Source organism: Talpa europaea, assembly GCF_964194135.1.
Source record: "Talpa europaea genome assembly, chromosome: 12".
Lineage (NCBI taxonomy): Eukaryota > Metazoa > Chordata > Mammalia > Eulipotyphla > Talpidae > Talpa > Talpa europaea.
This window is the reverse complement of record NC_140079.1, coordinates 23392552-23464640: the sequence shown is the minus strand read 5'-3', so window position 1 is coordinate 23464640 and position 72089 is coordinate 23392552. Positions and strand designations below refer to the sequence as shown.

Genomic DNA, 72089 nt, shown 5'->3' with positions numbered 1-72089 from the left:
GGTCAGGGAGAAACCCACATGGTGCAGTAGACCTCTCCTGTCTCACCCGCCTGCTTCCCTCAGCAGTGTATTTCATTAGTCTGCCTGTTCTGTTCCCTGCTCTGTCTCTGGTGAATCCCCTCACCCTCCCGCACATCTGGCCTGTACCCTGGTTCTTGTATAAATAAATAAATCTTTAAAAGAAAAAAGAAACAAAATGTTTAAAACTGCTATTGTAATGTGTCAATAATACTCAATGATTTGAAGGAAAAATTAATGTAATGAAGAGGTAAATGAAGATATACAAGAAAGGTAATAGGACCTCTAAAGAAGAAAAATGTATAACTGAAATTAATATATACTATATATATTACATATGCAATATAATATATATATATATATATATATATATGTTTCTGGCACCACAGAAGGACGGGAAGAGATAGAAACAATATTTAAAGAAAAACAGATACAAATTCTCAACTTGATGACAAAGAAAGCCTCAAGACACAAGAATCTATGTTTCTTTAAACCCCAGTTTGGATAAACAAAGAAAACCACATAAGATACATTTTAATAAAATTGGTGAAAACCATGATAAAGACAAATATCTTAAAAAGCAGCCACATTTAAAAAATATTGGATACGAATAAAGATGAGAAAGAATGCACATTTATCATCAAAACTATGCAAGACAGAAGGAAATAGAATAGCATATTTAAAAGACTAAAATTAAAATGTCCACCTAGATTTCTATATATGCCAAAAAAAGCCTTGAAAAATAAAGGGAAAATAAAGATCTATTTAGGAAAACAAAAGTCAGCAGAATTTTATAAGCAGTAAACCTGGACTACATAAAGTGTTTCAAGTTCTTATAAAGATATTAATATTTTCTAAATATATTAATTGGATTTAAGTTGCAAATAATTCTTGAAGTATCTTCAAGATAGTATTTTGATTTCACATTGATTAAATATCCCTTATCCTTAATGGATAGATGATGTTTAAAAATTTGGTAATGTGATAGATTAACTGGGAAAAATATTAATTTTGGAGGCTTTACTTTCTCAAAATCCAACCTATGGAGAGTGTTCTACTGGCAATGTATTTATGAAGCAACATTTTTTTTTCATTTTCCAAATATCAACAGTACTTTGGGTTTCTACTCTGTCACACCAGGTTTCCTCCTTGTTTACATGACTAAGACACATTTATTCTAGAAGAAAGGCATATTGCACCTCTCCTCTCCTTAGTTATATTAAATCAAGCTTTAAAAAAATCAACTTTTACAAATATGTTCTAAGATTAGAGTGTAGACATTTCAAAGGCAGGAGTCTCTGAAAAGAAAAATATCTTTGAATCAGACAAGGTAGCTTCTATTCTCGGCTAGGGTGTCCCATAGTTGACCAACCGCAGAGGGAGGAAGTGTAATTAGTAAGATGTTTATCTAGGAGGAGAAATTCTCTGCTCCTCCCTGGAGCAAAAAAACCTCCAGAGCTCCTTTTCCTGAGTGGCCATAATCACCAGAAAGTGATTAAGATTCATCAGAGACTGGAACCGCCTGGGAGAATTGTCCCTTTGAGGATGAAAGCCAGTAGTTTCCATCTTTGAATTTGAAGAAGAAATCAGAGAAACAACAAAACAAAATACAACACAACTAAATCACTCTTGGAAACAGCAATTTTCAAGTCCAGAGTGTCATGGATATTTATTGGAAATTAATTTTTGACTAAATGAAATCCTTTGTGGAATGATAGTGCATGAAAAGCAAAACAAACTTAAACAAGGACATTTGGAAAAATTCCTCAGTATTTATTATACATGGAAATATTATCCTCATCCATAAGGACTCAAGGGCCAAGACAAGATCTCCTGAGATATCAAATCGATTTTAATCTCTATTATTTAAAAAGTTTGTTTCTACACTTTGTTCTTGTAGTTTCATCTATACAAGAAGCATCCTACTCATCAAAGACCGAGAGATTATTTAAATCTAGAATTTTATCCTGCCATTCAAAACCCAGTTGAGAAATTGGTAAGTAGCAAAAACTGGTAAAACTTCAGCATTTTTCCTTGTGGAAACTGGGAGCAGGAGGGGGGTAGTCAGGAGGGAGAGGGTTACAATGCATTATTGGTCAAAGTTTTGTTTTTTTTCTTTAACTTTGGCTTCTTTCCTCTTTGTATATATATTCACAGAGACATTCAGTTCATGCATAAAATCAGGAAATTAAAAAGTTACTGAGCTCCAAAATAATAGAACTCCTAGATACAATAAATTGATTTCATTTTACAAACTTTTTCTTTATTTTTAAAAGCGCATTTGTATCTGTTTTATAGTAAATATAAATATTCATCCCTAGAACTGAAGCCCCAGAGATAAAAGACAGTCCTCTTTATTATTTAAGAGTATCTAATTCTTCATGGGCATCTCAAGATACATTGTGAGATGACTTGATCACACGTTAGAAGAAGGATGATTGATGGCTTGGAGTCCCCGAGGAAGAAATAATAAAATATTTATAAGTAGACACATATATCAGATAAGAGGTTTTGAGGAAAGTGGCAGTAGTCTGACCATGGTTGCCCTGGTTTGGTGACAGATTTCACCAATGATCAGGTGAATGTGGTCCAGGGTAGAAGAGAGGGACCTGGCTCCCCACCATGCTAGACCACAGCTGGGGTCCAGCCTTGACACATCTGCTCCTGCCCAGAAAGTTCTAGGAAGGCAGTTTGCTTTCAGCTCAGTCATCAAGAATGAATATTTCTTTGGAGAAATTTGTATTCTTAGAAGAAATACTCTGATGATCAAAGAGACTGAATCTGTATGTTTGAAAGTGTGGTCTCTGTGTGTTTATGCTTCTGCATGTCTGTGTGTCTGTGTGTGAGAGAGAGAAGGGGGGAAAGTGGGAGGGAGAGAGAGGAAGAGGGAGAAAGGAGGAGGGAGGGAGGGAGGGAAGGAGACAGGGAGAGAGGGAAAGAGAGAGAAAGAGAGAGAGGGAAGGGGAGAGAGAGAGAGAGAGAGAGAGAGGGAGAGGGAAGGAGAGAGAGAGAGAGAGATGAATAAAGGCTTAATCAGGGGGAGCTTGCCAACTCTGACAAGGTGCTAGTTTGGGAATATCTTGTTAATTCTATAGGAAACATAAAATTTACCCTCTCTCCTATTTGGTTGATTTTGTATGAATTTACTCCTCTTGAATTCGGTTGATTTTTTCTATTTGATTGATTTTGGTACTGTTATAAGGAAACAGCCATTCCTCTTCAAAGTCCCAAGCTGAGCAAAAGTGCTATGTAAATTCACTCAGCTATTCTCCATCAGAGGTTATTCATTTGCCACATTTCATACGAAATAGTATCTTAATGGTATTGAATTCGCTTTCCTTCCTGTAAAGACAGAGTACCATGCATGGGAAGAAATGACAAACATGAGCCTGATAACCACGTTCATCCTCATTGGCCTTCCCCATGCACCGGCTCTGGACATGCCCCTCTTTGGAATCTTCTTGGTGATGTATGTACTCACTGTGGTAGGGAACCTCCTCATCCTGCTGGTGATCAAGCTGGACTCCCACCTCCACACCCCCATGTACTACTTCCTGGCCAACCTGTCCTTCATTGACATGTGGTTCTCCACAGTCACTGTGCCCAAAATGCTCATGACCTTGGTCTCCCCAGAAGGAGCAGCTCTCTCCTTCTACAGCTGCGTGGCCCAGCACTACTCCTTCCACTTCCTGGGCAGCACCGAGTGTTTCCTCTACACCGTCATGTCCTATGATCGCTACCTGGCCATCAGTTACCCACTCAGATATTCCACCTTGATGAGCGGGAGAACATGTGCCATGCTGGCCGCTGGCACGTGGCTTGTTGGCTCTCTGCATTCTGCTGTGCAGACCATCCTGACGTTCCGCCTGCCCTACTGTGGGCCCAACAAGATCCAGCACTACTTCTGTGACGCACCGCCCATCCTCAAACTGGCCTGTGCAGACACTTCCATCAATGACATGGTGATCTTTGTCAACATTGGGGTGGTGGCATCCAGCTGCTTCTTCCTCATAGTCCTGTCCTACGCGAACATCGTCTATGCCATCCTGAAGATCCGCACGTCCGATGGGCGCCGCAAAGCCTTTCAGACCTGTGCCTCCCACTGCATTGTGGTGCTTTGTTTCTTTGTTCCCTGTGTTTTTATTTACCTAAGACCTGGCTCCAGGGATACTGTGGATGGGATCGTGGCAGTGTTCTACACTGTGCTAACACCGCTGCTCAACCCTGTGGTGTACACCCTGCGGAACAAGGAGGTGAAGAAGGCTCTGCTCAAGCTGAGGAAGGAGTCTATGTTCACTCAGAGTAAATAATCAACAGAGGTCAGATATGAAAGTCATTTTAAAATGTATAATTAAATTAAACCACCCATGTGAGCACTATACTTTGAAGGAAACTTTCTATACTCAATCTTAATTTTTGAATGAAATTTTAATAAATTTTTCTGTTTTTCCTAATCTATGCTTATCCAAATGCTAGGTTCAGCAGTCATTTAATGGTAATAATCAAGAGGAATAAAAGTGGCTTGTTTATCTTTTTTATGTTCTATCAAGTGTGTCCTCAGAAAAGTAGTGTACTTCCATCCCCTACATAATTTTTTCCAGAATTGCTATGCAGTGTAATACTCATATTTTATTTTCTGCTATTTAAATCAAAGCATTACAGAAAGCTTTACCTTTCCATTTTTAAAACTTCAATTGAATATATTGAAAAGTCCACTTATAATATCGATAATCCATTATATTATATGGTATTCATATGATGAAATGCTTGTATTAGAAAATATTACGCTTTATTCACATTTATGAGCTAATGAAAAATGTTTGATTTTTTTTTTTTACTTTGACTTCCAAGATTTTTGAAAGTAAATATTTATCTACTTATGTACTATTTGTATTCAGTTGGTCACTTTGCTAATACCACTACTTAGATTATGCCCCTATATTTACACAGTTCCTGGTCTTTTATGCTAAATGCAAAGCTTCTATTTTTAGCAATCTTAAAATATTTTTGTAAGTAAACATGAAAAATAACAAATACACAAAAATAAGCAATAATCTTAAAGGTAAATATATACCTTCAAAAAATATTGAGAGTATCTCCCACTTTTAGAAACTGACCCTAGGAGATACTTCTTGTGTAATTATGCCATGTCTGTAATTCATATTTGTTTGACTTAAAGTATGAAATGAACCGTGGACATCATTGAGGGGTAGGGAGTTTGGGCCATGAATCTTACAAGCAATCATCCAAATACATGCATATATTGAAAATTTCCATTTTTCTCAAAATAAACACTTTGTTTAAATACCACAGGTATTCCTTTAATGTGGTAAATGTCAATATTGCCAGATTCTGAAAAGAGAAAACTGGAAGCAGCTGTTTGCACTGAAGAGCCCAAAGATACCCCAGACTTAAGCTGCCTTACAAATATGACTTAGCAAGACAGCCATCCCTTCATGCTACACAGTCATCTGTTACACTAAGTAAGCTGTGAGACTATCCAGGGAGAAAAATCATACTCTGAAAATGATATGAACTATGAAATAGTCAGCTGTATAAGAGCTTAATTATTGGTATTCTTTGCAATAAAATGGACAGATATAACCTATTCTATAAACCCAACTCATTTTGCAAAGAAGAAAACTAAAGACAAGTTGGACCAAAATTCCTAAGCCATTGAGTTCATTCATTCCCATACTTTGCACCATCACATTTTTTTTATTTAACTTGAATTTTTGAGGTCAGTAAATTTAAATAACAATTAAATAATTTTAATTCACATTTGTGAGTTAATTAACTTAAGTCAGTAATCACACAAAATGCTATGGGATATTTACTGAGTGTTAAGGCACACGATAAACCATGGATACATAAAAAGAAAAGACAAGAATGATCTCCACATTCACAGAGGTCATCTTCTGATGAGAAAGAAAAACAAGCACAGTATCTATCACCCAAGGTACAATGTGATGAGTTTATAGGTGCTGGAAGAGTCAAAATATTATAACAATATGTATTAATAAAAACTATGCTCAAAGTCATTTACATTTTTAAGTGTGACAATGAAGGGAAATATCAGTTTTTTACATTGAAAATTGTATTGAAATAATCACATGATTATTTCAGAATAATAATAATAATCAATAATAATAATAATAATCAATTTCAGAATCACATGAAATTTCCCCACTGGTAACTATCTGCAAAGTTGGTGCATATATTTTAACTAGGACTTTGACAATAATATAATACACAGGTCTGATTCAGATTTCCTCAGTTTTATTTGTACTCATTTTGTGTCTGTATAATATTTCCCAAATACTAACAACCAAGTTAACACATACAAGTAGAATGGATGCACAAGAAGTAGAAACAATTCAAACTATTCTATCTGCTATTATCTTAATTTTAATTGCACTGCCATCATTATGAATTCCTTATTTGATACACAAAATTAAGAACCACAATTAATCTTATTATGATTTAACTTTCAATTCATACAGAGTACCAACCACAGGTCTAAAACCAAAATGACAACACAATCATTGTGAGATATCTCAGAGCCCTCTCCATAACAGAGACAGTGCACTATAGGGAAAAGAGTATTATCCCAACTGTGAGAAGGGAATTGCTCCCACTCCAGAGTGAGACCCCTCCAGTCTTGTCTTATCCAAAGGGGGAAAAGCATAGTCAACAGAGGTCAGAGCTATGAGGAATTAAACTGGGAATGCTATGGTCAAGGATAATGGCCCAGGGAAGTGGGGGCAGACATGGAGAAACAGCTCTGAAGGTCACATCTTCACTATCTTCCTCCCTCAAACTTTGCCACCACACCAACAGGACCCCTGTTTAGTAATTCAGTAGATTATAACTTAGAGTTGAACGAGTTGTAAGATACAGACTCTGAGGAATACTTATGATGCCTACAGTAATAGGATATGAGTCAGAGAACACTAGCACTATTTGAAGCTTCTGGCACCTATACATACAGCAGGCTATAAACTACTATTCAGATTATCGTAAATCCTCACAATGGAAGCCTATTACCTTGTGGACAATCAGTTATTGCCTTCTACAACATGGCCAGTTTAAACAAACATTAAAAGTTAAGGAAAAATAAAACCTGTCTGAAGAGACAAAGTAATAAGAAAAAAGTAGTAAGATGCGACATAAATCAATGGTTATCAGAGAGGAAATTTAAAACAACTATGGTTAATATATTAAGAGCTTTGGAGGAAATAGTAGACAATATAAAAGAACAGATTGTAACATAAGCAGAGAGATGAAACTCGACAACAGAATCAAAAGGAAAGGTAAAAAATAAAGAGCACTTTAATGGAAATGCCTTTATGGGCTCAAGACATATCCCTTGTCAACATGTGGGTAAGTGTGAAGCCCACCAGCTGGTTAGAAGGGAACTTGTAATAGCAAGATATTTCTGTAGATTACCACCAACATCCCTGAGCACAAACGGGGTGAAAGAACAATACTTCCTGTGTTTCACAATTAGTACTAAGTAGAACTTAGTATGGCCTCTGCCACTGGTGTTTAATGACCATACACTAGGCTGCCTATGAAGGGTTGCTGTTCTGTGTTGCATTTTAGAGTTTTGCCACCTATGCATGGCATGGTACACGTCATTAATGTTTTCAACACCACATTCTCTAACGTGAATATACAGTCAGTGGGCAGTCTCTGGAGGAGTAACATGTCTTACTATTATTTCACTCAAGGAAAATCCTTGCCTTTTATTTATATCTAGTGATCTTAAGGGCTATCATTAGGACATCTGACCACTTTAGACTTACTACTGCACAAATTTCAGTCATATTTTCAAAATTCTAATGTGGCTTTTCAGCACTGATTATGGGTAAATTGAAATGATCGGATAACAGTGACTCTTTAGGGCTTCAGAAATGTCCTTTCTAATGTGATATGCGTGCTCCCTGGTCTATTTTGATGGTATGGGTGGAGATTCTAACAGAAATGTCCATGTTTGACTTGATTGTCCACACTGTAGCAATTTAGATCGTATTTGCAGTTCATTTCTATTCAAGAATCCAAGTAGTGGGAGTCCAGGGAATGGAAACTAACATGGCTAGATAGGTAGGGATTTAACTTGATTTAGCCTCTCAGGGGATAAGATTCTCTTGGGTCTTCAGGTCCCCTTGATGAGCAGAAAGATAACAAGAAGAGATAATGAAAGGTTTTTTTTTTTTAATATTAAATTTTATTTTTATATTCCCCCATACAATTGCAAACGCCCCATTCTGACCCCAATCCTTCCCCTCCCGCCCCCCACCCCCCACCCCCCAAAAAGTGTCTCTGGTTCATAGTTTTTTGTTGATTTTGATTTTCACTTTCTTATATTCATTTTCCTGGTCCCTTATTTAAGTTTTCTAGATTCCTGCTATGAGTGAGACCATCCGGTATTTTTCTTTTTCTTTTTGGCTTATTTCGCTGAGCATGATCCCTTCCAGCGCCATCCATGTTGCTGCAAATTGCATGTGTTTATCTTTTTTGAATGCTGAGTAATATTCCATGGTATATATGTACCACATCTTCTTGATCCAGTCATCTATTTTTGGGCATTTGGGTTGTTTCCAAAGCTTAGCTATTGTAAACAGTGCTGCTATAAACATAGGGGTGCAGGTGCTCTTTGGAATTGATGTTTCTGTGTCCTTTGGGTAAATACCTAGGAGTGGAATTGCTGGATCATATGGAAGCTCTATGTTTAGTAGGTGCAGAAATCTCCACACAGCTCTCCATAGTGGTTGGACCAGTTTGCACTCCCACCAACAGTGCAGAAGAGTTCCTTTTTCTCCACACCCTCGCCAACACTTGTGGTTGCTAGTTTTTTTAATATGTGCCATTCTCACTGGTGTGAGATGGTATCTCATGGTAGTTTTGATTTGCATTTCCCTGATTACAAGTGATGTTGAACATTTTTTCATATGTCTGTTGGCCATTTGCATTTCCTCTTCAGAGAAGTTTCTTTTTAGCTCTTCTGCCCATTTTTTGACTGGATTATTTTCTTTGTTGTTGCTGAGTCTCATCAGCTCTTTGCAGATTTTTGTGATCAGTCCTTTATCATTAGTGTTGGGTGCAAAAATGTTCTCCCAGTTGGTGGGGTTTCTCTTTGTTTTTGTTATTGTCTCTTTTGCTGTGCAGAAGCTCTTTAATTTGATGTAGTCCCAGCTGTTTATCTTTGCCTTCACTATCACTGCTTTGGGTGATGTGTCTGTAAAGATGTCTTTGATATGCAAATCACGTAGTGTTTCACCTATATTTCCTTCTATATATTTTATGCTTTCAGGTCTTATGTCTAGTTCTTTAATCCATTTTGAGTTGATTTTTGTGTATGGTGTGAGGTAGTGGTCAAGCTTCATTCTTTTGCATGTAGCGACCCAGTTTTCCCAGCACCATTTATTGAACAAACTTTCTTTGCTCCAATGCATAGTCTTTGCTCCTTTGTCAAAGATTAGTTGACCATAAAGCTGTGGGTTTATTTCTGGATTTTCTATTCGATTCCATTGGTCTGTATGTCTGTTCTTGTTCCAATACCATGCAGTTTTGATGATTATGGCTTTGTAGTATAGTTTGAAGTCTGGGAGTGTGATGCCTCCATTTCCTTCTTTTTTTTTCAGGAGAGCTTTGGCTATTCGGGGTTTTTGGTGATTCCATATGAATTTCATCAATAATTGTTCTATTTCTTTGAAGAATGCCATTGAGATTTTGATTGGAATAGCATTGAATCTGTATATTGCTTTTGGTAGGATGGCCATTTTAATAATGTTTATTCTTCCAATCCATGAGCAGGGGATGTCTTTCCATTTCTTTGTGTCTTCTTCTATTTCTTTTAACAGTGTTTTATAGTTTTCTTTGTATAGGTCCTTTACCTCTTTTGTTAGATTTATTCCCAAATATTTGATTTTTTTTGGTTCGATAATAAAAGGGGTGGTTTTTTTGATTTCTTCTTCTTCAGATTTATTGTTTGTGTATAGGAAGGCTACTGACTTTTGCGTGTTGATTTTGTATCCTGCCACTTTACTGAATTGATTGATGAGTTGAATTAGTTTTTCTGTGGAGATTTTGGGGTTCTCTATGTATATTATCATATCATCTGCAAATAGTGATAGTTTGACTTCTTCTTTTCCTATTTGGATTCCTTGGATGTCTTTCTCTTGTCTTATTGCTCTGGCTAGGACTTCCAGTATTATATTGAAAAGCAGTGGTGAGAGTGGACATCCTTGTCTTGTTCCAGATCTTAATGGAATTGCTTTCAGCTTTTCACCATTGAGAATGATACTGGCTGTTGGCTTGTCATAGATGGCCTTTATGATGTTGAGGTATGTTCCTTGTATCCCAAGAATTTCAAGGGCTTTTATCATGAATGGGTGTTGCACTTTGTCGAAAGCTTTCTCAGCATCTATTGATATTATCATAGGGTTTTTATATTTCTTTTTGTTGATGTGTTGGATAACGATTGATTTTCGGATGTTAAACCATCCTTGTGCCCCTGGAATGAATCCAACTTGGTCGTGGTGAATTATCTTATGGATACATTGTTGGATTCTGATAGCTAAAATTTTATTGAGGATTTTTGCATCAGTGTTCATTAGGGAGATTGGCCTATAGTTTTCCTTTTTTGTGTTGTCCTTATTCGGTTAGTGTAATATTGGCTTCATAGAACGTGTTTGGTATTGTCCCTTCCTTCTCAATTTTTTGGAAGAGTTTGTGAAGGATAGGCACTAATTCGTCTCTGAATGTTTGGTAGAAATCATTTGTGAATCCATCAGGTCCTGGGCTTTTGTTTTGGGGGAGGTTTTTGATTACCATTTCAATTTCGCTGCTTGTAATTGGTCTGTTTAGGTGTTCTATTTCTTCTTTATCTAGCTTTGGGTGATTGTAGAGTTGTAGGATTTGTCCATCTCCTCTAGATTGTTGAACTTGTTTCCATATAACTGTTCATAGTAGTTACTGATTATTCTTTTGATTTCTGCTGTGTCCGTTGTGATTTCTCCTCTTTCATTTATGATCCTGTGTATTTGTGCTTTCTCCCTTTTTTCCTTTGTGAGCCTGGCTAGGGGTTTGTCTATTTTATTTATTTTTTCAAAGAACCAGCTCTTGGTTTCATTCATCTTTTGGATTGTTTTTTTAGTTTCAATTTCATTTATTTCTGCTTTGGTTTTTATTATTTCTTTTCTTCTACTGGTTTTGGGGGTTTTTTGTTGTTCTTTTTCTATATCTTTGAGCTTCGAGATTAGGTTGTTTCTTTGAGTTCTTTCTTGTTTTTTGATGTGAGCTTCTATTGCTATATATTTTCCTCTTATTACTGCTTTTGCTGCATCCCATACATTTAGGATATTGGTGTCCTCCTTGTCATTCAATTCAAAGAATTTTTTAATTTCTTCTTTTATCTCCTCGTTAGTCCAGTGGTCTTCCAGTAGTGTGGCTTTTAATCTCCATGAGGTAGGATAGTTCCTTGCCTTCTTTTTATGATTTATTTCTAGTTTGATGCCTTCGTGGTCAGAAAAGATAGTTGGTATGATTTCAATCTTGGTGTATCTGTTGATGTTTGTCTTGTGCCCCAGTATGTGATCGATCCTGGAGAATGATCCGTGTGCGCTTGAGAAAAATGTGTACTCTGTTTTTTTGGGGGTTTAGTGTTCTATAGATGTCTGTTAAGCCCAAATGCTCTAGGTCCTTATTTAGAGCTTTAGTTTCTTTACTTATTTTTTGTCTTGTTGATCTATCCATTGTTGATAGTGGTGTGTTGAAGTCTCCTACTACGTATGTGTTTTCTTTGATGTCTGTTTTCAGAGAGGACAACAGTTGTCTGATATATTTTGGTGCTCTTTCGTTTGGTGAGTATATGTTAATGAGTGTTATTTCTTCTTGAAGTATTGTCCCCTTAATCATAATGTAGTGACCATTGGGGTCTCTTTTTATTTTTTTGAGTTTGAAGTCTGTTTTATCTGATATAAGTATAGCTGTTCCTGCTTTCTTTTTTGGCCCATTTGCTTGTAGGATTGTTTTCCATCCTTTGACTTTGAGCCTATTTTTATCTTTTGTAGCTAAATGTGTTTCCTGGAGACAGCAAAAGGTTGGGTTTTGTTTCTTAATCCAGGCTGCAACTCTGTGTCTTTTTATTGAAGAGTTTAGTCCATTTACATTTAGAGTTAATATTGATATGTTAGCATCTGTATTTGCCATTATGTTTGTCTTTCCTTTGATTTTATTTATTCTTTTAATAACTTTTTTTTTTTTTGGTCTTCTTTCGTTGTTATTCGTCCCTCTGAGGTTCTGGCTTTAGGATTCCTTGTAGTATTTTTTGGAGTGGGGGTTTAATCGTAATGAAATTCCGGAGTTTCTCTTTGTCTGGGAAGGTCCAAAGGTTTTTAATAACCATCTACGTTTTCCCTATGTGTTTGTTATTTGAATACTCCCAAGAAAAATCCGGGTCTTAGGTATAATATTTATACCTAATAGGAAAGAAGGAGGGAGAATTCAGTTGTCTTACCCCCTCAGTAAAGACTAAACAGCTAACTCTCAACTAAAAATGCCCATAAATGAGCATCACCTGTTTGTATATTCCATCTCATTGTATGCTGTCTTTCACCATCTTTTTAAAGCAGTTTAAACATCTAAATTTTCAAGTGCTTTTGCTATTCTGTTTTATAATGACTATTCACAAAGAAATACATAAATATTTTCAACTGTATAAGTAATACTTAAATGCTATTGTCCTGCTGTCATAAATTTAATTCCTTTCACAAGCACAAGTAAATACATGATTTTTTTTTTTTTAGATAACATTGCTTTACAACATGGTATATGATTGAGAGGTATAGGATTAGACACTTCAGGTTTATGTTACCACAGCACACCCACCATGGTGGCAGCATGATCCTCCACCAGATCCCATTGTGTATCCTCCCAACTTTGCTCTCTCCTCTCCACCTCCTCTGGTAACCTCTACAGTCAAATTTCTAGGGCTTATTATCCAAATATTTCTTTTTTTAAAGATTTATTTTATTTATACAAGAACCGGGGTACAGGCCAGTTTCATGGGAGGGTGAGAGGATTCACCAGAGACAGAGTGGGGAACAGAACAGGCCGACTGACGAAATACACTGCTGAGGGGAGCAGTGGGTGAGATAGGAGAGGTCTGCTTGCCATGTGGGTTGCTCTGAGGCCAACAGGGATTGAACTGGCACTGCAGAGGCTGCAATTGCCTGTGCCACCAAGGAGGCCCTATTATCCAAATTTTTAATGGCATTTTTTTCTCTTTGGTCAAACTCTTTTGGAATTCAGTTTCATTTAACTAAAACTAATGTGGGGTGGGAGTAGAGACACTTAAGATTTTGACTGAAGAAAACTCTTCCTTTTTCAAGGAAGTATTTTGGACTTCTAACCAAGGCAAGAAAACTTTATTAGACAGGATAGGAAGTATCAGTTTTTCTGGGTAGGGAGATAAAGATGTGGATGAAGATTTCAGAGCTGCCTCATCCAAATCCTATCACTTGCCCTCATCCTATTTCTTAGAGTTCTGTTCTTTTCTAATTATTCACTAATTTTATGAGTCCTGCCAAAATCTGACTTTGTAATTAATAATCCACATTCAAAATATGTGTTTGGATTTAAAGACTTTTTGTTGTTGTTGTTGTCTCTTCTTTTTGTGTTTCTTTAGATTCCACATATAAATGTAATAATATGGTAGTTGTCTTTTTCTTTCTGACTCATTTAACTTAGCATTATCCCCTCAAGGTCATTGCCATGTCATTGCAAATGGCAAAATTCTATCTTGCCAGAAGAGAAGGGGTAAGTGAAAGAGGTGGGAGAGGGTATTGATGGATTGGATGATGATGAATGGCAATTAGATCTGTGGTGCTGAGTGTGGTGTGTTACAAACATGTATTGAGGTATAAGGCTATAATCCTGAAACTTGTACAGTATCACAATCAGTGTTACTGCTATAAAAATAGCTAATTTTTAATTTTTTTCAAAAAATAACTACTATACCAGTAATATGTATATATTGTTTTTTAAAATGAAGATCAAGATCAATAAAAAAAGTTCATCCACCAAAAATACATATGTGTGTGTTTTAATTTTTGCCATTTCAATCTAGTGATCCAAATAAAATAAGACATTATTTTCTTACCATCACAGAAAAATCCCCAGACTTCAATATGTTATTTATTGGAAAATAAGTAGATTGAGAGTCTCAGATCCTCTCTGTAAGTTGCAAAAGAAATTGGTACTCTTCTCACAGACACCTTCTATGGCCCCATTTACATAAACACACAAATGAAACACATGGGAGATACAGGGTTAAAAAACAACATTGACTCCTTAAAATAGATAAGGTCTTCCAAGACCAAAGATCCACTTTGAAATTTAGAACCATAGTTTCCGTCTGTAATCAAGAATTCCTTTGCCTAGAATTATTCTGCATAAATCTCTATTCCCATCAAGAATATCACAGAACAGGAAAACTCCCTATGACAGGAAAGAGTTAGGTGTTTGTAGTCCTAAATTTCCTCTATCTCCCTTCTTATAAGTAGAATTATCTATTAGCAGAACCCACAATTTGCCATAAATTCAATAGAATGAGGAAGTATGGAAAAACTAGGAAATTATGTCTTTGCAGTAGGGAGATGTACTAACAAGTATACATTGAAATACTGGCTTTTGTATGATTAATTAAATGGAGAATAGCTCATTTTTAAAAATAGATCAAGTATAACATTGTGTCTGACAATGTTCCTTATAAGTTGTATACCAACAATGATTCAAAGCAAATGATTACAACATATTTAAAAGAAGACAAAAGGTATTTTAACAAATATTTATTGATCATTAGTTTGTCCAGCACTATTTCACAACTATATCTTCCACAGTGTTGAGTGAATCCCTATCATTTTGTACATAGATTTGTCTATGAGAAAGTCCTAATTCTCTTCCAAACTCAAATTTTCAAGTGTAAAATGGGAGTGTGCTCAACATTCTTTCTTGAAAGTTCCTTCCAGCTCTAGTGTAATTGTTTGACTTAAGAAACTGACAAGTTTTTCACTCTCCATCTTCATCTCTTATTTGCATGTTGAATGATGTAGAATTTTCTGTGAGACATAGTGTTATCTATCCTAGTACCTCATCTTGTCAAGTTAGTCTCGATCTAAGTTAAATTCAGAGTACAAACATCTTTGGCTTTAAAGTAATCCAACCTAATCACCAACATACAAGTGAGAAAACTAAAACCCAGAGAAATGAAAGGTGTGACCCTTCCCAACTCCTGAACAAGTACATACCCCTTTGGATCCCATGTCACAGGGATACCAGCAGCAATTAAGTAGATTTCCTGGAATAGCTGTAGTTTATGTTTTGCTGTTAACAAAGCCCACAGAAACTTATTCTCGTGTAAGTTAATTGCCCAAAAGGGTAAAGCAGAAGTGATGTTAGTCCCTCACCCCTATCCCATGGGACTACCAGAAGGAGAAACTCCTTGCTAGAAAACAATACTCCAGAGGTCAAAACTTACAGGTATCACTGCTACCATTTCAAAAGAGCTAAAAAGAGGAGCAATGAGGCCAGAGAAGTGTGCTGAAAGAGCATAGTGGCCAAGCGGCATGTCAATGAAGGAGACCAGGAAACCTCCCAAGTTGACAAAGAGGCCTCCACAAGAACCAGAGGAGAGCAAGAACAAGCAGAGGGAAGCAGCAGGCCATGGCCTCTCTGCAGATTCACCTCCAGGTAGTGGCTACCAGCAGAAAAGACTCCCGAAAGGGGTAGAAGTGTAGGAACCAAAAGTCTTCTGAAATATATATTTATTGGAATATAGAGATTTTAGAGATTTGGGGACAGAGAAGGCAGCTGAGTCTTCCTAATAGCATAATGTTTTACAAATAAGTAGTAGAGGAAGAGAGAACCTTTGTATTAAACTCACCAAAGGCCAATCTGTCACTCAGTTTTCTGACCCAGATGATTGGCAGGGTCTACCTTTAACCACATTCCATTCACACAGGGTTTGAAATGGCCAGATGAAGCTCGTATTTGGATGCTAATGTCTTTTTCCCTCAAGACTACTTGTCTTTGCCCATACCATATGTTGATAATATAATGTGGTATGAATTATAATATATACAACAAATTACTAGGATAGTTGGTAATGGTAAAACCAGGAATAGTTTTCTTTTTTCCAGGTGAAAACAAATGATACCTGCATAGAACAATAAATCAGAAAAGCGAATGATGTTTGAGATGTCAAGGAAGCAAGGAAACAAGAAAAAATTAAAATTACTGTATATAAGAGAAGTTGGACCAGGAGGAAAATTGATTTTCTGGGTGTGAAAACAATATTTAAAATTTGAATTGTTATAGATACAAAAAAAAAAAAAAGGATTTTTTTAGGGGGGGATGGGAATCTTTTCTGATTCCCTCTCCCTCTTTTTTTCCTTAGCAATTATTAAAAAACTGAGACTAGGATTTTTAGGGACTTGTTCAAAATAATATAGCTCTTAAATAATGACAGTTCCGGTTCAGGGAAAAGTGAAAAATTCCCCTTGGAATTCTTTTGATTTAGGGAACTTGGTTATAAGATCTACCAGATAATCTGATACTATGCTGGATTTTGTGTCCAGATAACAGAGACACTCAAATAGAGAGGAATGCATGTATTCAGTGAGATTTAAAAATCTATACAAGGTATACTACAAAATTGGGATGGAAAGAAAAATGAGACAGAGTCCCTCTAAGAGTTCATAGTTTGTAAGAACTCAAGCCCATGAAAGAATAAATTGTAATGTGCATAGTAGGTCTATCACAGGAACATGAAGTGCTGTGGTGGCTATTTAGAATAAGTGATGACTTGGGGGGAAAGGGAGGGTGTCTTTATGTAGTAGATAACATAAATAGGATCTTGAAAAATTTGTAGGCCACTTCAGGTTAAAAGGACTATGGTGTAGAAAATAAACAATATTTGGCTGGAGCACAAATTTGTGGGAAGGAGTGAAGAGAGGAAACTAGGAGAGTAGGGTGACACCAAATTTTGAGGGTCTCTTTTCCCATAGGCCATGCACTAAGTTTGAGCTTTGCCCCTGAGCAATGTGGTGCCAGTAAAGGTTGGTAATCAATGATGTCTAGGAAATCTCTAAGTATTTACTCTAAATTGGTTTCCTCTCAAATAGATTCTGTAACTATATATTGAGAAATTACTTTATGTTTATGTGGTTTAGAGCCTTACTTGTCTCATTTTGCCTTAAACTTGCAAGATTTAACATGGAAAGTGTCATAATCCAGGAAATTTCTCAATTCCAAGAAAATCTTTTTTCACTGTAAGAGAAAAACTCTGGGGCACCCCAAAATATTGAGGGAGATAAGATTTTGGCTACATGGGGATGCACTGTGAGAAGGAGGAGAGGATATACCCAATGACAGCCACAGCTGCAAGCTAGGTTCTGTCATTTCACACCCTATGAGACCTTCTGACTGATTCTGGGTGGCACCTGAGTCCTTAGGAAAATAACACATCACTTTACATTTTGCTGCCAATTTGTGTGAAGATTATTCAGACAACAATTAGTAGAAGGAAGGTGGCACTAGGAAGCCTACAACTAAAAGGATCCCTCCATGGCTGGAAGAGTTATGGTACCCTCTTATCTACTCCCCCAATTTCTTCCTTTCACTGTGGCTGATGCCAATCACTTGTAGTTCTGAGAGAAATGGTTCTTTGTGATGCTGCTTCAGATTTGGAGGATTTATACTGACCATTGGACAACTCCTGGAAGCTATGGGTTCATGGCACATATGAGGCACACATGCAGTGACTGAATGTGCCTAATAATATACTAATAATACAGGGCCACAGAATACTTAATGGAAAATAATAGCTAACATTTATTGGGTGCTACTGTAAATTATGTAAGTTAGTTTATGTAATCCTTACAACAGTCCCATGAAGTGGGAACCATGATCGTCCCCACTTATAGAAACAGGCAGAGGAAGGTGAAGTGGTTCTTCCCAGATTACCAAGTAAAAGTGGGAAAGCCATGATTTTTAAATCCAAACTAACTTCAGATACCTCAATTTTAAGATACAATATATGCTGCCTTACTGAGTGTACAGGTGGATAGAAGGGTGGGTGGGTGGATGGATGGATGGATGGACAGATGGACACATTGATGGCACTGATTTAGAAGGAGAGAGGAAAGAAGGCATCCTAATGGAATTTTCATGGCATATCTATCTTTGAAGTAGAACAATTCCAAAGATTCTGAATATATGGTGTTTGATATATAATCTGAATTGTACCATATACTTTAAAGCTGCACAGATTTTTATTAAACACATTTACATTAAATAAAATTCCAATGCTAAGTTTCTTTTAAAAATAAATAATCTGTAACCTTATTCTCTAGCACATAGATCAGAGATCAAACTGAAGAAAATCAGAAGAGTCCATTTCTTCATAGACAGATTTAGATTTTGCATGGTAGTGTTTCTTCCAACATGAAAAGCTTCATGCATGGACTTTCCTTCACTCCTCTGAATTAAATATGCATAATCTGTTATATAGTTTTTAATATTGGAGAGAACCCTGGAACCAAGCAGAATCTCAGAAGCAGGACAGTGGGGTGGGGGATGGGGAAGTGTGAGGAGAAAGAATGATTAAGGACAAGAATTATAGCAACAGCAAGATCTCTCTGTCTGAGATCATTTTCTGTCCACATTTGGGAGTAACACAGAATATATGGGCATGCCTAGAGAATTTGAAGAGCATTGAGCATTTCTTTCTATTATCTCTTTGGGCAGATGTAAACAGCAAGGAAATGCAAAGCGGAAACCAGACTTCTGTATCCCATTTCATTTTGGTGGGTCTACACTACCCACCACAGTTGGGGGTACCACTCTTCCTGGCATTCCTTGCCATCTATGTTCTCACTGTTTCTGGCAATGGAATCATCATCCTCACTATCTTGGTGGATGTCCGACTCCACCGCCCCATGTACTGGTTCCTATGTCACCTCTCCTTCTTGGACATGACCATTTCCACTGCCATTGTTCCGAAGATGCTAGCTGGATTTCTCTTGGATAGTAGGATTATCTCCTTTGGGGGCTGTGTGATCCAACTTTTTTCTTTCCATTTCCTCGGCTGCACTGAATGCTTCCTTTACACACTCATGGCTTATGATCGTTTCTTGGCCATTTGTAAGCCCTTACACTATGCAACAATCATGACTCGTAGTGTCTGTAACTATCTGGCATTTGGCACCTGGATGGGAGGCACCATCCACTCACTTTTCCAGACAAGCTTCATATTCCGGCTGCCCTTCTGTGGTCCAAACAGGGTAGACTACTTCTTCTGCGACATACCTGCTATACTGCGTCTAGTCTGTGCTGACACTACCATCAATGAACTGGTAACCTTTGTGGACATTGGCTTCCTGGCGCTCACCTGCTTTGGGCTTATCCTCACTTCCTATGGCTACATAGTGGCTGCCATCCTGCGTATCCAGTCTGCTGATGGGCGCCGCAATGCCTTCTCCACCTGTGCCGCCCATCTCACTGTTGTCATTGTTTACTATGTACCCTGCACTTTCATTTACCTTCGACCTGGATCACAGGAACCCCTGGATGGGGTGGTAGCTGTCTTCTACACTGTCATCACTCCCTTGCTTAACCCCATTATCTACACACTCCGCAACAAAGAGATGAAAGCAGCATTATGGAGACTGGTAGGGCGTAAGGATATGCAACCTCAGTGACTGAACACATTTCAAACACGCAGTAGACACTAAAATTAAGGGCACTGGGATAGGATACCAGATAACTGGGGATATTTAAGATAGAAAGAGAAAGAATTCTAGCAAAGAGTAGATGAATGCTAGGTACAAAGGAGGGAACTCTGGAAAATTCCATATAATAATCTACTTTCAAATACATTTTTCATTTTTTCCTTCAACGCCAATGGAAAAAATATATTTGAACACACTACATCTGCCAAGGTACTGAGATTAAAGATCTACAAAGAACTCATACAATGCAACAACAACAACAAAAAAACAGATAACCCAATAAAAAATTTGAGTAGAAGAGCTAAATGGACACTTTTCATAGAAGACATACAAATGGTCGACAAGCACATGAAAAAATGCTCATCATCATTTATCATTAGGGAAATGCAGATAAAACCACAGCGAGATACCCCCTCACACCTGTAAGAATGGCTCATATCAAAAAGATCAGAAACAAGTTCTGACAGGGATATGGAGAAAAACAAATACTATTGGTGGGAATACAGTCTGGTCCAGTCCATATGGATTTTTCTCAAAATATTAAAAATAGATCTACCATGTGATCCAGAAATTCCACTCCTAAATATATACCCAAGGAATGCAAAAAAAAAAAAAAAACCTAATTCAAAATTATATACACACTCCTACATTCATTGTAGCACTATTTATAATAGCCAAGTTATGGAAACAATCTAAGTATCTAAAGATGGATGAGTAGATCAAGATGACACACACACACACACACACACACACAATGGAATACAACTCAATGATTTTTAAAAAAGATGAAATCTAGCCATTTGCAACAACATGGATAGAACTGGAGCTGTTTATGCTGAGCAAAGCATTGCTAAGCCAGAAGGACAAAGAAAAGTGCTGGATGGTATCACTTGTAGGTCAAATTTAGAGAAGCAAGAGAAAGGGTCATATTAAAAAAGAACCAATTAAAAATCATAGAAATCTGACTGTAGAATCAAAGCTACCAGAGGGGGAAAGAAAGGAGGGAGAGCAAAGAGGAGAGGAGGCATAATGGACTATGGTAAAGGACTATGGGTGCCTTGGTGGTGGGTGTGGTGTGACATACATTTGAAGCATGTAATCCTATCCCTCTAAATCATGTACAATATTGTAAACTAATGTTACATCAACAAATAAAATCAATAATAAATAAATTTGATGAATGTGGAATAAATTAAGCACTGTTGGGGGTTCACTGAGTGGGGCTCTTGTTTCTGAGATGGATTTCCATTCAGCAGTACACTGCAAGTTTATTAATGCATGTCAAGTTCATTAAGGAATGAGACAGGAAAAGTACATTTGCAGAGACACAAACAGGTAAAATGTGCATTTTAAAAGGCAAGTTGATTAAATAAAGAGAAAAAGAAAAAAAGGGGACATTTGCATAGATGCAAATGGGTAGTTCTTCAAGGGTAAGAAACTGCATTTTGCCAGAGCAAAAGGTATCCTTATATGGCCTTCTTAGATGCCATTTTTGTTTTTGTTGGAATTTCTCAGTTTGGAGTTAGGTTGGTTTTCTACACAGATGGTTAAACATCTCTCCCCCACCTCCAATTCCTGGCCTCAGGCAGATTCCATAGATGGTTTTAACAATGAAGTATATCATTCCTATCTTCACACAGACTCATCCAGGAGGCAGGCAGTCTAGGTGACAGGAGTCAAGGTGACTGGCTTCCCCAACAGTCTTATATTAGGTATAGAACACAATTAGGTCTTTAAGTTTCCAGTACTGGAGTTGGAAAAGTTAATGGTTGATCATGAGAAGGCACTATATAGGGAGTGCAATTCAGGGAATTAACAGTTAATCCTACTGGAGGAATACAATTCACTGGTTGGAGTTTTATTTTGCTTATTTCTAAATTTTCTACTCCATGCTTCTATTAGCACCATGATTCCTCTCTTTCAGCTAATATGTGGATGATCAGGAATATGAATTTAACTTTATGGACTACAAATAAACTTGGCTCATTAGTATTAATATTTTTACTGTTATATCCCAAATATTCATGGAAACTGAAAAACACAAAAGATATTTTTGCCTGTGTTTCTCTTAGGGAGATGCGACATAAATATATGGAACATTAAAGTAGACCAAAGGATACCTGCTTAGGAATTCATTCCTATTTATTATTATTAATAACCTAAGTTGCTGGAATGATTAAGTCAAGGTGGGATAAATTATTTATGAAGGGCTTATGGAGAAGTTAGTATTCAAATTTAACCATAGATAAGAGATTTGTGAAGGTAAAGATTAAAGGAATTCCATTCATGTTCAAAAACGGAATGCTGTGATAAGCTCAGAGAGAGGTTATGACAAATTGAGGAAGAGAAGTAGCAAAAAGCACTCCAGGTAAGGGAGTTTTTCCAACAAAAAAATAATTCGAAGAAGAAGAAAAAGAATTTGTGACAATAATGTAAACAGTTTACAGATAATTTTTAACACAGAGATACAACTTATGCCTTGGGCAGTTGGAAACATTAATTAAATAAGTAGATTTCAGAAGACTGACAAGGAAGCTGAATACAGAAACATTTGCTGTATTAGAAAATGAATGAGCCATGGAACAGAAAACACCATTGTAAAAATCTACATATAAAAATATTCAGAGGCAGGGTTAGGTAAAATCCATGGGAATTGAAGAGACGACAGAAATAATCAATTCAAAGAAATTTTTCACATAATTCAACATCAAATTAGATGTAGGAGGCAAAGAAAAGAAAAAGTAAAAGGGAAATCTCAAATTTCAATTCAAGCTCAACTATAAAGGCACAGGAAACATTTCCACAAGGACTGAAACCGAACTTTACTGGAAGAGCAAAATGTACTGAACAATTTATCCTGATAATTACTCAGTCAATTCTCCAAGGCTTCATTGTCATGCACCTGAGAGTTGGTTTGGGTGGTTGATATTCTAAGAACTCCCTCTTGGTAAAGAAAGGATGGGATTGCTGTATTCCTGACTGATGTAATAAAAAGTCCACAAACTAGATCAGGGTCCTCAAAAGACTGGATGAAACTCCCCAATGACCCACAGCAATAAGAACCTGACCGCCAATGTCTGCAGCACGGCAGAGTGAATTAAGAATACAGAGGCATCACCATTCTGAAAAATATGCAAAAAATATATACTCCAAGAGATTAAGATCCATCTTTAATTGTTATTATTTAGTGAGTACATTTCTCCAAATAATCCTTGCAATCCTTCATATATCCCACAAAGATGACAGATTCCATATTGCAAGATTCATTGCAACAAGGGGCTGCAAGAAAACCTTAGAACAGCCCACGTCAGTGAAACAAACCTAGATATATTTCTCTAGTTCAGAGGTCAAGACCATAAGGACCAGGGCAAATAGCGAATGGTAGTTCAGGAAAGTGGAATGGCTACTTTTTATATCAGCTAACGTCAGCTATATTGCAAAGCAGCTAACTAGTCAGTCTGTGTGAAAGCATGGCTTTGAAGACAGAGGACCCCAACCAGACAGAGGTGAGCTGCTTCTTCCTGGAGAGTCTGATGTACACAGCTGAACACCCGAGCCTCTTCTTCCTCCTCTTCTTCATCATCTACGCCATCTCGGTGACTGGGAATCTCCTCATTCTCATCACTGTGGGCTCTGACCCTCACCTGGCCTCCCCCATGTACCACTTTCTGGGACACCTCTCCTTTCTGGATGCATGTCTGTCTACAGTCACAGTGCCCAAGGTCATGGCAGGCCTTTTAGCTCTGGATGGGAAGGTGATCACCTTTGAGGGCTGTGTTGTACAGCTTTACTGCTTCCACTTCCTGGCCAGCACCGAGTGCTTCCTGTACACAGTCATGGCCTATGACCGCTACCTGGCTATCTGTCAACCCCTCCACTACCCAGTGGCCATGAACAGGCAGATGTGTGCAGCGCTGGCTGGGATCACTTGGGCCACAGGTGCCGTGCACTCTGCAATCCATACCTTCCTCACCTTCCGCCTGCGCTACTGTGGGCCTGACCACATTGCCTACTTCTTCTGTGACATCCCCCCTGTGTTGAAGCTGGCCTGTGCTGACACCACCATTAATGAGCTTGTCATGCTTGTCAACATTGGCGTTGTGGCTGCAGGTTGTCTCATCCTCATCATCATATCCTACATCTTCATCGTAGCAGCTGTGTTGCGGATCCGCAGCTCTGAGAGTCGCCAGCGGGCCTTCTCCACTTGCAGCTCCCACCTCACAGTGGTGCTCTTATACTACATGCCACCTGTCTGTATCTATCTGCAGCCTAGCTCCAGCGAGGTGGGCGCTGGGGCACCTGCTGTCTTCTATACTATAGTCACTCCCATGCTCAACCCTTTCATTTACACTCTGCGGAATAAGGAGGTGAAGCGCGCACTGCGAAGACTTCTGTCCAGAGGATCTCCAGAGTCTCCAGGGGGCAGTCCAACCTCCTAATCTTCTGGGTTGCTCAGAGCCAAGATCTATTGATAAGTCTTTTGTGCTAAGGTATGTGGAGTGCTATTCATAGCCTCATTTATTTTGGTAAGCAATCCTTTATTTTGTATGAAATAAATATAGAAGTGTATATAACACACTGAAGAATACTGATCACAAAAATATGTGCAGACAATAAATAAAGCTTTCATCACCTATTTTTAGAGAAGAAAGTACTTTTTTTAGGATGTAGGTAGATTTTTTTGTCCACCAGGAGGAAATGACCTACCCAAATTACATAGAAAATGTCTTAACCTATTCTCCTACTGAACAATGTATATAACTAAGTAATAGAAATAACATGGATTTTTAAGTACCTACAGTTATTCTAATCCTGATCACACCAATCATCAATCTTGTAGAAATTTTATAATATGTGGTGTTTCAGTGTCCTCTTTTAATAGTAATGATATGTAAAATATCAATTTTCTAGTATTTTATGAGGATTGATGAAATAATTATGCTAAATGTCTATTGTAAAATATATGTCCCATATTTTTCCAAGCAGACTCAAAGATAAGCTTCAAATTGTCTCTGAAGAATTATATACAATGTCTTTATTGTATATAGAGAAAGCAACTACCACAGACACACACACATTTCTAGAATCTGAGGTGACAGAAGATAATTCAAGATGTAGCTAAAGAAATTTGCTTATTAATGGGGAGTAAGGAGTCGGGAGGCAACTGTTCCAAAAAGTGAGTGAATGATGCTAAACTACTCTATGTATTGAAAAGGGCTTAAATGCCAGGTTAAAGAGATTTTATTTTACAGTTTTTATAGACTTATATAGAAGTCTACCTTCTTATTTCTACTCTTCTTCATTTACAGGAACACTTTTATCCTTAGAAGTTATGCATTTTTTAAAGTTAAGTCATGGGATAAAGGAAAAAAGAGAAGAAAGAGCCAAGTGGTAGGAAAAACAGTTATAGACTATTATAACATTATAGGCAACAGAGAAAACTTTATTTAACTTGGGAGGTAACATTGCAAGTGAAGAGGCATGTCACAGAATTAGGGGAAAAAATCAAGAGAAAAATGAAAATGACTGAAAGACTGTTAGAACTACAGTAATAACCATAATCATTGTTGATTCACACACGGGTAAAACTCTCTGTCAGTTGCTTTGTTTACGCAATTTTGCTTTAGAACTGAATTTTAGATGATGTATTTTTTATAGTATACACATAAGGGGACTACAAATGGGGAGGTAAAGTAATTCTTCTAAAGTAATAGAAGTCAGAATTTCAACTCAAATCTCAGAGACAACACACTTTAGTGAAATAATAAAATCTTAGAATCAAATCTAGCCCCATTCTTTGTGAAGTGCTAATGACATTAAAGATCTCAAAATCATTTAGGCCTTTAACAAGAGCATTTTCTTTGAAATAAAGATTCTCTAATTCTTGAAAATTGCCCAGTTCTCTATAAACAACAGGATCTGAACCTGGCATACCCAGAAGGGGAAAATACATCAAAAAATGAAAGGAAAAGAAATACAATAAAGACGAGAATACTTCCAAAAGTCAGAGGTAATTTCCCTTGTTCTAGTAGCTCAGAGTTATTAATATGCCTGTAGGAGGCCAGAAGTACCCAATACATTCATCATTCTGGTCTGAATAGGCTTTAAACATGGGTAGAGATAGACTACATGAAAAGCCAATTATAGAATGGGAGATAGTGCTAAACAAGCTATGGTCCAGTGGTACAGCATCCTCCATCTTGCCAAATGGCTGCTTTCTTGAAATGAACTAGAAGATTGCAGTCATGCCATTGCAGATCTACTCTTATTCCCTTCTACTCAACTTTAGCCTCAACTCTTCTCTATATTTCCACCAAGTGAGAATCCTTTCCTTGAAGATCTCCAATTCTGTCCTTAATCTTCATATCTGTCTCTGGTGGCAATGATTCTACATCACATTGGGGTTTTTGTGGCTCCTGATAATACTACTGATGTATATTCTTCCTTATATTGCTATTGAATGTTTTGTGTGAAAAACTAGATTGGAAGAAATTAGGAGAAACCTCTTACACCTCTATTTCTTCCAAATAAAAGCTTACTGAGTAATACCTGATTAACATGTATTCAAAATCTAGAGATACAACATGGTGCATATACATTTTTCACCAGAAAGTTTTCAAGTCAAAAAATTTGGTTCTTATTCAGTAAGGGAAGGAGGAAAATTGTTAATCCCCATTGTTTTAGCCTTTTAGATATTTCTTTTAAAAAAAAAATTATTTATTTATTTATTTATTTATTTATTTATACAAGCACTGGGTACAGTCAGAAGCCCGGGAGGGTGAGAGAATTCACCAGAGCCAGAGTGGGGAGCAGAGCAGGCAGAAGGACTGAAGCACACTGCTGAGGGGAGCAGCGGGCAGGAGAGGTCTGCGCGCCATGTGGAACCCTCCTCCTATGGCCGGGGAGCAGCCGGGGATCAAACAGGCACCTCAGAGGCCGCAGGCAGCTTTGCAACCCAGCGCTCAACCGCTGCGCCACCGGGGAGGCCCTGTTTTAGCCTTTTAGATATTTCTATCTTCAGGTTTATTTTTAAATTTTAGGTGTCAGATATTAAAGAACTAGTTTTACCATTCTTTAAAGGAAGGATGAAGGAGAATTAATTAAAAGTCATAGCACTTTTCACTCTTTACTTTTCACTCTTATAAATAACTGATATGAGAAGCTGAGAATGCTTTAATGCCTACAGTTTGGGATCATTAAAATTTTAATAGGTTATATTTCGGTATACAATAACTGCCATATTTGAAGCACATAATTTAATATGATTTAACATAAGCTTATGCCATTGATATATGCATTCTTTAACTGTCACTATTATGAAGACAATAAACATATTTATTGTCCAAAAAAGTTTCCTAAGGCCATTTCATAATACCTTCTTCTCTCACATCTCCCTACATCTTCAGCGGACCACTGATCTTTCTGACACTAGATGTAATTATGCATTTTCTACAATTGGTTATAAATGAAATCGTACCATGTATACTCTTTTTTATCTGACTTGTTTCATTCAGCATAATTATTTTGAGTTTCAGTCATGTTATTTTCTGTATCACCTGTCCATTCACTGTATTGTTGAGTAGTATATTTATTATACAGACAGGGCACAACTCATTTATCCATTCACAAGTTGTTGATGAATATTTTGGATATTTTAAATATTTGACCATTGAAAAGAAAGTTGTTATGAACATTTATACTTAAATAGATGTATGGAGATATTTTTAATTCTCAAAATCATGTCTTATGATGAGCAGAAGATCCAATATGGATCAAGTCTAATTTACCCATTCTTTTATTTCTTGAACCATACTTTTGGTTCATATCTAAGAAATACTTGCCTAACCTAAGGTATCAGAGGTGTTATAATTTTAGATTTTAAATGTAAATTTATAATCCACTTTAAATTAAATTTTATATGTGATGCATGGAATAAATCAAACTTTTTCTTTCTGTTTTTCTGGTTTTCTTGTTTTGCATGTGGACAACCAATTATCTCAAAGACATGTCTTGAAAAAATATATTCTTTCTTAAACTGCTTTTGTACATTTGAAAAAAATTGACTGTGCATGAATAGGTTAACTTATGTGCATCGTATTTCCTTATATCTTGATTCCAATATCACATTGTCTCAATTATTGCAGATCTATCCTAAAATCTTAAAAGTCAGGTATAAGCACTCTATTTATTGTTCATATTCAAAGTTGTTAAGGGTATTCTAGTTGCTCTGTATTTCCATACAAATTCTAGAAACATATTGTTAATTTGTACAACAAAGTCTGCTGGGATTTTGTTTGGGATTGTGTTGAATGTATGATCTGTATGGGGAGAATTGGCAACTAGACAATATTGAGTCCTCTAATTCATGAATACAGTATATATCTTCATTCTATAGGTCTTCTTTAATTTGTCTCAGCTAAGCTTTTTATATTTTCATGCACAATCCTTGAAAATATTTTGAAACATTTTTCTCTAAATATTTCACATTTCTGATACATTTTGAAGTTCTTTCTGATGTCACTCTGTCATTGTTTATTGCTGCTATATAAAAATGAATTTTGTATAGTGACCTTGTATAATAAAAACTCATTAAACTCACATTATATCTAATCATTTTTTTAATATTCTGTATGATTTTCTGTATGGACAATCCTACTATCTGCAAATAATGACAATTTTACTTTTTCTTTTTCCATATGAATATCCTATATTTCATTTTCTTGCATTTTTGCATTGGCTGAAACCTTCAGTAAATGTTGATTAGAAGTAGGACTTGCTAATATTTGCCTTGTTCTTGACCTTAGAGAAGAGCATTTAAGCACTCAAGACTAGATATTATGTCAGCTGTAGGGTTTTCATAGCTGATCTTCATCAGTTTAAAGAAATTCCATCTATGCCTAATTTATTGGAAGTTTTAATCAGGATTGAATGTTGGATATCACCCGAGGCTTTTGTTGTATCTACTGAAATGATATTATATTTTCCAAATCTCTCTCTTTTTTTAAAGATTTATTTATTTATGCATACAAGAACTGGAGTAGAGATGTGGGGGATGAGAGAAGTGGGGGATGAGAGGATTCACCAGAGACAGAGTGGGGAACAGAACAGGCAGACTGACTTTAATACACTGCTGAAGGGAGCAGCGGGCAAATCAGGAGAGGTCTGCTGCACCATGTAGGTCCTTCCCTGGCAAGGGATAAAACTTGTGCTGTAGTGGCTGCCGATAGCTTCATACTGCTGTGTCTTAACCCCTTGCACCACCAGGGAGGCCCTTCAAATCTCTTGATATGGTGAATTACTATGTTCATTTTCAGTGTTAAACAAATATGCACTTCTGGAACATATAACAATAGTTAATTACACATCATTCTTTTAGATATTTCTAGATAGGATATGTTAAAATTTTAAGTTTTTAAAAAATATGTTCTTGCAGGATACTGGTTAGCACATGTCAATTATTGCAATCTTTACTGTCCGCTTTGGGTATGAAATATTGGCCCCAATAAGCCTATAAATATTTGATAAGAATCACCATGTGTTTGTTTCATGCACTTACTACCACTTTTACATCTGTTATAAACTCTGAAAGACTGTCATTATTTTTTGCTCTGATTAGTTCCTTATCATTAAGAGAGAAAATTATATGAAAATCACTTTATATTTACAATCTTCTTAAAATTTCAACTATCCTTTATTCCTTTGGTAGATTCTGTGTCCATCTAGTATATTCATTTTTGCTGTAATTCCTATAGCAATTCTTATATTGAAAGTATGTTGGTAAATTCCTTTACTTTTATCTTTCTGGAAAAGTCTTAATTTCACACAATTTTGTAATTTTTTTCAATAAATGCATATTCATAAGCATTTGTAGAAAAATAGTACAAAGTAATACTACTAAGGACTGAATGTTTGTGTACCCCCAAAATTCAAATATCTAGGCCCAGATCCTACCAATACGAAGGTATTTGGAGAAGGGGTCTTTGGTGGATAATTAGGTCATGAGACTGGAGTTCTTCTGACTGGATTAGTGCTCTTATAAAAAAGAGACATACAAAAAATCCTTGTTTCTACTCCCTGACCTGTGATTCCCATCTGAAAAACAGGATCATGACCAAGATTGACATTGCTAGCACTCTAATCTTAGCCTCCAAATCGGAGAAAGATAAATTTCTATTGTCTAACCACCCCATCTATAGTATGTGGTTGTAACAGTCTCAAATAACCTTGGCAGAAACCATATACTCTTTGCCAAGTTCATTCTAATGGCGACAACGTGCAAAATCTAAGAATAGTATCACAACCAGGGAATGATATAGTTAAATAGGAGGTCCTGGTCCTCCCACAACCACAGAAACATCTATTTAACAACTCTCCATAGATTAAAACACCTTTATAAAAGGTCTATAGTACAGTAGAGTGTTTTCAACACCCCAGTGGAATACAATATCCAAACACAAAATAGATACTTAAAAGGGCAAGAAGAATTATTTCTCTTTAAACACATCACTGCTCCTCAACGTTTCCATGACTCAATGCAGAGAGAAATCCCTTAGGCCTATACTTTCCCCTAGGGGGAAGAAACAGCAAAATAAGTATCTGGCTTCCTCAGACTTTCAAGATGCTGCTTAAGAAGCTCCACATCACCTCATCCAGAACACTTACTGAACCAACACAGCTGGATCATCTTGAAAAAAGCAAAAACTCATAGTATTCAGACAGTAAACTCCATAAGCATACCCAAAGACACCTCCAACTACCTAAGCATGCCCCGAGAGTGAGAGTTGTATGAAGCCAACTCTGCAGATCATGTAAATCTCAGCAGCCAACATGGATCTCAGCAACTGGCTTGACTCTGAAGTATTAAGAGAAAGTCTAAACCATTCTTAACTCTAGTATAAAAGTTAAAAGACAAAATATTAGGAATAATCTTGTTATACCAATCTGTTGCTTAATGAACACCAAAAAATGTAAATTCATACATCAATAACAAAGTGTGTGGAAGGTGTAAAAAAGCAGGTTTTTGTACACACTCAAAGCTAAGATGTTATCAGTTGAAAAGTAGATTGTTTAAAATTTTTTCAAGTCTAACAGTAATCACAAATAAAATACTCAAAGACAAAGCATGCAGGGAAAAAAGAAAGAAATCAATATCAAAATGCCATCAAATTGAAAAAGTAAGAAAAGAGGAAGAAAGGCATGCAAGAATAACAGACAGAAAGCAATGAACAAAATGGGAAGAATAACAACAATGGATAGCATTAGACCTTCGATAAGAAAACTGACCTCAGTAGCACCATACACAAATGGGCCTAACAGAAATACATACACTATTCCATTCAACAGTAGCAAAACTTTCAGATTTTCTAAATGGCACATGAAACTTAGCCAAGGTCACAAAATAAGACCTCACAAATTTAAACATATTTAAATCATCCCAAGGAGGGGGAATGAATAAACATTGGATCATAGAAGAAATCATAAAGGAAATTAGAAAATACCTGGAGACAAATGAGAACAAAAACATTATATAATGAAGTTTTTTGGAAGCAGAAAGAAATACTTAAGAGAAAAGCTTATAGAAAACATCTCTATTTTTAAATAACATTTCAAGTAAACAAATAATATCCTAAGTAATTGGCTAACAAAAAGAGTACACTAAGGTCAATACTAGCCAAAAGATGGCTATAATAAAGATTAGAGCAGAAAAATGAAAACACTAGAAGTAACAGAAAAAAATCTACAAAATTACAAGATGATTTTTTGCAAAAATTAAAATTGACAACTCTCTAGACTGAGGGGGAAAAAGGAAAAAAATCAATAAAATAAATCCTAAATTAAAGAAGGGTCTACAGTGTGTAGCACAACACACAGAAACAAAAATAGGACTCCCACCAACAACAAAAAATGTAAGGAACAGAATATCTCACAAGTTAATTCACCCAAACATTTATGGGTGCCTTTGTGGTATATATAGTATGGAAACATACATCTGAAGGGTGTGATGCCACACCTCTAAATCATATATAATGCTGTAAAGATATGGTGCCTTTATAAAAGAGAGAGAGAAAAACAAAACAGAGAGAGAGAGAGAGAGGAAGAAAGGTTAAGATGGAAGTAGGAAAGAAGGAAGATTGTTCTTGCATACATACAAAGCCAGAAAAAAGAAAATAATGAAGGAAGAGCAAATATTAAAAAAAAGCTTAAAAAATGAAATAAAGATCAATATAACTGAAATATCACATCAAGAATGATAAAGGGTCGGGCCTCCCCGGTGGCGCAGCGGTTGAGTGCTGGGTTGCGAAGCAGCCCGCAGCCTCTGCAGCGCCGGTTCGATCCCCGGCTGCTCCCCGGCCACCGAAGGAGGGTCCCACATGGCGCGCAGACCTCTCCTGCCGCCCTCTGCTCCCCTCAGCAGTGTACTTCGGTCCTTCTGCCTGCTCTGCTCCCCGCTCTGGCTCTGGTGAATTCTCCCACCCTCCCGCGCTTCTGACTGTACTCAGTGCATGTATAAACAAAACAAACAAACAAATTAAATAAATAAATAAAGCATGCCTCTAAAAAAAAAAAAAAAAAAAAAAAAATTAAAAAAAAAAAAAAGAATGATAAAGGGTCTAAAAGTTTCACACATATTTGTTAAATAACTGCATCATTCATACCATGTATAGTGAGACAAAGGGGAGAAAGAAGGTAATTAGGGAAATGCAGACTGCTGGTAGAATTAGAGATCTTCAGGTCTCTTGGAGAAAAGAACATAAAATGTTCTATTAATGAAGGATAAATATTTTTTGCATAAAATCTTCCCAATGAAGATATAACATATCCTATTACCCATCTTTTCTGTCCTGAAGTCCCAAAAGGCAACACTCCATGCAACTCCCCTTGTTGCTAATTGCTCTAAAAAGTTATCTGTTTCCTGTTTTTAGGAACAGGGATCAGAAGGAAATCTCGGTTTACCATGCTCCCTTATGATTAATGTGAAGAGATTAGAGACCAGAGAGAAAGGTAAGTCTTACTATATTCATGTTCTTTTGGGAAACAAAGATATCTCCCAAAGCTAATGTCCCAACAGCAATCAAACAGATGACTCTCATTTCTGCAAACTCAATAGTCTTTCAAAAGAAGTTTATTAGATTAATGAATGGCAAATTTTATATTCACCAAAGTTTATATACCCATATATATCATAATATTCCAGACATACTTCCATGAAAAATCTTACAACCTTACCATATCTGGATTTATTGCCAAGCAATTTTTCTACTTTAGATTCTTATAAGATCCAAAAATCAGCTGGAGAATGATGAAATGAACTAGTTTCCCCATTTTTCATGGAAAGGATGAATGACTAATTCTCCTCTTCCTTGTAGGAGTTTTTTTTTTTTTTTGCATAGTGATTCATATAATTAAGTTAATCCCTATTTTATAAATCATTTGCATTGCTATTTTAATTTCCTTCAACTATCTGCATCACATTACACATTCCTTACCAGAATTTGGCATTAGTGACTAAAACAATTTTTATCTAGAACACCCTTTTCTTCAATGTCTTACACAGGGCAACATGGACAACTTTGTTCCTCAAACTGTAGATGAATGGGTTCAGCATTGGCCCCATAACAGTATAAAAAACTGAGGATACTTTTTCTTGATTCACAGAACTAGTAGTAGAAGGTTTAAGATACATGAATGCTGCTGATCCCAAGAATAGAGAAACTGCAATTATGTGGGAGCTACAGGTGCCAAAGGCTTTGAACCTGCCCTGTGTAGAATGCATGCGGAGGATGGTGGAGATGAACAAAGTATAAGAAATGAAGATTGTAACACTGGGCACTGTTACATTGATTATCACAGCAATGAAAATTACCAGTTCATTGATATAAGTGCTCGTGCAGGAGAGCTGTAACAGAGGAGGTGCGTCACACATGAAATGATCAATGATCATCACAGAAGGTGAGTCTCAAAATGCACAGAGTGTAGGCAATGGCACCTGCAGACCCCATCATGTATGCACCCATCATCAGCATGAGACACACCTTACTGGACATGGTGTAGGCCAGAGGTGTGGGAGGGTGGGTAAGAGGATTCACCAGAGACAGTGGGGAGCAGAACAGGTGTATTGACTAAAATATACTTCTGAGGGGAGCAGCGCCTATCTCCTACAATTTTACGAAACCTATTTATTACCGCCTAAATTTTTTTCTGTTGAGTCATTCTTTCATAAAGGATAAATTTTATAAGTATCACATTCTTGGTGAGCAGGTTACCTTTTGTTTTTAGCAGAGTGAATATATCAATCCATGTATCAATTCACTCCTCCTGATTGGTGATTTTTAGCTTTATGAACCTGGAGATCCATATCCCCTCAACAATTTATGTTCTCATATAAACATTCTGTGCTTTTCTCTCTCCCCTCTATCACTTGCTTCTATTTCTGCAACTCTCATAATATATGTATTGGTTAATCCTAAATTTGTAATACAACTCAGTGATCAGAGATTAATTTTGTTTGTTTCTAATTTTTCTGCTCTAAGTTTCCAAGGCACCACAATTTCTCTCTTTCAGTTAATATGTAGTTGACCAGGGATATAAATTTAACTTTATGGAATACCAATAAACTTGGCTCCCTGCTATTTGTATTGCTATACCCCAAAATATTCATGGAAACTAAAGAATGCAAAAGATATTTTTGCCTGTGTTCCTCTTTAGAAGACATGACATATGTACATGGTACATTAAAGTAGAGCAAGAAAGTACATGCTTAGGACTTCATTACTATTTTTGATTAATAATACCCTAAGTTGCAGGTATGAATAAATCAGAGTGAAGTAAATTATTTATGGAGGGTTAATAGAGGGATTAATGTTCAAATTGAAGCACAGATAAGAGATATCTGAAGGTAAAGATTAAAGGAATTCCATTCACGCTCAAAAATGGAATGCTGTGATGAGCTCAGAGAAAGGATGGCAAATGAGGAAGAGGTGTGGCAAAAAAAGAAAAAAATCCCAGGTAACGGAGTTTCTCAGAAGAAAATGAATTTGAAGAAGATAAAAAAGATTTTGTGACAATTGGGGCCTCCTGGTGGCACAAGGGATGAAGTATTAGCACTATGAAGCTATCTGTAGCCACTCAGCACAAGTTTGATACCTGGCCAGGGAGGTGACCCACATGGTGCAGCAGACCTCTCCTGTCTCGCCCACTGCTCCCCTCAGCAGTATATTTCAGTAGACCTGCATGTTCCGCTCCCCACTCTGTCTCTGGTAAATCCTCTCATCCCCCACATCTCTGGCCTTCACCCGAGATCTTATATGCATAAATAAATCTTTGAAAAAAGAATTTGTGACAACAATGAAAGCAGTTTACAGATAATTTTCAATACAGAGATACAATTTATGTCTTGGGCAGCAGGGAACAGTAAGAGAGAGAGATTAATTAAAAACATAGATTTCAGAAAATGGACAAAGAAGCTAAATACAGAAACATTTGCTGTATTAGAAAAGGAGTAAGACCTGGGACAGAAGACACCATTTGAAAACATAGGTATAAAAATAATCAGAGGCAGAGTTATGTAAAATCCATGGGGACTGAAAATATAACAGAAACAATCCATTCAAAGAAACTTTTCATATAATGCAATATCTAATTAGATTTAAGAGGCTAAGTATAGAGAGTAAAGGGGAACTCCAATTTCAATACAAGCTCAACAATAAAAGCCTAGGCAAACATTTCCCCAGGGACTGAATCATCACTTTACGGGAAGTGCAAAATGTACTGAACAATTTATCCTAATAATTACTCAATTAATTCTCTAAGGCTTCATTGTCATGCACTTGAGAGTTGGTTTGGGTGGTTGATATTCCAAAGAACTCCCTCTTGGTAAAGAAAGGATGGGATTGCTGTATTCCTGACTGATGTAATAGTCGACAAACTAGATCAGGGTCCTCAGAAGACTGGATGCAAATCCCCAAAGACCCACAGCAATAAGAACCTCCCTGACCATATCTGCAGCATGACAGAATAAATGAAGAATACAGAGGTATCACCATTCTGGGAAAAAAGGCAAAAATTATATACTCCAAGAGATTAAGATCCATATTCACATTGTTATTACTTAGTGAGTACATTTCTCCAAATAATCCTTGCAATCCTTCATATGTCCCACAAAGATGACAGATTCCATATTGCAAGATTCATTGCAACAAGGGGCTGCAAGAAAACCTAGAACAGCCCACGTCAGTGAAACAAACCTAGATATATTTCTCTAGTTCAGAGGTCAAGACCATAAGGACCAGGGCAAATAGCTGATGGTAGTTCAGGAAAGTGGAATGGCTACTTTTTATATCAGCTAACGTCAGCTATATTGCAACGCAGCTAACTAGTCAGTCTGTGTGAAAGCATGGCTTTGAAGGCAGAGGACCCCAACCAGACAGAGGTGAGCTACTTCTTCCTGGAGAGCCTGATGTACACAGCTGAACACCCGAGCCTCTTCTTCCTCCTCTTCTTCATCATCTACGCCATCACGGTGACTGGGAATCTCCTCATTCTCATCACTGTGGGCTCTGACCCTCACCTGGCCTCCCCCATGTACCACTTTCTGGGACACCTCTCCTTTCTGGATGCATGTCTGTCTACAGTCACAGTGCCTAAGGTCATGGCAGGCCTTTTAGCTCTGGATGGGAAGGTGATCACCTTTGAGGGCTGTGTTGTACAGCTTTACTGCTTCCACTTCCTGGCCAGCACCGAGTGCTTCCTGTACACAGTCATGGCCTATGACCGCTACCTGGCTATCTGTCAACCCCTCCACTACCCTGTGGCCATGAACAAGCAGATGTGTGCAGCGCTGGCTGGGATCACTTGGGCCACAGGTGCCGTGCACTCTGCAATCCATACCTTCCTCACCTTCCGCCTGCGCTACTGTGGGCCTGACCACATTGCCTACTTCTTCTGTGATATCCCCCCTGTGCTGAAGCTGGCCTGTGCTGACACCACCATTAATGAGCTTGTCATGCTTGTCAACATTGGAGTGGTGGGCGCAAGTTGTCTGACCCTCATCATCATATCCTACATCTTCATCATAGCAGCTGTGTTGCGGATCCGCAGCTCTGAGAGTCGCCAGCGGGCCTTCTCCACTTGCAGCTCCCACCTCACAGTGGTGCTCTTATACTACATGCCACCTGTCTGTATCTATCTGCAGCCTAGCTCCAGCGAGGTGGGCGCTGGGGCACCTGCTGTCTTCTATACTATAGTCACTCCCATGCTCAACCCTTTCATTTACACTCTGCGGAATAAGGAGGTGAAGCGCGCACTGCGAAGACTTCTGTCCAGAGGATCTCCAGAGTCTCCAGGGGGCAGCCCACCCCCGTAACCTGCTGGGTTGCTCAGAGCCAAGATCTACTGACAAGTCTTTTGTGCTAAGGTATGTGGAGTGCTATTCATAGTCTCATTTATTTTCCAATCCTTTATTTTGTATGAAATAAATAAGTGTATATAACACACTGAAGAATACTGAAAACAAAAATATAAGTTACAGACTATAAATAAAGCTTTGCATCACCCAGTTTAAGAGAAGAAACTACCTTTTTAAGGATGTAAGTGGATTTTTTGTCTACCAGGAGGAAAATGACCTACCCAAGATTACTTAGAAAATGTCTTAGTCTATTTTCCTACTGAACAATGTGTTTAACTAAATGATAGAAATAACATGGATTAGCTATTCTAATCCTGATCACACCAATCATGAATCTTGCAGAAATTTTATAATACATGGTGTTTCAGTGTCCTCTTTTAATAGTAATGATATGAAAAATATCTATTTTCTAGTATTTTATGAGGACTAATGAAATAATTATGCTAAATGTCTATTGTAAAATATATGTTCTCATTTTTTTTCCAAGTGGACTAAGAAATCCAAAAAAACTTACTATAGAAGACAAGCTTCAAATTGTCTCTGAAGAATTTGATGGCTTTATTGTATATAGAGAAAGCCACTATCTCACACACACACACACATACACACATTGTTAGACTCTTGGTGACAAAGATCATTCAAAGTTCTTGTTAAGCAGTTTTACATATAAAACTGTACACAGTGGCTGCTGTGTACAAAAAATGAGTAACTCCAACTCTATGGATTGAAAGGGAATTTCATTGCCAAGTTAAAGAGTTGAGATTATACAAATCTAAAGTTTACCTCTTTATTTCTCCTCTCCTTCATCTATAGGAACATTTTACCCTTAGAAATCACATCTTTTTTTAAGTTAAATCATGAAATAAATGCTATAAGGAAGAGTGAGAAGAAAAGAGTCAAGTGGTAGAATAACTACTTATAGTTATTATAACATCACAGACATGAGAGAAAATATTACCAAACTTGGTTGGTAACACTAGAGGTGGAGAGGCATTTTACAGAATTATAGCAGAGGTGTTTTAAAGAAGAAAAAATGAATAAGATAAGGGAAACTGACTGAAAGATTGTTGGAACTACAATACTAACCATAATTACTTTAATTCAAAAATGATTAATTTTTTAATCACACAATACTAATCATAATCATTTTAATTCAAAAAAGATTTTAATTCAAAATGATGTGCAAGATTCTCTGCCAGTTGCATTATCTATGTAATTTCTCCTTAGAACTATATTTTAAGATGATGTATTATTTACATTATACACATAAAGGAACTAAGACTGAGGAGATACAGTAATTCTTCCAAAGTCATGGACAGCTGAACTCAGAATTTCAACTTAAATCTCAGAGACCACACACTTCAATTAAACAATGAAATCTTAGAGAAAATCAAATCCAAATCCAGCCCTCATTATTTGTGAAATTCCAAAGACATTAGAGATCTCAAAATTATTAGGCCTTTAATGAGCGTGTCTTCTTTGAGATAAGGATTCTCTGAATTTTAAATTGCCTAGTTCTTGTAAATGCAGGATCTGAACCTGGCATACCTAGAAAGGGAAAATGCATTTTAAAAAAGAAAGAGAAAGAAATGCAGTGAAGATGCAGGATACTTCTAAAAATCAGAGCTAGTCTCCCTTGTTCTAGTAGCTCAGAGTTATTAATATATCAGGAATAGTCCAGAAGTAGCAGAACTATTCATTATCCTGGTCTGAATATGCTTCAAGCGTGGGTAGAGGCAGACCATATGAAGAGCCAATTATAGAATGGGAGATAGTACTAAACAAGCTATGGTCCAGTTGTACAGCATCCTCCATCTTGCCAAATGACTTTACTTGAACTGAAATAGAAGACTGTAATCATGCCATTGCAATTCTACTCATATTCCCTTCTTTTCACTTTAGCCTTAACTCTTCTATATCTCTCCACTCAGTGAGAATACTTTCCTCTCTCCAACTCTGTTCTTTCATCTTAATATCTCTTCTGGCAGCATGAATTCTCCATGATATTGGGCTGTTTTTGTTTTTTTGTTTGTTTGTTTGTTTAGGTAGTTCCCGATAATGGTACTGATATATATCTTACCTTAAAGTTGTTACTGAATGTTTCATGTGAAAAGCTATACGGGAAGAAATTTAACAGCAGAAACCACCTACACTTCTCCGTATTCCAAATAAATACTTCGTAAAACTTTTGTTTAACCTGTATTCAAGTTCTAGAGATAAAAGAAGATACATACACATTTTTCACAGGAAAGTTTTTAAGTCAGAAAGTTTAGTTTTTATCAATATCCAGTAGGAGGAGAAAAATTGTTAATCTCCTTTTAAATTGTTCTCTCCTTTTAAATATTTCTATCTTCGGGTTTGATTTTTAAATTTTAGGTGTCCGACGTGAACAAAATAGTTTTACCATTCTCTAAAGGAAGGATGAAGTAGAATTAATTAAAAGTCATAGATTCCCTTTAATTTTCACTCTTATAAGTAATTGTTATGTGAAGGTAAGAATGCATTACTGTCTGAAGTGTGGAATCATTAAATTTTTAACAGATTGTATTTGACATACACAATTGAACATATTTGAATCACATGATTTGATATGTTTTGACTTAAGTATTCACATTTAAACTCTCACCATAATGAAGACAATGAACATATTTATTGTTCCAATAAGTTTTTCCAAGGCCACTTTATAACACCTCCCTCCCACTTCTTATCTCCCTACATCCTCAGGCAACCATTGATTTTCTTTCTGACACTGTATGTAAATTGGCATTTTCTACAATTGGTTATAAATGAGATCATACAGTGTATACTCTTTTCTGACTTTTTTCACTCAGCATAATTCTTTTAAGATTCAGTTACGCTATTTTCTGTATCATTTGTCCATTCTTTTTAATGTTGAGGAGTTTATTATATAGACAGGGCACAACTTATTTATCCATTTGTATGTTATTGAATATTTTGGCTATTTTAAATATTTGGTCATTGAAAAGAGAGTTGTTATGAACATCGCTGGTTAAACAGATGTATGGGATATTTTTAATTCTAAAAAGCATGTCTTGTGAAGAGCAGAAGATCTAATAATGATCACGTCTAATCAACCCATTTTTTTCTGCCTTAAATCATACTTTTGGTTTATATATTAGACACTTGCCTAACCCAAGGTATCAGAAATCTTGTCCTGTATGCTTTCAAAGTCATTATAATTTTAGGTTTTAAATGTAGGTTTATAATCCACTTAAGGGCCACCCTGGTGGCACAACGGGTTGAGTTTAGTGCTGTGAAGCTGTCCATGGCCTCTGCAGCACCGGTTCAATTTCCAGCTGGCTGGGGAGAAACCCACATGGCACAGCAGACCTCTCCTGTTCTTGTATAAATAAATAAAAATCTTTTTTAAAAAAAGAACTTTAAATTTTTTTTTAATCCACTTAAGTTAAATTTTATATGCGGTGCACGGAATAAATCAAACTTTTACTTTCCTTTTGTGTGTGTGGACATCCAGTCGTCTCAGAGACATTTGTTGAAACAGTTATTCTTTCTAAAACTTCCTTTGCATGTTTGAAAAATTAGCTATAACTGGGGCAACTTACACACATTATATCTCATTATTTCTGGATGCCAATATTATTGTCTCAGTCATTGCAGGTCAATAATAAAGTCTTAAAGTCAGATATACATACTCTATCTTTACCATTCATATTCAGAGTCCTTTAGGGTATTCTAGTTGCTCTATATTTCCATTCAAATCTGGAAACATTATTAATTTGTACAACAAAATCTGCTGGGATTTTCTTTGGGATTATGTTGAATGTATGATAAAAATGGGGAGAATTGGCAACTAGATAATATTAAGTCCTCTAATTTATGAATACAGTGTGTATCTTCATTTATTTAGGTCTTCTTTAATTAGTATTAGCAAAGCTATATAGATTTTATTGTACAGTCCTTGAAAGTATTTTGAAACCGTTTTCTCTAAATATTTCATATTTCTGTTACATTTTTAACTTCTTTCTATGTCACTCTGTTAGTGTTTGTTGCTACTATATAGAAATGAATTTTGTATAGTGACCTAGTATAATAGAAATGTGTTAAACTGGCATTAGTTTTAGTAGTTTTTTTTTAATATTCCACATGATTCTCTACATGGACAAGCTTATCATCTGCAAATAGACAATTTTTCTTTTTACTTTTCCATATGAGAGTCCCTTATTTCATTTTCTTGCCTTATTGAATTGGCTAAAATCTTCAACAAAATGTTGAATATAAGTAGGACATGCTAATAACTTTGCCTTGTTCTTGACCATCACTGGGACCTGACTATACTAGCACCTAATCTTAGCCTCCAACATGTGAAAGATAAATTTCTTTTGTCTAACAACCCCGTCTGTGGTATTTGGTTGCAGCAGTCTCAACTGACTCTGGCAAATACCATACACTCTTTGCCTAGTTCACATGAATGGCAAAGTCTTACAACACTATTGAATAATGTAACAGCAGGGGATGACATAAGCAAGAAGGCGGAATAGGAGGTCCTGGTCTCTGTACACCCACAAAAACATCAATTAAACAACTCTCCATAATTGAAAACACCTTTAAGAGGGGCTGTTAGTTGATTTGAGTGTTTTCAACACTCCAGCGAAACACAATAGCCAAACACAAAGTAGCCATTTAAAAGAGCAAGAATTCCTCTTTACACATGTCACCTCTCCTCTAAGTTGCCACAACTCAGTGTGGACAGAAATCTCTTAGGCCTATAATTTCCCAAAGGGGAAAGAAACAGCAAAATAAGTATCTGGCTTCCCCAGATGTTCAAGATGCTGCCCAAGGCTCCATCTCACCTCACCAGGACACTCAGAGAACCAACACAGCTGGTCATCTGGATAGAAGCAAAAACTCATAGCATTCAGACAGTAAACTACATCACCTACCCATGGATACCACCAACTAACCTATGCATGCCCCAGAGCCAGGGCCATATGGATCTCAGCATGGATCTCAACATGGACCTCAGCAACTAGCTTGACTCTGCAGGATTAAGAGAAGGCATAAATGTTTATTAACTCTAGTAAAAAAGTTAAAAGATAAAAATATTAAGAGTAATTTTAATTAAATAATTATTTTAATAAATACATACGAACAAATATAAATTCTTACCTCAATAATATAAAGTGTATGGAAGGTATAAAAATGCAGACTTTTTAAAAAAAGATTTATTTATTTATTTATTTATACAAGAACCGGGGTACAGGCCAGATATGCGGGAGGGTGAGAGAATTCACCAGAGACAGAGCAGGGAACAGAACAGGCAGACTGATGAAATACACTGCTGAGGAGCAGCCTGCAAGACAGGAGAGGTCTGTTGCACCATGAGGGACCCTCGCAGGCCGGGATGGAACAGGCGCTGTAGAGACTGCGGACAGTTTCACAGCGCAGCACTCAACCGCCTGCACCACCAGGGGAGGCCCAAAAATGCAGACTTTTTGTACACATTCAAAGCCAAGTTGTTATTAATCCAAAATTGACGGCTGAAGATGTTTTTCATGTAAGCCTAACAGGAACCACAATTAAAATACCCAAAGAAGATGTATGCAAGAAAAAGAGAGGAATTAAAGCAAATCATTACAATACAAAGGAAGAAGCAAAAGAGGAAGAAAGGTATGCAAGAACAACAGACAGAAAACAATGAACAAAGTGGGAAGAATAAATATAATGGGTAGAATATCCAGATTTTCAGTAATAGACTTGAATAGCATCATAGACAAAATGGGCCTACAAGATATACACAGACTATTCCATCCAACAGTAGCAAAATATTCAATTTTTCTAAAGAGCACATAAAACACATGGTAGGTCACAAAATAAGATTTAACAAATTTAAGCATATTTAAATCATCCAAAAGAGTGGTGGGTATGCTAAGGATACTACAACAGGAGGAAATTCTATACTTACAAAATTCTAATAACAATATAAACCAATGGTTCTATTGGCACAATGGATCTCTCCTGCCGCACCCACTGCTCCCCTCAGTAGTGTATTTTGTCAGTCTGCCTGTTCTGTTCCCCATTCTGGCTCTGGTGAATTCTCTCAATCTCCCACGCTGCTGACTATACCCAGTGCTTGTACAAATAAATAAATAAATCTTTAAAAATAAATAAATAAATTTTTAATTTTGATTTTAAATAAATAAATAAATCATCCCAAGCACTTTTTCCTATTACAATGAAATGAAACTAAATATCAATAACCAAAGCAAGATAGTAAATTTCATAAACACATAGGGATTAAACAAAATGTTGAACAAACACTGGATGAAAGAAGAAATCATAAAGGAAATTAGAAAAGTCTGAAGACAAATGAAAACAAAAACAACATACATAACAAAACTTACAGGATGCATAAAAGTGATACTAAGAGAGAAGCTTATAGCGAGCATCTATATTTTGAAAGAATGTATTAAATAAACAAATTAACTTAAATCTCAAGGATGAGGTAAAAAAAAGAAAAAACTAAGGTCAAAAGAAGTATGCAATGAAGATTAAAACAGAAAAGGGAAAACGCTAGAATAAGAAAAAAATCTGCAAAACTCTGAGGCAATTTTTTTCAAAATTGAAATTGATAATCCTTTAGACTTACTAAAGGGGAAAAAGAAAAAATCAATACAATAAAATAAAAAATTAAAGCGTCTACAGCATATATTGCATGCACGCACACACACACACACAAACAAATCTCCCACCACCACCAAAATAAAAAACAGTTCAAGAACAGAAGACCTCACAAATGAATTCACCCAAACATTTTTAGGTGCCTTGGTGTTGTGTGTGGTGTGGAAACATACATCTGAAGGGTGTGATGCTATACCTCTCGATATATAAAATGCTCTAAAGCAATGGTGCCTTAATGAGAAAGACAGGTAGGACAGGAGAGATGGTAAGAAGGAAGGGGAAGGGGGGAAGGAAGAAGATTCCAATTATGAACATACAAAGAAGACAGAAAAAAAATAATAAAGAAGAGTAAAAATCAAAAACATTAAAAAATGTAATATAGATCAATGAAATTGAAATTTCAATAAAAAGATTGACAAAGGAGAAAGACAGTTAACACAAATTACCAATATGAAATGGGGGTGTGGGAAATAGTGAATATCTCTACAAACAAAAAGACAGTAGGGGATAGTAAAATTTCACATACATTTGCTGATTAAATAACAACATCATTAATACCATGTATCCTAAGACAAAAGGGAGAATGAAAGTACTTGAAGGCAAATGCAGACAGCTAATGGAATGGGGGACTTTTAGGTCTTTTAGAGAAAAGAATGTGAAGTCTTCTGCTAATAAATGGTAAATATTTCTTGTATAAAATCTTCCCAATGAACACAGAACATGTCCTATTATCCACCATTTCTGTCCTAAAGTCCCAAGAGGTAACCTTCCCTGTAGCTTCCTTTGTTGCTGTTCCTGATTGCTCTAAAAGGTTATGTTCCTATTTCCTGTTCGTAGGAACAGGGATGAGAAGGAAATCTCTCTTTACCATGCTACCTTATGATAAATATAAGAGATCAGAGACCAGAGAGAAAGGAGTCTCTATTTTTGTTCTTTTGGGAAACAAAGGTATCTCCCAAAGCTAAAGTCCTAACTGTATGCAAATAGATGACTCTCATTTCTGCAAACTTTATGGTCTTTCAAAAGAAGTTTATTAGATTAAGGAATGGCAAATCTAAAGTCCACAAAAGTTTATATATCCATGAAAAGTATCAAAATATTCCAGACATGCCTCAGTCAAAAATTTTATGACTTTAACATATCTGGATTTATTGCCAAACAACTTTTTTCTACTTAAAAATTTATAATCTCTGAAAATAAGCTGGAGGATGACAAAATGAACTAGCTTTCCCACTTTTCATGAAAGGATGAAGGATCAATCCTCCTCCTTGTAGTTTTTTCTTTTGACATAGTGATTTATAGAGTTAAGTTAATCCCTAATCTATAAATCATTTGCATTGCTATTTTAATTTCCTTCTATTTTCTCCATAGCATGATACATTATATGCCTTTGCCAGAATTTGTATCAATGAATAAAACAATTTCTATCTAGAAGAACATCCTTTTTTTCAATGCCTTATGCAGAGCAACATGGACATCTTTGTTCCTCAAACTGTAGATGAAAGGATTCATCATTGGTCCCATAATAGTATAAAAAACGGTGGATACTTTATCTTGATTCACAGAACCAGTAGAAGAAGGTTTAAGATACATGAATGCTGCTGATCCAAAGAACAGAGAAACTGCAATTATGTGGGAGCTGCAGGTGCTGAAGGCTTTAGACCTGCCCTTTGTAGAACTGATCTGGAGGATGGTGGAGATGATCGAGGTGTAAGAAATGAAGATGGTGACACTGGAAACTAGTACGTTGATTCCCACAATAGTGAAAACTACTACTTTATTGACATTGGTGCTTGTGCAGGAGAGCTGGAACAGGGGAGGTCCATCACACATGAAATGATCAATGATGTTGCCATCACAGAAGGTGAGTCTCAACATGCACACAGTGTGGGCAATGGCACCTGAAGACCCCATCATATAAGTGCCCATTATCAGCATGAAGCACATCTGATTGGACATGGTGACCCTGTAAAGCAAGGGCTTACAGATGGCCACATATCGATCAATGGCCATTGCTGTCAAAAGATAGCACTCATCAATAACGAAGAAGCAGAAGAAATAGAACTGAGTCATACACTCTCCATAAGAAATAACGTTCTCTTTCACAAAACTAATCAGCATTCTGGGAGTTATGGCAGAGGAATAGCAGAGATCAACAAAGGAAAGGTTGAAGAGGAAGAAATACATGGGAGTGTGCAAGTGGGGGTTCAGACCAATAAGAATGAGCAATCCCAAATTCCCCAGCATGGTGATCACATAAACTCCTAAGAAAATGAAGAAGAGTGGCAGCTGGAGTTCTGGTTGTTCTGTTAAGCCCAGTAGGATAAACTCAGTAACTGAAGAGAAATTTCCTGATGCCATTCTTCCCTAAGACATATCTGTGAGAACAGGACAAAAGGGGTAACATTAAAATGAGTTCCTATTTCTCTCCACCCAATCCCCCTACAATGAGATAAGACCCAGAGTGGGAGGATAAGCTCAAGCCCACCCTTTTGTGTGCCATTACTTTTGCTATTGAATAAAGGCTGAGTTAATTTTTAAGGATACATATCAGAACACTGAAGGACAAGTTATGTAGAGATAAGATTCAGGAACCCTGTCACCACTCACAATTCTACCGCATCTTTGCTCCACTTCTGCTTTGGCAGTCCACCAGGCCACCTAATGATCAACATTCATCTCAGCTGAGAAGAGATAAGGTATTTCAAGGAGTCTTGGCTTCCATACTGAGGTTTAGAAGAACAGCAGGATATGTACAGTTCAACACTCTCCTTTATGCATCACGATTTCAGTGTCAGTCTTGCTAATTCTTCTCTGTATTCTCACAGAGGGGCAAGTGACTGAAAAATTTTAGAGTTGGACAGTCCAGAGCAAAGTTTCTTTGTCTTCATTAGTGTTTGTGGTTTGGGGAACTTTTGGACTGAGGGAGCCAGAGCACAGATATCTGTACCCCTGTTTCTGAGACGCTATGAGTGAGAGATGATAAATTCTGAGGGTGTCCTCTCCAGGCTGGGGTAGTAAATATCATCTGCTGAAGCTATAAGAGGCATCTACAATATGAACCTGGGGTTTTATGAGTTGGAAAAGCCTAGGGACCTGATTAAAATGGAAGATGTATGTTTCCCCAGAGATCAGGCTTTGAAACTAATTGCTCTTCACGTATAGCTGCGTTGATTGTAATAGCAATGACTGCTGAAAGTATATTTACATACATTTTGACTTACTACCATATGGGGCACATCCTCGAGTAGAAAAGCAACTGACTCTTCTTAAGTCTACAGCATCTGTCCCTATTCAAAATCCTATATATCTCTTTGTTGTGTCCTCCCACAACTCATACACACACACTTAAAACTAAGTTTCAAAAGAGCACACATTTTGTCTATTTTCTTCAGTGTTATTTCTACAGTACCTTAGATGAATACCTGAAATATTGAATATTGAATAGGTATTGATACACACCTGTTTAATCAATTTTTAAAAAAGGAATGAATGAGAATCCCCTTTGCTGTCTTTTCTGGTGCCTAGTCTAGATACTACAATAGAAAGCTTGTCCAACAGGCAAAGTTTATGGTTGAAGTTTAGGTCAATGTTTTCCCCTGTTCCAGATGAAAGTAACTGAGCTCAGAGAAAGAATGCAATTTCTATGCTCCCAAAATGTCACACAGTGAATATCAACAGACAGACAGGTCCTAGTGTTTCTCCCAGGACAACTGCGTAATACTCAGATCAATACAGGAAGCTTAAATGTCATAATTGAACTTAACAATGGGAAGCCATTAAGAACCACTCAATATGCTTATTTCTTTTTTAGCACTGGGCCAAAATTATCAAAGTAGGGGCTCAGAAAGTTTAATATGGCAGGGGGGGATACAAGCTGGTACTGGGGTCAGAGAGGCTGGAGGCAGCTTTATTTGCTGAGATTTTCTTTTGCTGTTAGTTTGCTTTAAGTGTTTTTAATCACTCACCAAGCATTTCTACAATAGCTGTGTAATACCTCTGACTCTGTTCTTCTTACTCAAGATTCCTTATTTGGGCTCCTTTATGGTTCCATAGGAACTAAATGAATGTTTTTTGTTATTGTATCAATTGTGATTGAGATTGTGATAGAAATTTCATTGAAAGTATAAATATCATTTGGTAGTCTGGCTATTTTAACAATATGATGTGTTCCAATTAATGTGCAAGGGATGTATGCCATATTTCTGTGCCTCTCTTAACTTCATATTATTACTGTTTTGTAATTTTAAGAGTATGAGCTTTCATCTCCTTGGTTAAGTTTATTCCTAAGCAATTTATTCTTTTTGTTGCTATTATGTATAGGACTGTTCCATTAATTTCCTTATCTAATCTTAAGACAACCACCTCAATTTCTCATAATTTCAAGGTTGTATATAAAAATATGACTCAATTTTATAATTTGATTTTATATCCTATAACTTTATTGAAATAATTCATACCTTCTAATAGGTTTTCGGTTGAAACATTCATTTCTAAAGGATGACTTTTACAAAGATAGTATTCTTGGTGAGCAGGTTTCCTTTTTCCTTTCAGCACATTGAATATATCAGTACATGCCTTCTCTCTTGAAAGGGTTCTGGTTAGAAATCCTCTGATAGCCTTGTATGAAATGAATCACTTTTTGACTGTTACTTTCACATTTCTCTTTGTACTTGACTTTCATAATTAATTAAAATATATCTTGGTGTAAATTTCTGTGGGTTGATCGTGTTTGGAGATCTTGAGCTTCATTAACCTGGAGGTACATATCCCTCCCAAGATTTGTATGTTTTCAGTCATTCTTTCTTCATTTAAACATTCTATGCCTACCCCCTCATCCATACTTCCTCCCCCCTCTTTTGTCATTCTGGAACTCGCATAACATGTGTATGGTTCCCTTTTGTCTTTTGTCTCCCACAAAGCTCATAGCATTCATTCTATTTTCTGCTCTGAGCAGAGAATTTCAGAATAGTTATCTTAGAGTTCACAGATTCTTTCTTCTGCCTGATTGAGTCTACTATTGAAGGCGTAAAAATATGTCTTTATTTCATTAATTGTATTCTTCAGGTCAAAAATTTTCTTTCAGGTCTTTTTTTTTATGATTTCTCTTTGTGAAATTTCTCATTTTATTCATGGATTGATTTCCGAATTTGATCAAGCTGATTTGATCAGCTTACTGAAGTTTACAATAATAATTTTGAAATTTTTGTCAATCAACTCATAGATCTTCACTTCTTGAGAGTTTCTTTTTTTAAGGATTTTATTTATTTATGCATAGAAAAACTGGGGTGTAAATCAGAGGTGCAGGAGGTGAGAAGATTTACCAGAGACAGAGTGGGGAGCAGAACAGGCAGAATGACTGAAATACACTGCTGATGGGAGCAGTGGGTAAGACAGGAGAGGTCTGCTGCACCATGTGGGTAGCTCCCTGCCTGGCCAGGGATCAAACTTGTGCTGCAGCGACTGTGGAGAGCTTCACAGTGCTGTGCTTAACCCCTTGCACCACCAGGGAGGCCTGCATTTTTTCTCTCTTTAAAGGCCAGTTTCATCAGGTAAATACCTTCTTTTGCTGGGGCCACAAGCCAATGAGGCTGCCTCCATTATTGCAGTTTAGCAAAATTGAAGCCCGACCACGTGGTTATTGCTGGATGTCCAGTTGGATCAGTGGTTGGAAGCCCATTACCAGGAACACTGGATCTTCAGACGGATTGGTCTTATTTAGAAACATGGTTGAGAAAGGCTAGAGTCAGGTCACGAGTTACTGCCAGGTTAATTCCATTAGACAGCTGGCCTTGTACCAAGGGTGCAGACAGGTATGGATCCCTGAATATGTTCCCACTAGATCCAGAGCATCAGGAGAGTAGGAACATGTCACAGGCGATCTTCATGTTTCACAGTTAGAACTGATTTCAATAGACCTAGCACTGGACCATCAGAAAGACTGTATCCCACTGGTTTCTTGGGAAGGCAGAACTACACCCAAATTGTGGCACAGGGGGCTGGCATAGAATCATAAGGCTTCTTTAAGGTTCAAAGTCAGGACTGAAGTCAGCTGGCCTGCTACTAGCTACAAGGATGAGCATTGTTAGGTCCTTGAACTGCAGTTAAGTGGGGCTAGAACCAGTTCACAGGGATTTATTGTATTATCATTATGAAATGTGCCTCTATTTTTAACAATGCTCCTTGTCTTGAATCTATTTTCTTTGTGATCAAAACAGCATGCCACTCTTCTCATAGTTTCTACATTTAATTCTTTCAACTTTCCTTTCATGTCTCTAACTATATAATATACCCTTTTTAGATGGCATGTAGTAGTGTCTTGCTTTTTTTTTTTCCAACATAAAAACCCTTCTGTATATAAATCGGAGTTTTTACAACTTAAGTTCTATCTCGAGAGGCAACTCAGCTTATATTCCTATGAATCTTTAAGTCCATCAAGTTTCAATTATTTTCATTTAACAAACAGCATGCTATAGTCATTTCTAGTGCAATGGTCTATTATCAAAGTCAAACAAGCTTAAAGGTGCATCTTAATTCTACCTGGGAGGTTTTTAAATTTGCTATGCTCCAGTTTGTCCAAATATAAAGTGTAAAATAATAATAATTTTCTAATTGTATAAATTAAGTTATTGTGTAGATTGAGTAAAAATATGCATGTTTATATCTCTCATTGCTTGAATTCATTTCATTGATTCTCATCTGGACAAGAGGTAATTTTAGTGCAAAGTGCATGAGATCAGGAAACCATTTCCAACAATAAAACTAAGAATTTGAAACCATTTGAATTTATGCAAGTCTCCCAAGACATTGAGCAGGATAACCAACAATATTAATTTGAGGTTCAAAATGATAATATTTTAAACAGGAAAAATACAAGGGGATTGTATTGTTATTATCTGAAGTAGTAAAAGTGATCATAACCCAACTGATGAAGTTACTCGGGAACTTATAAATAGATATTCAAGTTAACTATCACAAAAAGTCATATAATAGATTTTAGCATATGTATTTTATAGCAGTAGCTAATAGCTAATATAGAAAAGCTTAACAGCTAGACTTTACAAGCTACTTTTAATCATAATACTTGCCTGATGCCTCAAAAAGAGCTAATTTATAAGTTTTCCTTTTCTGAAATGATTATGCGACCCTGTAGGAGTGTACCATCCTTTTCTGGGGTTAGAGGAGGTATTTCTTTGATTTTGGAGATACAGGCCCTAGGTTAATAGAATGAAATTTTACTAGTAGCTTGGCACTTAAATCTCAGGACTTGATTGTGCCAAAATTGAAATGAACAGAATAGGGCCTCCCTGGTGGTCTAGGGGTTAAGTCTTAGCACTGTCACCACTATGGCCTGAGTTCGATCCCTGGCCAGAGAGCTAGCCCACATTTGGCACAGCAGACCTCTCCTGTCTTGCCTGCTGCTCCCCTTAGCAGTGTATTTCAGTAAAATCCACCTGTTCTGTTACCCACTCTGTCTCTAGTGAATTTTCTCACCCCTCCACACGTCTGGCCTACACCCTAGTTCTTCTACACAAAAATAATTTTTTAAAATGAAATAAACAGAATATGCCTTTAATGACTCTTTCCTTGCCTCTTTGATATGGTGACTTCAGGCAGAATTGAGAAATACTTGGGCCCTCAGTTTTAATGTTGGAAATCTGGAGCAGTAGATGACCCTGACTTAACCTTCGTCAAAGCTCTCAACATTTCATTTCTTATCAGTTAAACAAATGATGGTAATTTGCAATTTTTTTTTGACCTTAGGGTCTTTTCCAATATTTCCCCTAATTAACAAGCAGGATCTATATAATTCTGAGTATTTGGTGCTAGATGTAAGAAAATGATCCTGGAACAAAGATGTTTCTTGAAATCCAAACCTTTGAAGTCTCATATAAATTTTACAAGATGCCACAAGTTCCGAGGATGAATGCATTTCCAAATTAAGGCCAGAGTTGAATAGACAAGTTGACACATTTGTCCTCTTCGATAACATGCCCTCTCCCTCCCCATTTTATGCCCTAAGAGTGTTGGGAGAGCTGAGGTTGAGAGAAGGCTGCAAATGGTACACTTTAGAAGAGGCATTTCTTATAAACAGAAGGAAGTCTTGGATTAAAAAAAAAAAGCACACTTCATAACTTTATGACAAGACTGAGGGCTTTACACAGTCCAGTCCATGGGGTTCTCTGGCTGATGATGGAAAAACTACGAAAGGTACAAAAGACCAGATTTTTACTCAGTTAATTTCTGTTAAGGCAGAACACATAAGAACCACAGAGGCCAAAGATGAATTCTTGATACTGGTAAAATTTTTCTCAAGGTACACTTATTCTTTAAGCTCTTTCTCCATTCTCCTGGATTCTGTCTCAGTGAGCAGGGGAAGGAGTGTTTACATTGGAGCCATAGAGGATAGTATGAAATCCTGCCTCTTCCACCACTGATCATAAAAGAGCTCCTTAAATTTCTTTGGTCATCCTTTCCTTGTATAGAAGATAAGAAGAGTGAGGTCTAATTTTAAGGGTAGTTGTGACAGAGATACTGATATGAATTTCTTTTTAAAAAATATTTATTTATACAAGAACTGGGGTACAGGTCAGAGGGTGAGAGAACTCACCAGAGACAGAGCAGGGAGCAGAACAGGCAAACAGACCAGTAACACTGCTGAGGGGAGCAGCAGGCGGGGCACGAGGTCTGCTGCACCATGTGGGTTTCTCCCTGGCTGGCCAGGAATCATACCCTTGCTGCAGCAGCTGCGGAAGCTTCACAGTGCCACGCTAACCTCCTTGCGCCACCAGGGAGGCCCACTGATATGAATTTCCTAATACATAATTGGTGTTAAATAGCATTCATGTTATCACAAGCATATATTGTCTGCTATCAAAATTTGGTTCTCTCTTTTTAAGTCACCATTAGGCAGAAATGTGGATTTCTGCGGGCCTTCTCCATTTGCAGCTCCCACTTCACAGTGGTGCTCTTATACTATATATCACCTGTCTGTATCTACCTGCAACCTAGCTCCAGGTGCTGGGGCACCTGCTGTCTTCTACACTATAGTCACGCCCATGCTCAATCATTTCATTACACTCTGTGGAATAAGGAGTGAAGCACACACTGTGAAGACTTCTGTCAGAGGCTCCCTGGAGTCCCCAGTGGGCAGCTTACCCCCATAACGTGCTGGTGACACTTTCAATTGGCCAGCCAGGAAAGGAACTATTCCCTGATCAAAATGGGAAAGGAAAACGATTCAAGTATAAGTCAGAATAACTGAGATTTAGCTCAATTAGGAATGTTTTCCTCTTCCTTGGTCAAGTGACCTGTCCCAATGTCTTAGGCACAAACTTTTCTTCTGGGAAATGAAAGGACTAGTGTAGGGTAAATGGTTTTTCAGGCTTTTCTGCCCTCCCACCATTAAGTTTGCCCTGCTTGATGGGGCACCTGCAGTTGTTACATTGTTGCAAACTGTCTTGTTTACTTCTGTGGGCCATGGGAGGGTATTGAGAGGTAGTCACCAGAGAAGCAGAAGCAGGAGAGAGGCCCAAAGAGAGGCAGGGAGAAAGGCCAGGAGAGAGGCAGGAGAGAGAGAAGGGGAGAAAAAGAAGCCCAGAGAAGCCCAGAGTGAAGACTCACTGGGGGCTTGGAGGCCTCCCGGCCTCCTAGCCCCTTGGCACCCCTGCCTAGTTGCTGCAATATGCGTAAAGCTCAATGAGAGCATGAGAAAGCCACTGAGGGCTCCAAGACTCCTCCTTTGCCTCCTGCGCGGATCATAGAAAACCTGCTCTGAGTCCCTTCCTGCCCCTACAACTAGATTAGATGATGTTGAGAGCCAAGATCTAAGTCCTTTGAGCCAAGTTATGTGAAATGCTATTGACAGTCTCAATTATTTTAGTAATCAACCTTTTATTTTCTTATGAAATAATTATAGATGTGAATAACGTGTATTAAAGAAAAAATAAACAATAAATGAAACTTTGCATCACTTAGTTTAAAAGAAGAAAATATTGGGGGGGGGGGATGTAAGTTATTATTTTGTCCACCAGGAGAAAATAACCTGCTCAAGTTCACTTAGAAAATGACCTTAGTCTTTATTCTCATACTGAACATGGTATATAAATAAGTGGTAGATATAACATAGATTTTTAAGTACCTACAGGTATTCCAATCTTGATCACACCAATCACCAATATTGTGCAGATTTTACAATACATGGTTTTTCAGTGTCCTCTTTTAATAATACTGATATGATAAACACCTATTTTCTAGTACTCTATGAGGACTTAACGAAATAATTATGCTAAATGTCTGGCGAGAAATAGATGTTCCTATTTTTCAACAAGCAAGCTAATGAAGTCCACGAAAACTTAACTATTCAAGCTAAGTTTCAAATGTCTCGAAGAATCTGATGTCTTTATTGTATATAGAGAAAACAACCTCCACAGACACACACACACATTTCTAGAATCTGAGTTGACAGAAGATAATTTATGGATCTAGTTAAAGAAGTTTGCTTATAAATGGGGGGGGGAGGGGTAGAGACAGCTGCTGTGTTCAAAAAAGTGAGTGATGCTATATTACTCTATGTATTGAAAAGGGCTTAAATGCCAGGTTAAAGAGTTTTTATTATACACTAAACAGTCTACCTCCATATTTCTCCTCTTCCTTATCTACAGGAACAGTTTTATTCTTAGAAGTCATATTTTTTTAAAAGTTAAATCATGGGATAAATGAAAAAAGAGAAGAAAAGAGCCAAGTGGTAGAAAACAGTTATAGACTATCGTAACATCATAGGCATCAGAGAAAATGTTATTTAACTTGGAAGGTAACATTGGAAATGAAGAGGCATTTCATAGAATTAGAGGTGTTTTTAAGGTGATAAAATCAATGAGAAAAATGAAAATGACCAAAAGACTGTTAGAACACAATAGTAACCATAATCACTGTTGATTCCCACAGGTGTAAGACTCTCTGCCAGTTGCTTTGTGTATGCTGTTTCTCCTTAGAATTAAATTTTAGATGGTGTATTATTTATATTACACATAAGGGAACTAAAACTGGGGAGGTAATATAAATCTTCAAAGTAATATTAAAATTTAAATTTCAACTAGAGCTCAGAGACCACACACTTCAATTAAACAAGATCTTGGAATCAAATCCAGCCCCCATCATTTGTGATGCCCCAATGACATTAAAAATCTCAAAATCATTTAGGCCTTTAACATGAGCAATTTTCTTTGATGTAAGGATACTCTGATTCTTGAAAATTGCCCAGTTCTCTACAAACAACGGGATCTGAATCTGGCATACCTAGAAGGGAAAATACATCAGAAAATAAAAGGAAATGCAGTAAAGATACAGAATACTTCCAAAAGTCAGAGGTAATTTCCGTTGTACTAGTAGCTCAGAGTTATTAATATGCCTGTAGGAGGCCAGAAGTAGCCCAACACATTGATTATTCTGGTCTGAATAGGCTTTAAACATGGGTAGAGGTAGACTATATAAAAAGCCAATTATAGAATGGGAGATAGTGCTAAACAAGCTATAGGCCAGTCATACAGCAGTCCTCCATCTTGCCAAATGGCTAATTTCTTGAAATGAAATAGAAGATTGTAGTCAAGCAATTGCAATTCTACGCCTATTCCCTTCCTATTTTCAACAAGCAACTAACAAAGTCCAAGAAAACTTGTCATACAAGCTAAGGTTCAAATGTCTCTGATGAATTTGATGTCTTTATTGTATACAGAGGTGTAATGTTTTATTACATGCAATGTTGCTATTGAATATTTTGTGTGAAAACTAGATTGGAAGAAATTAGGAGAAACCCTTACACCTCTTTGTCTTCCAAATAAAAGCTTACTGAGTAATACTTGTTTAACATGTATTCAAAATCTAGAGATAAAACATGACACACATATTTTTCAGAAGAAAGTTTTCAGGTCAGAAAAATTTGGTTCTTATCAATAAGGAAAGGGGAAAAGTGTTAATCCCCATTGTTTTAGCCTTTTAGATAATTCTATCTTCAGGTTTATTTTTAAATTTTAGGTGTCAGATATCAAAGAACTAGTTTTACCATTCTTTAAAGGAAGGATGAAGGAGAATTAATTAAAAGTCATAGCATTCCCTCTACTTTTCACTCTTATAAATAACTGATATGAGAAGCTGAGAATGCTTTAATGCCTGAAATTTGGGATCATTAAACTTTTAAACTTTTTTTCTTTTTTAAGATTTATTTATTTATTTATTTATACAAGCATTGGGTACAGTCAGAAGCGCGGGAGGGTGAGAGAATTCACCAGAGCCAGAGTGAGGAACAGAACAGGCAGACTGACAAAATACACTGCTGAGGGGGAGCAGTGGGCCGCAGGAGAGGCCTGCACGCCGGGGATCAAACCGGTGCTGCAGAGGCTGCGGGCAGCTTCGCAGCCCAGCACTCAACTGCTGCGCCACCAGGGAGGCCCATCATTAAACTTTAAATAGGTTATATTTCAACATACAATAACTGCCATATTTGAAGCACATAATATGCTTTGAAATAAGCTTATGCAATTGATACATGTGTTCTTTAATTGTCACCATTATGAAGACAATAAACATATTTATTGTGCAAAAGTTTCCTGAGGCCATTTTATAAAATCTTCTTCCCCCTCATCTCCCTACAACCTCAGGGAACCACTTATCTTCTTTCTGACACTAGATGTAAGTTTGCATTTTCTACAATTAGTTATAAATGAAATCGTACTATGTGTACTCTTTTCTGTCTGACTTGTTTCACTCAGCATAATTATTCTGAGTTTCTCATGCTATTTTCTGTATCACCTGTCCACTCATTTTATTGTTGAGTAGTTTGTTTGTTTGTTTATTTATTTGTTTGTTTGTTTGTTTGTTTGTTTGTGGGACCCTCGTCTGCAGCTGGGGAATGAACCAGCGCTGTAGAGGCTGCAGCAGCCTCACAGCCCAGCACTCAACCGCTGCGCCACCAGGGGAGGCCCGAGTAGTATATTTATTATACAGATAGGGCACAACTCATTTATCCATTCACACATTGATGAAAATTTTAGGTATTTTAAATATTTGACCATTGAAAAGAAAGCTGTTATGAACATTTGTGTTTAAATAGATGTATGAGGATATTTTTAATTCTCAAAATCATGTCTTGTGATGAACAGAAGATCTAATATGGATCAAGTCTAATTTACCCATTCTTTTATTTCTTGAATCATACTTTTGGTTCATATAGCAGAAATACTTGCCTAACCTAAGGTTTCAGAGATTTTGTCCTGTATTCTTCCAAAGGTATTATACTTTTAGATTTTAAATGTGAGTTTATAATCCACTTTAAGTTAAATTTTATATATGATGCATGAATAAATCAAACTTTTACTTTCTATGTTTTTCTGGTTTTTTTTTTTAATATGTGGACAACCAATTGTCTCAATGACATTTGTTGAAAAAAACTATTCTTTCTTAAACTGCTTTTGTACATTTGAAAAAAATTGACTGTTTATAAATAGGTTAACTTATGTGCATCATATTTCCTTATTTCTTGATTCCAGTATCACATTGCCTCAATTATTGCAGATCCATCCTAAAGTCTTCAAGTCAGGTATAAGCACTCCATATTTACTATTCATATTCAAAGTCGTTTGGGGAATTCTAGTTGTTCTACATTTCCATACAAATTCCAGAAACATACTGTTAATATGTACAGCAAAGTCTGCTGGGATTTTGTTTGGGATTGTGTTGAATGTATGATCGATCTGGGAAGAATTGGCAAATAGACAATATTGGGTCCTCTAATTTATGAATACAGTACATGTCTTCATTATATAGGTCTTCTTTAATTTGAGCTAAGCTTTTTAGATATTCATGTACAGTCCTTGAAAATATTTTGAAACATTTTTTCTCTAAATATCTCATATTTCTGATACATTTTAAGTTCTTTCTTATGTCACTCTTACTGTTTTTTGCTACCATATAGAAATGAATTTTGTATCGGGACCTTGTATAATAAAAATTTGTTAAACTCACATTATATCTAATCATTTTTTAATATTCCATATGATTTTCTGCATGGACAAGCCTACCATTTGCAAATAAAGACAGTTTTACTTTTTCTTTTTCCATATGAATGTCCTTTATTTCTTTTTCTTGTATTTTTGCATTGGCTAAAATCTTCAGCAAAATGTTTATTATAGCTGGGAAGGCCGAGGCACTCACCGAGGCCCACCTAACTCATCGCAAGCCCCACAGACATTTACTCCAACTGGGACAAATGTTGGAACTGGCCCAGCCCATTGGTTCTTATTGTAATTACAGAATCTTTTTCAATAAACATAATAAACATCATCTGGGGCAAAAAAAATGTTGGTTATAAATAGGACATGCTAATATCTTTGCCTTGTTCTTGACCTTTGAGGACTCCGTATAAGCACTCAAGGCTAGATATTATGTCAGCTGTAGGATTTTCATAGTTGTTCTTCACCAGTTTAAAAAAATTACATCTATGCCTAATTTATTGGAACTTTTAATCAAGACAGGATGTTAGCCCAAGAGCCCGAGGCTCTTGTATCTACTGAAATGATCATATGATTTTTCTCTAAATCTCTTGATATGGTGAATTACTATGCTCATTTTCTGTGTTAAACAAATATGCATTTCTGGACCATATACCAATTATTATTATATGTTATTCTGCTAGGTATTTCTAGAAAAGATATGCTAAAATTTTACATTTTTAAAAAACATGTTCTTGCAGGATACTGGTTAGCACATGTCAATTATTGCAATGTTTATTGTCTGCTTTTGGTATGAAATATTGGCCCCAATATTCCTATAAATATTTGATAAGAGTCACAATGTGTTTGTTTCATGCACTTACTACCACTTCTACATCTGATATAAACTCTGAAAGACTGTCATTATTTTTTGCTCTGAATAGTTCCTTATCATTGAAAGATAAAATTATATGAAAACCATTTTATATTTACAATCTTCTTAAAATTTCAACTCCCCTTTATTCCTTTGGTAGAGTCAGGTGTCCAACTAGTATATTCATTCTTGCTGTAATTCCTATAGTAATTCTTATATTGAAAGTATGTTAGTAAATTCCTTTACTTTTATCTTTCTGGAAAAGTCCTAATTTCACACAATTTTGTAATTTTTTTCAATAAATGCATATTCATAAGCATTTGTAGAAAAATAGTACAAAGTAATACTACTAAGGACTGAATGTTTGTGTACCCCCAAAATTCAAATATCTAGACCCAGATCTCACCAATATGATGGTATTTGGAGAAGTCTTTGGTAGATGGTCTTTGGTGGATAATTAGGTGATGAGGTTGGAGTTCTCCCGACTGGATTAGTGCTCTTATAAAAAGAGACATGAAAAAACATCCTTGTTTCTGCTCCCTGACCTGTGATTCCCATCTGAAAAACAGGGTCATTACCAGGAATTGCCCATGTTGGCACTCTAATCTTAGCCTCCACACCTAAGAAAGATAAATTTCTATTGTCTAACCACCCCATCTATAGTATGTGGTTGTAACAGTCTCAATTGACCTTGGCAGAAACCACATACTCTTTGCCAAGCTCACTCTAATGGCAACATCTTACAAAGCCTAAGAATAATACCACAACCAGGGAATGCTATGAGAAGATGGTGGAAAAGGAGGTCCTTGTCCTCCTACAACCACAGAAACATCAATTTAACAACTCTCCATCGATTAAAACACCTTTCTTTAAAAGAGGCCTATAGTCCAGCTGAGCATTTTCAACACCCCAGTGGAATACAATATCCAAACACAAAAGAGACATTTAAAAGGGTAAGAAGAAGAATTTCTTTTTAAACATATCACCTCTCCTCAAAGTTTCCATGACTCAATGTAAAGCGAGATCCCTGAGGCCTATACTTTCCCATAGGGGGAAGAATCAGCAAAAAATAGCATCGGGCTTCCTCAGACTTTCAAGATGCTACTTAAGAGGCTCCACATCACCTCATCCAGAACACTTATAGAACCAGCATAGCTGGATCACCAGGAAAGAAGCAAAAACTCATAGCTTTCAGACTTAAATTCCATAAGCCTATGCACAGACACCTCCAACTACCTAAGCTGCCCCCAGAGTGAGGACTTCATAAAACAAAATATTAAGAATAATCTTGTTATACACATCTATTGCTTAATGAACACCAAAAAATGTAAAATCATACATCAATAATATAAAGTGTGTGGAAGGTATAAAAAAGCAGGCTTTTGTACATACTGAAAACTAAGATGTTATCAGTCAAAAAGTATATTGTTGAATATTTTTTCAAGTCTAAAAATAACTAAAAATAAAATACTCAAAAAAGATGCATGCAGGAAAAAAAGAAAGAAATCAATACCAAAAAGTCATCAAATTTAAAAAAGGGAGAAAAGAGGAAGAAAGGTATGCAAGAATAACAGAAAGCAATGAACAAAATGGGAAAAATAATGATAACAGATAGAATTAGACCTTCAACAAAAAAACAGACATCAATAGCACCATACACAAAATGGGCCTAACAGACATATTTACACTATTCCATTCAACAGTAACAAAATTTTCAGATTTTCTATATGGCACATTAAACACGTGCAAGGTCACAAAATAAGATCTCACAAATTGAAGCATATTTAAATCATCCCAAGAAGTGGTGGGTATGCAGGGAGATTACACCTGAAGGTGGAGTGCCTTAGACTTCCAAAATACCAACAACAATGTAAACCAATGGTACTACAGCTAAACAACTATTTAAAAAAAGTATATAAAATCATCCCAAGTGTTTTTTCACCACAATTTAATGAAACTAAATGCCAATAACAAAGGAAGACAGTAAATTTCATAAACACATATGGAATAAACAATTAACTACTGAATATGGGAAACTCCCTTGTTGTGCAAGGGGTTAAGCACAGGACTGTGAAGCTATCTACAGCCTCTGCAGCACGAGTTTGATCCCCAGCAGACGAGGGAGCAACCCACATAGCACAGCAGACCTCTCCTGTCTTATCTGCTGCTCCCCTCAGCAGTGTACTTCAGTCAGTATGTCTGCCTGTTCTTTTTTTTTAAGATTTATTTATTTATACAAGAACTGGGGTACAGGCCAGAGGCATGGGAGGGTGAGAATTCACCAGAGACACAGCGGGGAGCAGAACAGACAGATGGACGGACCAAAAACACTGCTGATGGGAGCAGCAGGCAAGACAAGAGAGGTCTGCTCACCATGTGGGTATCTCCCTGGCCAGCCGAGACTCGAACCCACACTGCAGAGGCTGCAGACAGCTTCACAGCCCTGCGCTCAACCAGCTGCGCCACTGGGGAGGCCCCAGTCTGCCTGTTCTGTTCCCCACTCTGTCTCTGGTGAATGGTCTCACCCCCCACACCTCTGGTCTCTATCCCAGTTCCTGTATGCATAAATAAATAAATCTTTTTTAAAAACCCAAGTAACTACTTAATAAACATTGAATCAAAGAAGAAAGCATAAAGGAAAATACCTGGTGATGAAACAGAAACATAATATAACAAAGTTTATGGGATGCAGAAAAGAAATTCTTTAGAGAGAAGCTTAAAAAAAATCTGTATTTTTAAAGAACATTTCAAGTAAACAAATAATATCCTAAGTAATTAGCTAAAAAAAAAAGTAAACTAAGGTCAACACTAGCCAAAAGATGTATGTAATAAAGATTAGAGCAGAAAAATGAAAACTATTAATAATAGGAAAAAAATCTACAAAACTATAAGATGATTTCTTGCAAAAATTAAAATTGACACAATCACCAAAACAAAGAGAAATCTCACTGACTGGGAGAAAATTTTTGCACACAACACTAATAAAGGATTGATCACAAAAATCTACAAAGAGCTGATGAGACTCAACAAAAACAAAGAAAATAATCCAGTCAAAAAATGGGCAGAAGAGCTAAAAAGAAACTTCTCCAAAGAGGAAATGCAAATGGCCAACAGGCATATGAAAAAATGTTCAACATCACTTGTAATCAGGGAAATGCAAATCAAAACTACAATGAGATACTATCTTACACCAGTGAGAATGGCACATATTAAAAAAACTAGCAACAACAAATGCTGGCAAGGATGTGGAGAAAAAGGAACTCTCCTGCACTGTTGGTGGGAGTGCAAACTGGTCCAACCACTATGGAGAGCTGTGTGGAGATTTCTGGACCTACTAAACATAGAGCTTCCATATGATCCAGCAATTCCACTCCTAGGTATTTACCTAAATGACACAGAAACATTAATTCCAAAGGGCACCTCCATCCCTATGTTTATAGCAGCACTATTTACAATAGCTAAGCTTTGGAAACAACCCAAATGCCCAAAAATAAGAAGATGTGGTACATATATACAGTGGAATATGACTCAGCATCAAAAAAGATAAACTCATGCAATTTGCAGCAACATGGATGGAGCTGGAAGGAATCATGCTCAGCGAAATAAGTCAGAAAGAAAAAGAAAAATACCAGATGGTCTCACTCATAGCAGGAATTTAGAAAACCTAAATAAGGGAACAGGAAAAAGACTAATTAATACAAAGTAAAAATCAAAATCAACAAGCAAGTATAAACCAGAGAGACACTACCCCGGGGTGGGGGGGCAGAGGGGGAACAGGAAGGACTAGGGTCAAAATAAGGGGGGGTGCAATTGTATGGGGAATATAACCAAAATGAAAATGCATACATTGTGCAAAAATGAAAAATGATGTAAGAATTATAAAATAAAATATCAAAATAAAATATTAAAATAATTATTAAATATTAAAAATTAAAATTAACAATCCTAGACTTACTAAGGGGAAGAAAAGAAAAAAAATCAATACAATAAAATTAGAAATTAAAGAAGAGTCTATAGTATGTAGCACTCACATAAAAAAGCAAAATTAGGTCTCCCATCAACAACAAAAAATTTAAGGATCTCACAAATTAATTCACCCAAACATTTATGGGTGTCTTCGTGGTATATATGGTATATATGATATGGTAACACACATATGAAGGGTGTGATGCCATATCTCTACATCACATACAGTACTGTAAAGAAAATGGTGCCTTAATAAAACAGAAAGAAACAAAACACACACAAACACAGAGAGAGGAAGAAAGGTAGGAGGAAGTAGGAAGAAAGGAAAATTGCTCCTGCATACAAACAAAGACTGAAAAAAAAAATAATGAAGACCAAATTTCAAATAAAGTTACAAAATAAAGTCTCAGCAATATGAAGCTATCCACAGCCTCTGCAGCACGAGATCGATATGCAGCCCACCAGGGAGCTACTCACATGGCGCAGCAGACCTCTCCTGTCTTGCCCGCTGCTCCCCTCAACAGTGTATTTCAGTCAGTCTACCTGTTCTGTTCTCTACCACTCTGTCTATGGTGAATCCTCTCACTTCTACCCACTACCACCGCTACCGCACCTCTGGCCTGTACCCCAGATCTTGTATACGTAAATAAATAAATCTTAAAAAAAAAGAAATAAAGATCAATAAAACTGAAATATCACATCAAGAATGAAAAGAATAAAGATAGTCAATAAAAATTACTGTTATGAAGCAGGAGTGAGGAGGAAATGAGTATCACTACTAACAACAAAATGACAAGGGGACTAAAAATTTCACATGTATTTGTTAATTAAATAACTGCATCATTCATAAATGTACAGTGAGACAAAAGGGAAAATGAAGGTAATTAAAGGAAATGCAGACTGCTGGTAGAATTAGAGATCTTTAGGTCTCCTGGAGAAAAGAACATATTCTATTAATAAAGGATAAATATTTCATAAAATATCTTATTACCCATCTTTTCTGTCCTGAAGTCTCAAAAGACAACACTCCATGCAGCTCCCCTTGTTGCTTATTGCTCTAAAAAGTTTTCTGTTTCCTGTTCTTAGAAACAGGGATCAAAAGGAAATCTCTATTTACCATGCTCCCTTATGATTAATATGAAGAGATCAGAGACCAGAGAGAAAGGAAAGCCTCACTATAGCCATGTTCTTTTGGGAAACAAAGGAATCTCCCAAATTTAAAATCCCAACATCAAACATAGATGACTCTCATTTCTGCAAACTCAATAGCCTTTCAAAAGAACTTTATTTATGAATGGCATATCTTAGATCCACCAAAGTTTATGTATCCTTATCTATTATAATATTCCAGACATACCTCAGTCAAAAATCTTACAATCTTACCATATCTGATTTTATTGCCAAACATTTTTTTCTACTTAAAACCATACAATCTCTGACAATCAGCTGGAGAATGACAAAATGAACTAGCTTCCCCACTTTTCATGGAAAGGATGAAGGAATAATTCTCCTCTTCCTTGTAGTATTTTTTTTGCATAATGATTTATATAATTAAGTTAATCCCTAATCTATTTTTTAAATTTTTTAAAATGAATGCTCTTTTTAATTTTTTAAATTAATTTACTTATTTCTACAAGCACTGGGTACAGTCAGAAGCGTGGGAGGGTGAGAGAATTCACCAGCACCAGAGCGGGGAACAGAACAGGCAGACCGACGAAATACACTGCTGAGGGGAGCAGTGGGCATGGCAGAAGTCTGTGCGCCATGTGGGACTCTCGCCTGCAGCCGGGGATCGAACTGGCGCTGCAGAGGCTGCAGGCAGCTTCACAGCCCAGCACTCAACTGCTGCGCCACCAGGGGAGGCCCAATCTCTAATCTATAGATCATTTGCATTGCTATTTTAATTTCCTTCTACTATCTGCATTGCATTACACATTCTTTACCAGAATTTGGCATCAATGACTAACATAAATTCTATTTATAAGAACACCATTTTCTTCAATGTCTTATGCAGGGCAACATGGACATCTTTGTTCCTCAAACTGTAGATGAAGGGGTTCAGCATTGGCCCCATAACAGTATAAAAAACTGAGGATACTTTTTCTTGATTCACAGAACTAGTAGTAGAAGGTTTAAGATACATGAATGCTGCTGATCCCAAGAATAGAGAGACTGCAATTATGTGGGAGCTGCAGGTGCCAAAGGCTTTGGATCTGCCCTGTGTAGAATGCATGCGGAGGATGGTGGAGATGATCAAAGTATAAGAAATGAAGATTATAACACTAGGCACTGTTACATTGATTGCCACAACAATGAAAATTACCAGTTCATTGATATAGGTGCTCGTGCAGGAGAGCTGTAACAGAGGAGGTGCGTCACACATGAAATGATCAATGATGTTGCCATCACAGAAGGTGAGTCTCAACATGCATACAGTGTGGGCAATGGCACCCACAGACCCCATCATGTATGCACCCATCATCAGCATGAGACATACCTTATTGGACATGGTGACCCTGTAAAGCAAGGGCTTACAGATGGCCACATATCGATCAATGGCCATTGCTGTCAAAAGATAGCACTCATCAATAATAAAGAAGCAGAATAAATAGAACTGAGTCATGCACTCTCCATAAGAAATAACGTTCTCTTTCACAAAACTAATCAGCATTCTGGGAGTTATGGCAGAAGAGAAGCAGAGATCAACGAAGGAAAGATTGAAGAGGAAGAAATACATGGGAGTCTGCAAGTGGGGGTTCAGACCAATAAGAATGAGCAATCCCAAATTCCCCAGCATGGTGAACACATAAACTCCTAAGAAAATGAAGAAGAGAGGCAGCTGGAGTTCTGGTTGTTCTGTTAAACCCAGTAGGATAAACTCAGTAACTGAAGAGACATTTCCTGATGCCATTCTTCCCTAAGACATATCTGTGAGAACAGGACAAAAGGGTAACATTAAAATGAGTTCCTATTTCTCTCCACCCAATCCCCCTACTATGAGATGAGACCCAGAGTGGGAGGAAAAGCTCAAGCCCACCCTTTTGTGTGCCATTGCTTTCACTACTGAATAAAGGCTGACATAATTTTCAAGGTTACATTTCAGAACACCGAAGTGCAAGTTTAGTAGGGATAAGTTTCAGGAACCCTGTCACCACTCACAACTCTACTGCATCTCTGCTCCACTTCTGCTTTGGCAGTCCACCAGGTCACCTAATGATCAACATTCAGCTCAGCTGAGAAGAGATAAGGCATTTCAAGGAGTCCTTGGCTTCCATAATGAAGTTGAGAAGAATAGGAGGATGTATACCATTCAGCACTCCTGTTTCTGCATGAGGATTTCAGTGTTGGACCTTGCTAAGTCTTCTTTCTATTCTCATAGAGGGACAAATGACTGATAAATTTTAGAATTGAACTGTCCAGACCCTGATTCTTCCTCTTTGTTAGTGTTTTATCAATAGTTTCAGTGATTTTTGGACTGTGGGAGCTAGAACACAGATGTCTGTACCCCAGGTTCTGAGAAGCATTGAGTCAATTATCATGAATTCTGATGATCTCCTCTCCAGGATATAGGGTAGTAAATATCATCTGCTGAAGCCAAAAGAGTCATCTGCCCATATGACCCAAGGGGTTTTATGAGTTGGGAAAGCTTAGGGACCTGATTAAAATGGGAGATCTATGTTTCCTGGGAGGTCAGGCTTTGAAACAAAAACAAATTGCTCTTCATGTATAGCCTTGTTGATTTTAATGACAATAACTCACAAAGTATATCATTTCAAATACATTTTGAGTTTTTACCAGTGGGGCACATCTTCAAATAGAAAAGCAGCTGACCACTCCTAAGTCTATAGCATCTGCCCCTATTCAAAATACTATACATCTATTTGTTGTTGTTGTGTCCTTCCACAACTCATATGCACATATAAGCTTGCACACGCACATGCACATGTGCACATACACACACTTAAATGTAAATTTCAAAAGGGCAGGCATTTTGTCTATTTTCTTCAATTTTATTTCTATAGCACCTTAGATAAATACCTGAAATATATAACAGATATTGACTACCTATCTCTCTTTTTTTTTTTAAGATTTATTTATGTATACAAGACCTGGAGTACAGGCCAGAGATGCGGGGGCGGCAGGGGGTGGGGGTGAAGGTGAGAGGATTCACTAGAGGCAGAGTGGGGAGCAGAATAGGCAGATCCACTGAAATACACTGCTGAAGGGAGCAGCTGGCTCGACAGGAGAGGTCTGCTGCACCATGTGGGTGAGCTCCCTGGCCGGGGATCAAACTGGTGCTGTAGTGGTTGCGGATAGCTTCACAGTGCTGCATCTTAACCCCTTGCTCCACCAGGGAGGCCCTTGACTACATATCTGTTTAATTAAAAAAAAATGTGGGGCCTCCCTGGTGGCACACGGGTTAAAGACACAGCACTATGAAGCTATCTGCAGCCACAGCAGCATGAGTTCGATCCCTGGTCAGGAGCTAACCCACGCAGCGCAGCAGACCTCCCCCAACTCACCCGCTGCTCCCCTCAGCTGTGTATCAGTACACTGCTTCATACACTGTCTGGTAAATCCTCTCACTCTGCACCTCTGGCCTACACACTAGTCCTTGCATGCATAAATAAATAAATCTTTAAAGACTTTTTTTTTTTAAATGAATGAATGAGAATCCCATTTGCCTTCTTTCCAGGGACCTAGTCCAGATAGTACAATGGAATGCTTGCCCCACAGGAAACGTTGATGTAGGGTCAGTGTATTCCCTTGTAGACATCAGTGTAGGGCAAGAAAACATCAGCAAGGTATGTAAAGGTCACTACTGAACTCGCATAGGCCAGATAAGAGCATTCCAGATCAAAGTAACTGAGCTCTGAGAATGTTATTTCCCTCCTCCCTAAATGTCACACAGTGAATGTCAACAGACTCTCAGACAGGTCCTAGTGTTTCTCCCAGGACAACTGCATAACACTCAGATCAATACAGGAAGCTTAAATGTCATAACTGAACTTAACAATGGAAAACCAATATTCTTATTTCTTTTTTAGCACTGGACCAAAATTACAAAATAAGGACACAGAGAGTTTAACAAGAGAGAGGAGGGATAAAAGCAGGATACTCGGGTCAGCTTAGTTTGCTGAGATTTTCTTTTGTTGTAGTTTGCTTTAAGTGTTTTTAATCACTCACCAAGCATTTCTACAATAGCTGTGTAATACCTCTGGCTCTGTTCTTCTTGCTCAAGATTGCTTTACTATTTGGGCACCTTTATGGTTCCACAGGAACTAAATGAATTTTTTTGTTATTGTACCAATTGCCATTGGGATTGTGATAGAGATTTCACTGAAAGGATAAATATCATTTGGTAGTCTGGCTATTTTAACAATATGATGTGTTTCAATTAATGTGCAAGGGATGAATGCCACATTTCTGTGACTCCCTTAATTTCCTATTTCAGTGTTTTGCAATTTTAAGAGTATGAGCTTTCACCAACTTTGCAAAGTTTATTCCTAAGCAATTTATTCTTTTTGTTACTATTATGCATAGGACTGTTCCATTAATTTCCTTATCTAATCTTAAGATTGCAATCTCAATTTCTCATAACTTCATGGTTGTATATAGAAACATGAATCAATTGCATAATTTGATTTTATATCCTATAACTTTATTGAAATAATTCATACCTTCTAATAGGTTTTCGGTTGAAACATTCATTTCTAAAGGATGACTTTTACAAAGATAGTATTCTTGGTGAGCAGGTTTCCTTTTTCCTTTCAGCACATTGAATATAGCAGTACACGCTTCCTCTCTTGAAAGGATTCTGGTTAGAAACCCTCTGGTAGCCTTGTATGTGATGAATCACTTTTTGACTGTTACTTTCACATTTCTCTTTGTACTTGACTTTTATAATTAATTAAAATATGTCTTGGTGTCAACTTCTGTGGGTTGATCGTGTTTGGAGATCTTGAGCTTCATTAACCTGGAGGTATATATCCCTCCCAAGATTTGTATGTTTTCAGTCATTCTTTCTTCATATAAACATTCTATGCCTACCCCCTCATCTATACTTCCTCCCCCCTCTTTTGTCATTCTAGAACTCGCATAACATGTGTATGGTTCCCTTTTGTCTTTTGTCTCCCACAAAGCTCATAGCATTCATTCTATTTTCTGCTCTGAGCAGAGAATTTCAGAATAGTTATCTTAGAGTTCACAGATTCTTTCTTCTGCCTGATCGAGTCTATTATTGAAGGCATAAAAATATGTCTTTTTTTCATTAATTGTATTCTTCAGGTCAAAATTTCTGTTCAGTTCTTTTTTTATGATTTCTTTTTGTGAAATTTCTAATTTTATTCATCGATTGTTTTCCAGGTTTGATCAAGTTGTCTCCCAGTGTTCTCCTGTAGCTCACTGAAGTTGTTTAAAACAATAATTTTGAAATTTTTGACAAGCAACTCATAGATCTTCATTTCTTGAGTTTCTTTTTTTAAGGACTTTATTTATTTATGCATAGAAAAACTGGGGTGTAGGCCAGAGATGTGGGAAGTGAGAGGATTCACCAGAGGCAGAGTGCAGAGTGGGGAGCAGAGCAGGTGGATTTACTGAAATACACTGCTAAGGGGAACAGCAGGCGAGACAGAAGTCTTCTATGCCATATGTTGGTTAGCTCCCTAGCCAGGGATTAAACTCAGGCTGTTGTGGTGATAGTCCTAAGACTTAACCAGGAGGCCCCCTATTTCTTGACTTTCTAATGGTGCTGTCATGTCTACCTGAGTCCCCATGACCCATATACCCTTCTATTGATGTGTGTGAATTTGGAGCATACACCTTGTTCTCTCTGTATAGGCCAGTTTCAGCAGGTAAACATCTTTTGGTGGGGCCACAAGCCAATGGGGCTGCCTCCAGTATCACAGTTTAGCAAAAGTGAAGCCTGGCCATGTGGTTATTGCTGGATCTCCAGTTGGATCAGTGGTTGGAAGCCCATTACCAGGCACATTGGATTCTCAGGCGGATGCAACTATCTAGAAACAGAGTAAAGAAGCGCTAGAGCCAGGTCATGGAATTACTTCCAGGTTAATTCCATAGACAGCTGGCCTTGTACCAAGGGTGCAGACAGGTGTGGATTCCTGAATATGTTCCCACTAGATCCAGAGCGTCAGGAGAGTGGGACTGGATCATGTCATAGACCATGTCCCTGTTTCACAGAAATGATTTCAATATACCTAGCACAGGGCCATCAGACAAGATTGTATCCCACTGGTTCCTTGGGAAGGCAGAAATACACCCAAATTGTGGCACAGTGGGGCTGGCATAGAATCATAAAGCTTCTTTAAGGTTCAAAGTCAGGATTGAAGTCAGTTGGCCTGCTACAAGCTACAAGGATGAGCATCACTAGGTCGTTGACCTGCAATTGCGTGGGGCTAGAACCAGTTCACAAGGATTGTATTATCATTATGAAATGTTCCTCTATTTTTAACAATACTCCTTGCCTTTGACTCTATTTCTTTGTGATCAAAACAACATACCAGTTTCCCCATAATTTCTACATTTAATTCTTTTAAATTTCATTTCACATCTCTAGCTGCAAAATATACCTTATTTATTTATTTTTTTGAAGATTTATTTATTTATACAAGCACTGGGTACAGTCAGAAGCACAGGAGGGTGAGAGAATTCACCAGAGACAGAGCAGGGAGCAGAACAGGCAGACTAACAAAATACACTGCTGAGGGGAGCAGCGGGCGGCAGGAGAGGTCTGTGTGCCATGTGGAACCCTCGCCAGCGGCTGGGATTGAACCGGCGCTGCAGAGACTGCAGGCAGCTTCGCAACCCAGTGCTCAACCGCTGTGCCACCGGGGAGGCCCGAAATATACCTTTTTTAGATAGCGTGCAGTAGTGTCTTGTTGGTTTTTTTTTCCAACATAAAAACCCCTCTGTATATAAATTGGAGTTTTCACAACTTAAGTTCTATCTCAAGAGGCAACTCAGCTTATATTCCTATGTATTTTTAAGTCCATCAAGTTTCAATTATTTTCATTTAACAACAGCATGCTCTAGTTATATTTCTAGTGCCAATGTCTGTTATTAAAGTCAAACAAGCTTAAAGGTGCATCTTAGTTCTACCTAGGAGGTGTTTCAATTTTCTATATTCCAGTTTTTCCCAATATAAAGTGGAAATTAATAATTTTCTAATTGTGTAAATTAAGTTATTGTGTAGCTCGAATGAGATATATGCATGTTTGTATCTCTCATTGCTTGAATTCATTTCATTGATACTCATCTTGACAAGATGTAATTTTAAAGCAATATGCATGAGATCAGGAGACCATTTCCAACAATAAAACTAAGAATTTAAAACTGTTTGAATTTATGCAAGTCTTCTAAGACATTAAGTGGGAAAACCAACAATATTAATTTGAGATTCAAATTAATTTGAATGAAGATTTCCATGGTGGCAAAAAGTGAAAGGGGGGAATTGTTAGGGGGGAAAGGATGTTCTGAGCTAATCCCATATAGACTTTGTGGACCCCACCCCCACTCCAGACCAAAGCCATCAGGACATTGGGAAAGACAAATCCTGTCACCACCAAAGGGAAGTGGCAGGGACCTGAGGGTAGAGTTAAGCAGCCAGGGTTGGCATAAAAAACCAAACACGTGGGCCTTGGGGGGGCTTGCTCTCTCGCAGGCCTCCTGGCTTCATGGCTCCTGGCTTGCGGCCAGCTCTCAGAGTACCATTTGGGATTCCAGATAGGCGGATCGGGTAGGATGCATTTAAAACTTTGTCTCCCACTTATCTCCCTGAGCTGTACATTTCCTCATTTGCCCTTCTCTTGTAAATAAGCCTTTTATTAACCTTTCATGTGTGCCTGCAGTAGAGTATTGATAAGTCCTTTTAAGCACGTGGGTGAGGACCCACAGTCAGGCAACCCGTTTTATATCGGGGCTGCCCTGTAACATCACCAGTATGGCCTGAGTTCAGTCTCTGGCCAGGGAGCTAACTCACATTTGACACAGCAGACCTCTCCTGTCTTGCCTGCTGCTCTCCTTAGCAGTGGATTTCAGTAAAATCCACCTGTTCTGTTACCCACTCTGTCTCTGGTGAATTTTCTCACCCCTCCACATGTCTGGCCTACACCCTAGTTCTTCTACACAAAAATAATTTTTTAAAATGAAATAAACAGAATATGCCTTTAATGACTCTTTCCTTCAGCCTTAGCATTAAGATTCCTTGCCTCTTTGATATGGTGACTTCAGACAGAATTGAGAAATACTTGTGCCCTCAGTTTTATTATTGAAAATCTGGAGCAGTAGATGACCTTGACTTAACCTTCATCAAAGCTCTCAACATTTCATTTCTTATCAGTTAAACAAATGATGGTAATTTGCAATTT

At 37.1% G+C, this 72089-nt stretch overlaps 6 protein-coding genes across 6 annotated transcripts; 4 read left to right on the top strand and 2 right to left on the bottom strand.

Moving 5' to 3' along the window:
• Window positions 1–3392: 3392 nt before the first annotated feature.
• OR10G4 (olfactory receptor family 10 subfamily G member 4) lies at window positions 3393–4328 on the top strand (the record flags this gene model as incomplete). The annotated part of the gene is made up of 1 exon (XM_084250725.1): window positions 3393–4328. The coding sequence occupies one exon, from the start codon at window positions 3393–3395 to the stop codon at window positions 4326–4328; it is 936 nt and encodes a 311-aa protein (XP_084106851.1).
• Window positions 4329–18848: 14520 nt separating this feature from the next.
• On the top strand, window positions 18849–19784 carry OR10G6 (olfactory receptor family 10 subfamily G member 6; the record flags this gene model as incomplete). The annotated part of the gene is made up of 1 exon (XM_084250734.1): window positions 18849–19784. One exon carries the CDS (start codon window positions 18849–18851, stop codon window positions 19782–19784), a length of 936 nt encoding a protein of 311 aa, XP_084106860.1.
• A 3500-nt stretch (window positions 19785–23284) lies between these two features.
• On the top strand, window positions 23285–24253 carry LOC311181440 (olfactory receptor 10S1-like; the record flags this gene model as incomplete). The annotated part of the gene is made up of 1 exon (XM_084249912.1): window positions 23285–24253. The coding sequence occupies one exon, from the start codon at window positions 23285–23287 to the stop codon at window positions 24251–24253; it is 969 nt and encodes a 322-aa protein (XP_084106038.1).
• An 11954-nt stretch (window positions 24254–36207) lies between these two features.
• Window positions 36208–37176, top strand: LOC311182115 (olfactory receptor 10S1-like; the record flags this gene model as incomplete). The annotated part of the gene is made up of 1 exon (XM_084250715.1): window positions 36208–37176. One exon carries the CDS (start codon window positions 36208–36210, stop codon window positions 37174–37176), a length of 969 nt encoding a protein of 322 aa, XP_084106841.1.
• Window positions 37177–45306: 8130 nt separating this feature from the next.
• Window positions 45307–46257, bottom strand: LOC311182159 (olfactory receptor 8B8-like; the record flags this gene model as incomplete). Its single annotated transcript, XM_084250756.1, has 1 exon — window positions 45307–46257. The coding sequence occupies exon 1, from the start codon at window positions 46237–46239 to the stop codon at window positions 45307–45309; it is 933 nt and encodes a 310-aa protein (XP_084106882.1). The 5' UTR covers window positions 46240–46257.
• An 18424-nt stretch (window positions 46258–64681) lies between these two features.
• LOC311181439 (olfactory receptor 8B8-like) lies at window positions 64682–65632 on the bottom strand (the record flags this gene model as incomplete). The annotated part of the gene is made up of 1 exon (XM_084249911.1): window positions 64682–65632. Exon 1 carries the CDS (start codon window positions 65612–65614, stop codon window positions 64682–64684), a length of 933 nt encoding a protein of 310 aa, XP_084106037.1. The 5' UTR covers window positions 65615–65632.
• Between the last annotated feature and the right edge of the window lie 6457 nt (window positions 65633–72089).